The sequence below is a fragment of the Tiliqua scincoides genome, chromosome 4 (assembly GCF_035046505.1).
Source record: "Tiliqua scincoides isolate rTilSci1 chromosome 4, rTilSci1.hap2, whole genome shotgun sequence".
Taxonomy (NCBI): Eukaryota; Metazoa; Chordata; class Lepidosauria; order Squamata; family Scincidae; genus Tiliqua; species Tiliqua scincoides.
Window position 1 is genome coordinate 101,231,210 of NC_089824.1, and position 72,089 is coordinate 101,303,298.

The 72,089-nt window shown below is 45.7% G+C and overlaps 1 protein-coding gene across 1 annotated transcript; it reads right to left on the reverse strand.

Annotated features, from left to right (window-relative positions):
- Positions 1–7,079: 7,079 nt before the first annotated feature.
- Positions 7,080–27,772, reverse strand: PAX1 (paired box 1). The gene is made up of 5 exons (XM_066624478.1): positions 27,688–27,772; positions 25,846–26,490; positions 21,980–22,125; positions 20,177–20,405; positions 7,080–7,180 (listed from the first exon to the last, which is right to left on the reverse strand). The coding sequence occupies exons 1-5, from the start codon at positions 27,770–27,772 to the stop codon at positions 7,080–7,082; spliced, it is 1,206 nt and encodes a 401-aa protein (XP_066480575.1).
- Positions 27,773–72,089: the final 44,317 nt, after the last annotated feature.

Below are 72,089 nucleotides of genomic sequence, written 5' to 3' on the forward strand. Positions count from 1 at the left end.
GGGTGGGCAGGCAGGCAGGCAGGATGTGTCCCATATTGTCACTTTTATTAATTAATTAAAATATTCCTTTTTCATGTCTCAATCAAAGATTCTCAGGGTGGTTAACAACATTTTAAAACTGTAAACAATGACGTTATTTTAAAAATCAAGTTAGAATAAACCTAAAAAACATATCCAGCAGCATGTTAAACAGCATGAGCCAGGGAACAAGGTGACACATGCAGAACCCCCAAGCACAAATATAATGGGGCAGAAGAGCAGTCCCCCAGAACACCTCCTGAAACCAATCAAACACAATCCTATGAGGACATGCATCGACAGCATACCAACATCAGAGGAGGAATTGTGACAAGTCAGAAGGGGAGCCTTAAGTGGAGGAAAGGTTCAGAACAAATAGACTCAAAACTTGCTGTTGATCTGAAGAGTTACCTGGAAATCTGACAACTAAAGACATAACCCAGGTTCCTAACTCTTTTCTCCAGGTCAGAGGAAGAATGCAATATGTACCTTGAGTACTGAGTTTCCATCAGGACACTCTGTACGTGTTTGTGCGTGCATTTGTGTTTACACTCTCCAGATAGGTCTAAAAATCCCAAACTGAGGGCCCAATTTTATCCAACTTTCCAGCGCCAGTGCAGCCAAGTGCAGCCCTGAGGTAAGGGAACAAATATCCCCTTACTTTGAGGAGGCCTCCATGATTGCCCCCCCTTGCAGAATGCAGTGCACACCCCATTGGCACAGCAACATCAGCTCTAGAAAGTTGGATAGGATTGGACCCAAAATCTTATTATTCCCTCCTTTGTAAATAACAGTATCTAATTTTTCTGAAAACAACCCTTATAGTGAAAATCTGGATGAGTACAATTAATTAGGGCACAATCCTATGCAGGTCTACTCAGAAGTAAGTCCTATTGAGTTCAATGGGACTTACTCCCAGGAAAGCATGGTTAGGATTGTAACCTTTATAATTTTACAAACCCATTCAAAGTTCACCCAAAAATCATCCTAAATGCCTAATAACATAAGGAAAAAGCTGGGTGACATAGTAAAATAGAATAAATAACATTTTATAACATCATACATCATTAATAAAGTGTAAAAGTCAACAGTGAATGTGTTTCAGAAGTTTTAGCATCACATAATGAGGTTTAGCTCCTCAAGCTTTAGTTACAAACAAATAGCTTTTGTTACCTGTATATCCACAGGTCCCATGATTCTTTTTATCTTCTTTCGAACTGAGATTCACAGTAATTTGTAGAAACGCCACACAAAAGCAGATGTACTGTAAAAGGAAGCATGTAATGCATGTGCTTTGAAAATGTGGGCTGGATCTTTAGGAAAGGTGAAGAGAGAGAAAGATGGGAGTGAAAATTCAGAGAATCCACAATAAAGCCTACTTTTCTGCATTTTGTCCACAAAATCGCCTCAGATGTATTTCTCTGTCAATTTCACACTCTGATTTTTGCATAGTAGCATTCCTTGGCTGCCAGGTCCACCAATCTCAACTTCCAGGTATCTATGGGCGCAATCCTAACCAACTTTTCAGTAGCAAAGTAAGGGCAATGCAGCTCGGAGGTAAGGGAACAAATATTTCCTTACTTTGAGGAGGAATGCAGGATGCAGCACACGCCCCTATTAGCACAGCTATGGCAATGCTGGAAAGCTGGTTAGGATTTGGGCCTATATCTGGCTTTGGGCGCAATCCTAACCCCTTAAGTCAGTGCTTTCCAGCACTGGCATAGCGGTGCCAATGGGACATGTGCTGCATCCTGCAGTTGAGTGTCACTCACAGAGTCCTCCTCAAAGTTAGGGAATGTTTGTGCCCTTACCTCAGAGCTGCATTGCTCTTATGTCAGTGCTGGAAAGCACTGACATAAGGGGTTAGGATTGCGCTCTTTGTAATTTTACCCTTTCATTAGCAGCCACTGCTCCTCTTCTGATCCAAGCCATTTATTCTACATATATTCCATATAGCTGGACTGTATTCTAACATACTGAAAGAACGTTAGTGGAACCAGATGAATACAATTACTCACCTCTTCCCCAAATTCAGCAACTACTGGAGTTCCCTATTCTAAAGAGCCTCCCCTTCTCCTGTGTCTGTAAACAGACACTGTTTGCATAAACAGATACCTTCGTGAAGGGTCTGTATACACACGCTATGACTTACACAGTTGTGGTGTCACTTTGTCCTTTGATTGCACAAATCAAGCTTGCCATCAGATGCCCATTATCTTCTCAAGATGTTCACATAAGCTTGTGTAAAGCTGCCTTGCCATTTGGAAAGCTGTACCCACAGCTTAGAGTAACACATCAGAAAACACTTATTCGCTTCTCTTATTTCCGTCATGGATCTTTATTAGAGTCAAGAATTATCTGAAAAGTATGACAGTGGATGTTATCATGGACTACCAATCAACTCTTTCATGTTCACAAAAATGAAATGCATCTAACATTGTGAAATGAATATAACTCTGAGAAATTACTGCTGCCTACAATTGACTATAGAACAGGTCATTCATCTACTACAAATTCCCTGTATATGCATATGGTACCCATTAGCGTTGCATCAGTCACTGGAACTATCTGACTAGAATAAGGGAAATGTCGGACTATTTCACCTGACAGACCAGTATAGTATGATGATGCCTGTCATCACAGTCCCCACCTGAAATTTTCTCTTTACTATCTGGCCTTCATCCACCACACACATATTTCAGAAGTTTAGCTAAAACATAGTGTTACCAGCTGAAAACAATATCCCTGACACTTTCTTTGTCTTATGACTGAATTGCTAGACAGAGAAGAGAAATAGACATGATGACAAATGAAAGAAAGAAAAAAGATTCAGCTAAGGGCATACGCATCAGATATGGAAAGAACATATTACCTTCTTGGCATCCCAGTGCTTTATTCATTGTCTCTGTTTGGCCTGGTGTTCTTTCCCTGCTGCTTCTATGGATGATTTTTATTCAGTGTTAACCTAACACTATTTTTAAAAGATTTATAAAACGTGCGAGTAACATATATAATAATCTCAGAACTGGCAATATGTTGCCTGTAAGTTGCAATTAGCAATTAAATGAGCTTCTCTGATGTCATAGAATGCCTATAAATGGCAACTTATTATTTGCCCTGCTAACTGAGCAAACGGCACCTCTTAAAAGAGATGTCCTCTTATATTTATCAGGAGGACAGCAACTGCCTCTTTTCACCCCAGCCTCTTTTTCCATTTTTTCCAGTGGCTCTAGCATCTTTTTTAAGATTGTGAGCCCTTTGGGGACAGGGAATCATTTATTTATTTATCTGTGAAAAACACTTTGTGAACTACTTGATGATGATGATGATGATGATGATGATGATGATGATGATGATGAAAAAAGCATTCTACGTACTAAAGAGCAAGCCACTTTCATGGAAGACTCAACAGTTAGTGTAACTTGACAGTGTAAAGAAGTAGGTCAGTTTGACTGGAACAATACCTCATATGACATTAAGCACAGGGACAGAGAGGGCCTGTTCTGTTGACAGGAAAAGAGTCATAGCCCAATCCTATCAACTCCCTCCCCTGACCTATGCAGTGGCACCAAAATCGCAACTGCTGCATTCTGTGTTGGGGGGGGGGGTGGGACAATTCTCTCACCTAGGAGCAAGCCTCCACAGCACAGGGGTGTCTACTCAGGTCTGTACTAGTTAAACTGCTGAAGCAAGTCTATATGGACCCACATTGTGGGATCGGGTCCAGGAAGGAGGATAGGATATTGGTGGTGGTGGTGGTGCTGCTGCTGCTGCTGCCAAACTCACCTCCTTCCCCAGACCTGACCTGTCCCCTTCCATCTCCTTCCTGCATCGCCCCTTCCTGCCACTCCTGCTGACTTACCTGCTTACCTGTGGTGAGCAGCAGGAGACATGATGGAGCAGGTGGGAAGATTCCAGCCTGTGCAGTGCACAGTGCTTCTTTGACTGCGCACTGTGCAGTGCTTTTATGACTGGCACTGATTGCTTTATAGTACTCAGCACCAGTGGAAGATGATGCAACATCAGAAGTATAGGATTGGGCCCTCAGAGAGGTTGAGGAGCTGAAGAAGTGGAGGTGCTGTATGTGTGACTGTCAGGGAAAGGGAGGGAGGAAGAGAGTCCCTGGACAATGCGGTCTGTGCAAGGGGAGTACTAGCAGTTAGCATGCATGTGCCCCTTCCTGTTCCCCACTTTCCCTTTATTGGACCAGCAGTTGAACCAGGAAAAAACCTTGGCAGTACATATCTGCTGCCACCGACTCGGGCTATAAAGACCAGGCACAGCAGGGTCCTTGGGGAGGGGGGAGAAACCTCCTCCTCTGCTTTCAGGATGTACAGAGCAATTTTAGTCTCACAACCACCCAGTGAGAGAGGCTAGCCCAGGGGTGTCAAACTCATTTTCATACAGCAGACCAAATAGCACTCCTGATGCCTGCTGAGGGCCAGAAGTGAAGTCAAAAAGCAGGAAGTGATGTCATTAAGTAGTCATGACCAGAAATAAGCACCTTTGTCTCACTTGGAAACTCAGCTGCAAATGACAGAAGATAAAATATGCAAATTTTGATTATATATTCAAGATTATTATGGGACTGCCATTTCAGCAGTAATACAATAGCAGCAGCTGAAAATAGCTGATGGTGGTGCTGGGAGAGCCTGGGGGCCAGATGAAAGCTTCCAGCGGCCACATCTGGGCCCAGGGCCTTATGTTTGACACCTGTGGGTTAGCCCAAAGCACAGTGAATAAATATCCCAGGGTCACCTATTGCCTTTCACAGTTGAGAAGGGACTGGAACCCAGGCGTCAGAGGTCCTAACTCCAAAACACTATCCACTACACCACATTGGCCCTCTTGAAGTATTTGATCTCAGTATTTGATATTTGGCTTTTTATAAATGGTGTTGAGGTTCTGAAGTTGGACTTAAACCTGGAAGATTCAAGTTCAAATCCTTGCTCAGCCATGAAACTTCCTAGGTCACCTCACCTACCTATTTCTCAGCCTCACCTACCTCACAGGGTAGTTGTGAGGAAAAAAGGAGAGAAGGAACTGGAAGGGAAGGAACTCTGAGCTCCTTGTAGGAAGGATGGTATAAAAATGTGAAAAAATAACTATAAGTATTTTATATTTGAACGTTTCTATACAGCTGTATTTAATCTGATAATACTGGCAGATGTATAGCTGTTTTTAGTATTTGATAGCTCATGAAATGTCAGATTGCCAAAATAAATTCAGAGATATCAAAGGAACTTTTGGGGTAAAATTTCACATTCAAATTTTGAGTTTCAGATATTGCATTCAACATGTGATTTGCTAAAAAATGAACAATGTGCTGGTTTTTAAACAATAAACACTTCCAGCAAACATAACATGACGAGCTCCTGCATGTCAGCATTTACCACTATATCACTCCCCACAAAACATGTGGACCAAATAGCGCATGCAAGCTGTGTTTAATTTGCAAATATTGGCATGCTGCTGTTGGGGTAGCCCGTATTCATTTTGCAAGTCTGTTCATGTCTTTAAAGTTTCTTTACTGGTTCTTAACTGAGATAAGTTAAACACTCCTTTGGATGCCCAAGAATGCCACATGACTTGTCACCCTACTTAGTTGCATATGTGGTTCCCCCACAGAGTCCGTGCCTTTTGGCCACATGGATCAAATTGTACTGTGTCAAAAGCTGCCAGGTCAGTTTCATTGCAGTGAACATGAAATCTGAATTTTGGGCAAACTTCAGATAGTGGAGTCCTTGTTCCAGCTTTATTTGGGAGCCCCGATTAAATCAATGGGGCTCACTGCTGAGTACAGTTAGGACTTTGCTGTAAGAAGGACTTTAGCAACCACAGTGATGAAAATATCTCTCCCCCCCCCCCAACCTAAGGCAAATGGATGGTCAAAAAACAAATCAAAACAAGGTTCTCATCTTTTATTGGTTTGCTATAAAAATAGAAAATCACCAAATATTGTTACTGACACATTCTTTTATATTAGAAGCATCTCTACGCTGGCAAAAGCAGTGGGCTTCAGCAGTGCAGAATGTTGAACAGAGGCCTTGTGCTCATCCCTCCTGAGAAAAGGTGGGCAAAGGGGGAGGGGAGAGAAATGAGCACATGAGCACACCACACAGTGGCATAATTAGAGGGGGGCAAAGCACTAAGTTTTGCAGGGAGCCTTACCACAGTGTGCAAGCGGCCCTTTCCCTTTGGAGCCATTCCAGAAGGTGTATGCCCTGGAAGGGCTCTGAATGGGAGCCCCCCCCCCCTTAAATGCTGCAGTGAGGCTCTCTGCAAAACTTAGTGCTTTGCACCCCCTCTAACTACACCACTGACACCACACACTCAGAACCAGCCATGTGCTATTGGTCTTCCCACCCCAGGTTAAAAAAAAAAAAAATCACTTTGCTCCCACCTCAGAAACTATTTACAATTAAATAAAAAGGAAATTGTATCTTTTTGGAATGTAGATTGATCAGGTACCTAAACAAACAGCCATTCGATCTTTTAGGGTTTGACTCCTAAACAGTTTGCCTTTTGAATAAGGACTGTAATGAGATTTACAAGGAGAGGAGTGAACTACTCTCTCATTTAGGAAGGAAGTAGAAAAACAGGTTTTAAAAAATATATATTTCTTTTTGCACCAGGACATCTTTGCACCAGTTTTGCACCAGACAGTTGCACTTCTCAGCTATTGGGCAGTAGATTGTGGGTGCACCAACCACACCAGGTCATCAACAGATCAGGTTTTGTTCTTCACCACGTTGTCCTCGCGGCGTGGGGCAGGGAGGGAGGATGCTGGCCACCTCCTCCAAACACCCAAATGTCTTCTCAGCTCCTTGAAGCGCCTCTTCCGCCAGCGCTTCCAAACAAGGGGACTCGGGTCTTTGTAGTCGTGCCGTGTCCCTCCGCGGTTGCACTAAAGGAGTCTCTAGGTGACGCATCGCTCCGATTACTCCGCGTTTGTCTGGGCACGAAAGAATGTAGGGCCGGCCGTGGGGGCCTGTCCGCGGCTGCGCCCCTCCTGCAATCTAGAGCGCGGTGGGGATGGGGAAGCTCCTGCAGCTCTTGCTCTAGGACGAGGAGGCTGGGATGGAAAGTCCGTGCACGCTGGCGAGGGCGTCTGCTGCGGGCGCTTTCCCCCCGGGGCTGGCGGCTTGTTTTCTGTCTGCGGCTGCAAAGGCGGTGGGAGGGAGGAGGGGAGGAAGAAAGAGAGACGTGAAGGGAACCGTGCCGGCTCACAACGCTGCCCTGCCCTCCCCGCCCCGGGCACCGCGCAGCAAACGCGTGCGCCGCCTCAGACACCCGTGTTTCCCGCAGCACGTGGGAAGGTGCCACACCTCCAGGAGTGGCTGAGCTGAGCTGCTTCAGGCTGCACTCAGGCGACGGGATACTCCTGGAGACCAAAGATGCCCTTTGCATGGAGAAGCAGCATGCAAGGAGTTCTACCCCAGTGTTTCTCAACCAGTGGTACGGGTACCACCAGTGGTACTTGAGGTGGTGTCTGGTGGTGCTTGCAGGACACCTGCCATCCAGCAGCAAGACCAGGAAGGGGACACAACAAACAGCGGTAGGAGGCTCAGCTTGGCAGGCAGAGCTCCAAAACATGCTTTTTCACACTGGAAAAAAACTCTCCTGTCCATCCTGAGCCTCTTACTGGTGCTGATCACATCACATCTGGCCTCCCAACCCAGAATTAACTGGCAATGGTGTCATCACCAGTTACTTCCGTCGGTACTTCGAATAGGTGGACCATGTGAAGTGGTACAGAGGAGGACAAACATTGAGAAACACTGCAAGTCTAGCCCAACTAGTTGACCGTTTTGGGGTGGGGAAGCATTTTGTTGTCTCAGCCTTCTTTTTCACTCCTTTTTGAAGTGGTGCAGCCCACACACAGGTTTGCCAGCCAGGAAAAACTAGGCCTTAAATTCATTCAAAAGCAAGAACTAAATCAGGGGTGTCAAACATAAGGCCCGGGGGCTGGCTGCGGAACCGCGGAAGCTTTTTATACGGCCCTCAGGCTTTCAGCTGCTGAGTAGTGCTGAGGTGTTACTGCTGAAAGGGTAAAAATTGGGCTCTCCCATATCTTGAAATGTGATCAAATGTGATCAAGATTTGTATAGTTTCTCTTTTGTTATTTGCAGTTAATGAGTTCCTAAGTGAGAAAGAAGTGCCTATTTTTGGTCATGACCTGTTTAATGATATCACTTCCGGCCCTGAGCAAGCATCATGAATGCTATGGGGCCCTCCGTATGAAATGAGTTTGACACCCCTGAATTAATGGTTTCACTGGTGTCTGTTTTATGACCACTATTTTTTTTTTTAACTGAATGGGCTATTGTGTCCAGAATAACATGTGTCTGTATACAGTACACATGACTTTGGGGTTATATCAGTTGTCATGTTTTTGTGGCGTATTTAAAAATAGGTTTTTACAAACAAGTACACAAAGTGTTATGTCTGAATGCAACAAACACATTTGCAAAGGTACATACTATATATTTGACAGCTGGGATTGGCTGCCATTCTCTGACCACTGTACGGACCACTGTGTACCCACTTTCCCTGTGGGTAATGTTTGAAGCAAGGCACCTGCACATGCTCTGTGTAAACCCTGGCCCAGTCTGAGGAGCCAAACAGATTTATCTGGGTGTAAGTAGTGACATGGTTATGTTCTACTGTGGAAAACAACAGTGGATGTTCAGCAAGCATGTCTGCTATTGTGTAGTGTGTGGGGAAGAGACCAGAAGGTGGTACACCCTGGGAACAATTATAGTCTTCCTTGCTTGGAAAATGACTGCCAGCCCTCATTCACAGTCTAAAAATTCTAATAATGTTGTTTCTCATAAAGCACAGTCGCTCTAAAAGCATGATCTTCAGTGCTGTGGAAACACAGCAACGAAGACACACACACATGCACACACACACACACACACACACACACACACACACACACACACACATAGTGGTGCAGCTAGCGAGCAGCGTGGATGGGTCCTCCCTGGGTACCACCTGGGGGGGTGACACTACAAATACCCCAACATCACTAACATTGCAGAGGTTCGGAGTAACCCCCATCATGCTAAATACCGTTGGATGCGGAATTTTCAGCAGAATGCAATGCAACAAACCGGATTGAAATATCTCCTTTCCGTCAAAAGTTATGGCCAAAATACCGGGCTGAAAATCTCACTGATGTTTTTTTTTTTTTTTTTGGGGGGGGGGGGTTCCTGCAGGCAGGCTACAGAGCAAATTCACTTGTAGGAACAGGGCTGGCTTCCCCTTATTTAATTTTTTGTTTTTCTTTAATTTAATTATTTGTAATTATTTATTTTATTGTGCCTGATGATGTCACTTCCAGCCATGACATCACTTCCAAGGGGTCCTGGACAGACTGTCTTTCTAAAAAGTGGGTTCTAGTGTTAAAAAACTTTAACCACTGCCTTAACTCAAACAGGTCGATTAGACATTCTTGGGGGGGGTGACACCCTAGTGACCAAAATTCTGGAAATCATTGCTTTTAGGAATAATACCATCATGTTATATACCAAAGGTGTCAAACTCGTTTCATACAGAGAGCCAAATAGCATTCATGATGCCTTCTGAGGGTCGGAGGTGATGTCATTACGTAAGAAGTGATGTCATTAAACTGGTCATAACCAAAAATATACACCACTTTTTCTCACTTAGGAACTCATTAGTTGCAAATGACAGAAGAGAAAATACACAAATCTTAATAAACTTTCAAGATATGGGAGAGCCCCATTTTCATGTGGGCTGCCCTTTCAGCAGTAACACCTCAGCACCGCACAGCAGCTGAGAGCCTAAGGCCCAGATAAAAAGCTTCTGCGGGCCGCATCTGGCCCCCGGGCCTTATGTTTGATGCCCCTGTTATACACCATTTGATGCAGAATTTCATCCATTGCTTGTGGAGAAATGTTTGCAGCATTTATTTTCTGTCCATTATTATTATTCATTTCAAATCCTGAGCTGCTTAGAGGAAGGGTGGTATAAAAATGTGAATGAATAAATTAATAAATAAATAATTAGCAACAAATAATTAAATAATTATGTCATATGAGGTGACAAAAATTTATGGGCCCCGGCTGTCAAATGACTTAGCTACGCCACTGCACACACACGCACACGCGCGCGCGCGCACACACACACACACACACAGAGCTCCTTGGCAAGCTTCAGCAAAGGAGCCAGTGAACCTAACACAACAGGAACTTCAAAAAACACTAGATCTGACAGTAGATACTGGCAAAAAGATACTGCCAAGAGTTGTCCACACTGACCATCCCAAAACACCAAAGCAGGGAGATAAACAGGGAGATCACTGGCATGTGCAGTAGTTTTCCTTCTCCAGTATTAGATATTTGGTATAGAATTGGCCACACTTATTCATTTCAATAGAACCTGTGCAGAAGAACCTCCCCGTGGGTCATGTCCCTGCTCTGCAATAAAACAGCTTAACAATGCCTGTACCTTCACTTTGGTTACATTTCTATAACCAGTTATGTGAGCCTTACTTCTGTTATGAGTAGATGTGCAAAGGATTGCACTGATAGTGAATTATGGAATCTCTTCCTTCAAATCTTTCCCCCACCCTGCCTTTTTCATATTTCCCTGGGCTTAAACCTTTAGCCCTCATCCCCAGCCAAAAGTAGGTTCAAGACAGTGTAACTGCATTTACACACATTTATCTCTTGCAACACTTGTGGCTCAGTTCTAACTAAGGCCTGTGCCAGCGAAACATGTGTTCTACCCATGTAGGCTACCACAAAAGCGATATAAAGAGCTTTGCGGCAGTGCAAGGAGCTGGCAGGAAGGCCAGTGTCTTCCTGCGCACACTGGTGCAACCACAGAGGCCCACCAGAGCAGGTAAGTCTGGCACAGGGGGCGCAACAGGGCAGAGGGGAGGCAGGGACGGGGTTGAATGGAGTAGGGGTGGGCAGAATGGGGAGGAGATGAGGTGGGTGGTGGCACACACCAAATTCCAACCCCCACTTCCCAGGCCTGATCCACCTGCACAGATCAACACAACTTTGCACCAGTGATATAACTATTGCAGATCCGAGTTGACCCACTGTGGCTGCTGCAGCCTACCCCAGGGCAAGGGGACAAATGTCCCTTTACCCCAGGAGACTTCTAGCAGCCTAAAATCCCCTGTGAGATGAGGCGTAGCTTGTGCTGGCACCACTGCATCCCTGCAAGGGAAGTTAGTTAGGACTGGGCTGTTACTTCTCTCTTTCACTCTTCTCCCATTGATAATCCCCCTCAAAATAGTTCTTTTTTGGTAAACTCCTAGAGGCAAGGCTTATGTCATGCCATGTAGTTTAGAAGTAATAATGGTGCTGGTAGTAGTTTATACAACAAACTGAGGTAGAAAACCTTTGACATGCAGTCTAACGCTGTGCTCCTAACCTGTGTCCATTGCCTTGCGGTCCACAAATGGACCTTGTCCTGATGACAACATAACAGAAAGAGAAGCAGATTCTTGGAGCAGAGCTAGAACAACAAAGTCTTGCAGCACCCTAAAGACTAACTAATGTATTGTAGTAGTGGGGTACGAAGGTCATTTGGCACCCGGGGCTCATAAATTTTAGGCAACCTCTCCATGACAAAATTCTTTTCAGTGATAGTCATGATATGAAATTAATAATAATAACGGCCAGAGAAGAAATACAGACAGTGAACATTTTCTTTGATTCAACTTATATATAAAAGGTTTCATATATGTAGTGAACATTAAAGATCACAACCCAAATCAAAACAGGGAAGGAATGCCCATCAAGATAATATGCAGTGGGCTTGTGGTCTATCCTACATACAAAAGCAGTTTTGTTGTAATACAGAAGAAAGGCAAAACATATGTACATTTAAGAAGAATACATCTGGTTTTCTGAACACTTGCAACAAGGTATTTATTCCTGGTGATCATCCCAGTGTAATCCACTTTTTGTTATAGTGTACACCTCTTGTTACGGGATTCACAGTGTAATCCACTTTTCATTACCTAAGACAGTTATGTTTTACTTTTCTGGTATTGTGGCTATAACATTCGGTAGAATATAGGTATTTCAATGCAGTTCATTTCATTGCAGTCTGAATGAAATTATGGATCAAATGTTATATAACTTGTTGAAAATACCAAGATTTTAAAAAATGGGAGGCAGCCTCTGTCACACCCCTGCAGCTTGGCACCCAGGGCCCATGGCCCCCCAGCCACCATTTGTATACCACTGTATTGTAGATCAAGCTTTTGTGGACTACAGCCTATGATGGCCTCGCTAAAATAACTGAGTTCATCCTTAAGATGCTCAAGAGCCCGATCCTGTGGTCCACACCGTGCTGCAGACCACAGTCGCAAAAGTGCCGTAAGGCACGTTTGTGGGGCTTACTGCTGGGCTCCCGCCGGAGCTAGCCCAACTCCGGCCAGTGCTGAGCCAGTGTGAGGCAGGTACCCGGGTTCCACGTCTCAGCGGTCCCCCAGACTGCCGGGCTGCAGGAAGGGAGATGGGGGCGTGGTCGGGGGCATTGGAGAGGTGTTCCGGGGAGGGGGGAGGTGTGGCCAGGGGCATGGGGGAAGTGTGTCTGGGGGAGAGGCGGACCTGCAGAGCCGAGCTCCGCAGGATCCAAGGCGCTCGGGCAGGGCTGCTCACCCTACATGAGCACCTTTACTCCGGGTCCCACCGGGTCCCGGAGCTCCAGGCAGCTCAGGATTGGGCTGCAAGTCTCTCTGTCATGTTTCCCAGAGCCTGATTAAGCAGAAGCATCCTGTAAAGTATGAAGATCTTCATTGACTATTGCTTAATAATATATCCCTTCTGTATCCAGGTGGATTCAGGATCTAAATATATTTGTATCTAAGTCACACTCATTTAATTAGAACCAGCATGCTTCAAATTAGTTGTGTCTAAAACAGCAGCTTCATGCTCCCTTCATCTGGTTTCTACATTAGACAAAATATTTAATTTGAGGTCCCATTTATTCCAGCCAATAAATATGCTAGAATTTCAATCATAAGTTGCAAATTACACTTAACAAGCAAATGTTTTTAGGATGCATTGCAGTGTCTAACCAAACAAACAATATGGCTTTTGCCCACCCGCTTAGGTGCTCTGCTGAACTGAATTAACAATAAAAAGCTCACATATGGACACATTCTGGTATTATTTATTGTTCTGTTTTTATTGTTTAAAGTCTGGAAATAGGGTTTGGATTTTTATTGTTGTTGTTTTTAAACAAATCCAGAAATTGTACAGCCATTTCGCGCCCCCAGTAAAAGTATTAAGCATTTCCTCTTTGGAGCAAATACCAAACAAATACCATACGAAGACTTGCATTTGTCATGTGGAGGACCAACATGTGATACATTATAAACAAGGGTGGGGGGAGCTATCAAGGTGTGGTTTTTTCAAGGTGTATGTTAAAAATTTCACAGCCCAATCTTGACTGGCGCTGGCACAGCAGGGCCACGTGACCTCTGCTATACCCAGCGCTTGTCAAGAGCAGTCTGAAGGTCTCCTTGGGGTAGGGGAATATTTTTCCAAATACCACTTCAGTCTGCCCAGTGGGGCTACTCAGATCTGCACCAGCTAAATCAGAAGTCCGAGCAGTCCTGTGTAGGGCATTCAGAACTGGAAGGCCTCTGCTGATCCTTCCCCCTTCTCTGGCCCTGATCTTTGCCCCTGATCTCCTGCCTGCCTCCAGAACACCCTCCCATCCCCCTCTCCCAGTTCCTCTGCTACCCAGTGCTTCTCTTGGTAACCAGTCTTCAGCATGTAGCATCAGGATGGGGCAGTGCAGTAACCAGTAACTGCAGTAACCAGTCTTCAGTATGGGGCAGTGCAGGCTTCTCTGCTGGCGCTGCTTACTCACTGGGTGTTGCAACATGCTCTATGGCATGGTTGTGACACCCTCAGCCAGTGCAGTGGCCACTGCAATGGCACCCAACCACAATAGGATTGCTCTGACAGATACAAACAATCATGTTCTTGTACTGCTCCCATTCATTTCAATGGGATTTGCACAGAACATCCCCATGCTCTATGACCTATAATGTGGTGTCATAAGAACATAAGAAGAGCCCTGCTGGATCAAGCCCAGGGCCCATCTACTCCAGCTTCCTTTCTCACAGTGGCCCACCAAGATGCCTCAGGCAGCACATAAGACCACATCTAGCTGCCACTCCCCTGCATCTGGTGAACTGTTTTAGGGGGAAAGAGTGGTGAGAGAGGTAGTGGAGAGTTGGTGTCAGCACTAGGACATCTCATTTGCTCTAAATTCAAACTACCCCACCCTCCCTGGTATGATTGGGAATACCAAGGTTTAAAGGAACATATCTACCTCTAAAGATTTTGGACCTCAGTTGTATATAACAGTGGTTCTCAAGCTTTTAGCATGGGGACCCACTTTTTTGAATGAGAATCTGTCAGAACCCACTGGAAGGGATGTCATGACCAGAAGTGACATCGTCAAGCAGGAAGAGTTTTTAACAATCCTACCCACATTTTCCCAGGAGTAAGCCACATTGACTATCGTTGTTAGAAGCATACACATAGTAGCCTGTTCAAAGTAGAGATCTGTAACATATCCCGGAATGCAGTCACATCAAGCCTAATATATTAAAAATAAAATATTGAAATGAATGGGAACCCACCCAAAATTGGCTCACGACCCACCTAGTGGGGCCTGATCCATAGCTTGAGAAACACTGCTGTATAAATTTAGGGTTTAAGAGTGTCCAAATTTTGGGTCTGACAGTTATTCACTCCTTTGACTAGCCAGTTAGTTCATAGTGGTGGTAATTGTGGATATCCACTCATAGGAGTTGTCTTACCAGCAAAGATATTTTGGACTGGGCCAAGTGTCACTCATTTAAAGGATTTGTGGATGGCAGCCTGATCCTGATCCTTATCTAATGAAAAGGCCTGATTTACTGTAGACTTAAGACTAATTAGAACTTGTCTAGCATTTAGGTTTGTGAATCAACCAAAAACAAAACAAAAAAGACTGTGTTTAAAATCTACTTATTTATTATATCTCACCTCCTCAAGAGAGTTTTGAAGCTGGATTACAATAAGCAACTAAAATATCCGATGCTACAAGGTGCCCATCATTTCCTAACAATGAAAATGGTCTGGAAGGTTTTTGTGTATTCACAACAGGAATCCTCAGACCTTTTAGATCCAAGCTTTGGCAATAATAAAACAACAGTAAGCAGTTGTATACTACCAGAGATTGTCTGAAGCACTCTTACGGTTATTACAATCAGATCTGCAAACTATTATCACCCCCCTATTTCAGAAGGTGAAATTGCACTGCACTGAAGGTGTTAGAATAATGGCATGTCTAAGGCCACCTATTTAGCTCATGGGCAAGATAAGACTTGAACTAGACAGTGGCAGTTTCCCTGCCAAACCATAGCACTTTTCTTGCCCTATGAAGAGCACCATTGGGATACTGAATGAGTTGCTCACATGGGCTTTGTGCAGGGTAGTGGTTAGACTAGGACTTGGGAAATGATGGTTCATTCAATTCCCCCACTCAGCCACAAAGATCACTAGATGACTTTGTGCCAGTCTAACCTACCTCACAGGGTTGTTGTGATGATAAAAGAGGAGGAGGAAGAACAATGTGTGCCATCCCCAGCTCCTTGCAGGAAGGGTGGGATAGAAATGCAAGAGATAAATCAGGTGCCTCCAATAGGCACCAAAGCACCTCGGCCTATTGCAATTGTAGAGTATTTATGGACCATAATCTGTGCACAAAGTCTACAAGGAACTTTGAAAAGGAAATTTCCCATCCCATAATCTCCAAACTGTACCAAGTTAGAGACTAGCTCTGCTAAGAGATTGTCAAGGGCAGAAAAGGTGACCTTGCTCCACATTATTATTGAAATGTTCCTGAACCTGCCAGTTGTGTTTGGGATGTCAGTCTGACACTGAATATTCAAGGGGGGAACTGATTTCCACTGTAAAATACTTCTCTCTCTCTCTCTCTCTCTCTCTCTCTCTCTCTCTCTCTCTCTCTCTCTCTCTCTCTCTCTCTCATATCCTTCTGAGTCTTAAATTCTGGTTATACTACAGGAGGAAAAGGGATGCAGGAACTACATTTAGTTATTACCCCATTGACACAAAATGATTAGGAAGAAGAAACTTTGCAAAACACTTTAAGCACTATAAAAGAAAAAATCTTACAGGGTAATCCAATGCATGTTTACTGAGAAGTAAGCCTCATTAAGTTCAATGGAGCTTACTCTCAGGAAAGTGTGTATAGGATTTCCACCTCAATTCCCAGTAAATGTATTAAAGGTCAGGATGCAATCCAGCTCAAGCCATTTCAACCACAATTTTGTTATTTATGTCCTTGGAGGTCAACTATACCCACTAACTAGAATTCTGATAGCATAATCACATACATGACTGCTGAAGGCAAGTCCAATTGAGTTCAGTGAGATTTACACCCAGGTATCTGTGAATAAGATGGTAGCCAAGGTTTGGAAATGCATAGCAGGCTCAGAATGATTTACAGCCCAGTTTTAAGTACTGCAAAAATAACTTGTCACTGTCTCTCAAAGGAATTTAATTCTACTGATGCAAAGATCATTACTTTTAAAATAACGTTTATTATTTATCAAATATGAAAATAATTTAAAATAAATTTATTTATTAAGTCACTCACTCAGAATAAGACAGTACAAGAAAAAAGGGGTGAGAAGGGGGGGAATTCCCTTCCATATTCATTCTACTACTTATAGCCAGCACAAGTGTTTTTAAAGGAAACTTCCTATATTTTATATTAACACAAAAATACAAGTACTCAAAGACAAAGAGAGAAAATAATGCCAGGCTGACTAAAATCATAATACCTTTTCTCAATTTTAATAGTTTTTTCCTTGCTTCAGAACTTGCTTTCCTTTAGGTTTATGGTGAAATTGTTTCATAAAAATGATTGGCTACATTAGTGAAATTACTCTCTTCTCAAATCAATCTCTGTCAGTTGTCCATGTGCGCACACGCATGTGCTGGGGTCCACCCGTAGCACATTCCTGATTATTTTCTGTTCCATCTATTGCAAGCAAGAAAAATATGCAAATACTGCTTTCACTCAAAGAAGATTTTCATTTACAGAATTACTAGGTAGAAGTGTTTCCCTCCCTCTCCCAATGGCTCATTTTTCTAGTTATGCTGAACTATTTTTCTAGTTATGCTAAATTTCAAATTCTCCCTTCCATTACTTCTATTTAGTGGGCTGATTTTGTGCAGTATCTACATTTCTGTATAAAAATCCTATTGCAAACACTGAGATGGAAAAGGGCTTTACTATCCTTGTTTTATCTCTTGATATACAGTATTCACACAGTTTTACAAGTGGCAGAATAAAGTTGCCTTTCATTAACTCAAGGACATGATCCACCCAGTTAAGCCAGTTTAGGCTGCAATCCAAATGCAGTTTGCTTCTTACTAGGGCGTTGAGTTTCATTGAACTCAGCGGAACTCACTTCTGAGTAAACAGGTTAGAGCAGCGATTTTCAACTTTTTTTCATCTCAGGCGCACTGACAAGGCACTAAAATGGTCAAGGCACACCATCAGGTTTCGGACAATTGACAAGGCACACCATACTGTCAGTGGTGGGTCTCACATCCCCCATTGCCCCTACTAATAAATGACCTTCCCCCAAATTCCTGTGGCACACCTGTGGACCACTCCTGGCACACCAATGTCCCACAGCACAGTGGTTGAAAATGGCTGGGCCAGAGATTCAATCCTATACTACCTTTTTTGGAAATAAGCCCCATTGAAGACAGTGGAACTTACTTTACTCAAAGCATACACAAGCATAAAGGATTCCAACCAGGAGGTTTGCACCTCCCTGATTGCAGTATAAGAGTTCTTGACTTCGACTGGATGCTGCTAATATGTGCTATTCCGAAAGGAAGGGAGTGGGGAAGAGGCAAGCCCGCCCTTGAAGACTGTTCAAACCCTTCCGTTCTGTCAATGCCTGTGCCTTTTGGGTCACTTCCACAAGCGACGGCTTCCCCATTCCAGCCTCGTCCATCATTGTCAACGATTGCGCCAGGCTCAATGGCGCCCAGTTCGATCTCCTACTCCGCAAGGGACCACACACAGATCGTGTGGCTGTGGCTGCACACAATAGAATGAAACGAAAGGGCTCGCTACAGAACAGGCGGAGGAGCAGCACTGGATGAGGCAAAATGCAAGGGGAAAGAAAATATTTGGGCAGGCTGCAGTTTCTCTCCCCCCCTCCCCCCGAACTTAATGAGGATTTAAGTCCTCCGGAAGCGTGAATGGTGACTGTAGTCAGAGCGCAGACTGCGATCGGGGCTCTCTCCAGTCTGGACCAGAGTGACGGACAGAAAATCCCGGGGGTCTACTTGGTGCCCCTCCACGTGATCCAGCCCTCTGTCTATTCCAATGACATTTCCTGCTGATCCAGGGGGAAAAGCCGGAAGCTTTTCCGTCAAGTGAGGCTGCAGTCCTAGCTACATTTTCCTGGGAGTAAATCTCATTGGACTGAGTAGACATGCATAGGATTGGGCTGTAAATCTCACTTCGGCTCAGGAGGCTTTGCTTCTTCTAAATTTCTCCCCTTGAAGAGGAATTTATTTCCAAGGAAATGAGCAGTTAGTAAGGCACTTTAGGAAAGGGGCAGCCAGGTGCAGAGGGCAGAGCTTGTCCACTCTGCCTTCAATCCATCCAGGCTACGTGTTGAAGATCTAGGACAGGGGTGCTCACCCTTTTTCGGCTCGAGAGCTACTTTGAAACCCAGCAAGGCCTGGAGATCTACCAGAGTTTTTTTTACAATGTTCGCGCCATCATAACATATAACATTTATGTGTACAATGTATGTTGGTGTACCTTGAGCCCCACTGAGTATAACAGGACTTACTCCTGAGTAGACATGCCTAGGATTAGGCTGTGAGGCTGCAATCCTAGCCACACTTACCTGGGAGTAAGCCCCATTGAGTACAATGGGCCTTACTCCCGGTGTTTCCTCCCAGAGGCACCTGAAGGGGGGGGGGTTGGCACTCCGAGATCTATTCATTTTGCCTCTAGATCTACCAGTAGATCGCGATCCACCTATTGAGCACCCCTGATCTAGGACTACGTGGAGACCAACTCAAGCCAAGCCACTGTGTATTCAAAGCCCGCTGTTTCAATGTTTCCAGTTTCTGGCCTATACATGCAGGCTGATGGCTCTCGATGCCCTTCTCCCACCAACCCAGTCAAGCATTTGCTGCTTCGCCTGGCCTTATATAAGAACATAAGAACAGCCCCACTGGATCAGTCCATAGGCCCATCTAGTCCAGCTTCCTGTATCTCACAGCTGCCCACCAAATGCCCCAGGGAGCACACCAGATAACAAGAGACCTGCATCCTGGTGCCCTCCCTTGCATCTGGCATTCTGACATAGCCCATTTCTAAAATCAGGAGGTTGCACATACATCATGGCTTGTAACCCATAATGGATTTTTCTTCCAGAAACTTGTCCAATTCCCTTTTAAAGGCATCCAGGCCAGATGCCGTCACCACATCCTGCCGCAAGGAGTTCCACAGACTGATCACAAGCTGAGTAAAGAAATATTTTCTTTTGTCTGTCCTAACCCTCCCAACACTCAATTTGAGTGGATGTCCCCTGGTTCTGGTATTATGTGAGAGTGTAAAGAGCATCTCCCTATCCACTCTGTCCATCCCCCCCCCCGCATAATTTTGTATGTCTCAATCATGTCCCCCCTCTTTTCTAGGCTGAAGAGGCCCAAACGCCGTAGCCTTTCCTCATAAGGAAGGTGCCCCAGCCCCGTAATCATCTTAGTCGCTCTCTTTTGCACCTTTTCCATTTCCACTATGTCTTTTTTGAGATGCGGCGACCAGAACTGGACACAATACTCCAGGTGTGGCTTTACCATCGATTTGTACAACGGCATTATAATACTAGCCGTTTTGTTCTCAATACCCTTCCTAATGATCCCAAGCATAGAATTGGCCTTCTTCACTGCCGCCGCACACTGGGTCGACACTTTCTTCGACCTGTCCACCACCACCCCAAGATCTCTCTCCTGATCTGTCACAGACAGCTCAGAACCCATCAGCCTATATCTAAAGTTTTGATTTTTTGCCCCAAAGTGCGTGACTTTACCTTCTCGGGAGGGATGTTTGAAGGCCACGGAGGGAGCCAGCTCGCTCCCGTGGATTGCCACTCCGGGCCCGTGGTGATGAGCTGCTAGGGGGTTGCCTTGCGTCTGCCAAGGGTGATGAGCAGGGCTAAGGTAGCCTCCGGCCGGCCCGCCGTAGACTCCGGGCTGGTTTGAGGACGGGTACGCGCAAGGGGACAGGAAGGTGCTCACCGCTGAGAGCCCCGGGGGCGGCTGCGAAGAGGGGGAGAGAGAAACAAATGAGGCTTGGGGGGAGGGAAGCACCTTGGGGGAGAGGGGGAGCTCAGTCGGATCACAGAGCCCGTGCCTCCCCTTTCCCCATTCTAAATGTTTGAAGGTGCAGTCCTTATGCACACTTTCCTGGGAGTAAGTTCCAATGACTAGAATGAGACTTACTTCTGAGCACATATGTATAGGACTGGGCTGTAATTCGAATTCAGTTGATCCCGGATCGGACTGACACCCAAGGAAGGATGCACAAGTGGGGTGTGAGACTCAGAGCCCAATCCTATGCCTGTCTACTCAGAAGTAAGTCCCATTATAGTCAATGGAGCTTACTCTCAGGAAAAAGTGGACTAAGCAGCCTAAGAGCCCGATCCTATCCACCTCTCCAGCGCTGGTGCAGCCCTGCTCCTGGAACCTATGGTGGTGGGGCAGTCATTGGTGGCCTCCTCAAGGTCAGGGAATGTTTGTTCCTTTACCTGGAGGTTACACTGTGGCTGCAGCAATGCTGGAAAGTTGGAGAGGATTGGGCCCTAAAGACGCTAAGAACGCGAGCAAGAAAGGTCGCTAATTGCAATTCTCACGTTCATAATACAGACTCGCTTGCGCAGTTATCAGGACCCCAGCCTAGGAAGCACAGAAACAAGTACGTGAGCCGATGCACCCCACACACCGCTCGCTTCTGAGATACGCGATGCTGACAAGGGACGACACCTCTTTAAAGGTGTTTGGAAAACCGGGATTTAAGGGCACAATAGGATGAAGGGATCCTGAAGATGAAAGTGGAAGAGGAGGTGGACATCTCAAACAACACAGGCAAATATTACTTGCGTCCAGTGACGTAGCTAGAGAGGGTGCAAAGCATTAGGTTTTGCAGGGAGCCTTACCGCAGAGTGCAAGGGGCCCTCTCCCCGCCCGGACTCTGGAGGGGGAGGGGTTCTTTGCACGCTGCAGGGAGGCTCCCTGCAAAACTTAGTACTTTTCACCCCCTCTAGCTACGCCACCGCTTGCGTCGCAAAGGAAAAGACCGCATTCAAAAGAGCAGCTAGTGATCTCTTCCAGTCCTCCTCTCCGCCTTCCCTTCCCACCCCATTCAGCTGCGCTTCCTCTCCCCTTGACTCTCTGCCCATGCAGGTGTCTTATGGATACTGTGCCGGAGGTGGCTTAGAGTTGGTCCTGAAACGCAGAGCAGCATCTCAAAGGCCTGTTTATACCGGTTTCGAATGCAGGGGCAGGCGTACCAGGAACAGAGATGTCTGGGCTGGGATCTCACTCCAATTCGCCATTGCCCATTCACTTTCCACTTCCTCCCTATTCACCCAACAGCAAGGGTGTTGGGGTGGGGGGAGTTCGTTGGGTTTTCTTTGCTTCTCCAAGTTGGAGCCTTCCCACCTAGCCTAGGCACACTCACTCACTCACCAATCCTATGCATTTCTACCAGAAGTAAGTCCCATTATAGTCAATGTAGCTTACTCTCAGGAAAGTGTGGATAGGATTGTAGCCTCACTCGCTCGCTCACTCACTCCCTTCTTTGCTGCAGAACTGCCGCCTGGCCGGGCTGTTACCTGGGAGTATTTAATGTCTGCCTCCGCTGCCGATTTCTCCAGCGCGTTGACGCCTTGTCCGGCAGCAGGGAAACTGGTTCTGTTCACACTCGGCCAGTCTTCTAGCTTGTGAGGGTAGGCAGAACCGTCTGTCCCCGCCAGAGCTCCTGGGGGTGGGAAGAATGGGGGGGGGGGAGACGTTAGCACCCAAGACAGAGGAGCTCTCCCCCTAGGCAGGTTGGTGCAGTCAAGTGTCCCTGTAAGGCGAGGGGGCTACCTGGAGTCAGATGGACGTGGGCTACACGGGGAGGAGGGCGAAAAAGGACCCCTGGTGGGCTGACACTCCCCAGCCAACCTCCGTCGAAAACAGCAATGAAGAAAGGAAGATTTGCACCCCGGGGGAACTTCCACGGAGACCCCCCCCCCCCGCTCCTTTGATTCCTTCTCTCTCTCCATGGTCCTTCTGTCTGCCAAGGATTTATTCCAGGAGGATTTTTCTTTCCCTGCGACTGGAGAGCAGCAGCAGCAGCCTCGTAAAAGGGCCGAAGCTAAACGCAATCCAGATTTATTTATGAAACGCTCCTTCCCAGCATCGCCCCAGACTCTGTTTGGGTGGGAAGCGCTTCAAGAAGAAATATTGGCCGGCTGGGACTGACTTGGGAGCGGAGCTCTCGGAAGATGCGCGCGGGTCACGGGGGGAGGGGAGGGTTGCAGCCAGCCAGGGGGAGATCGCCCGTGTGCCTTGCAGGGAGGGCAAAGGAGAGATGCGGGACACAGACAGACAGACAGACAGAGCCAGCACACGCAGACTCAAGAGCGAGGGCCTGAAATTGCAAACAGCTCTTGCCAGCGTTTCATTCGAAACATACTCTCTTCCCCCACCACCTCCGTGCCTGTTTCATTTACACGGGCCAGTTGCGTTGGCTCTCCCATCACTTGGGAGGCCCTTCTGGCGGGGCGCCGTTTGATTCGGAGCCGGAGAGAGGCAGATTTCGGGGGGAAGCCGGGAAACTGCTGGGAAACTGGGTTCTCCCATTCATACGAACTCGAGCCACGCAGGAGAAATGGGCGCCTCCTCCTGGGCCCCTTGAAAGTGGAAGGATTTGTGCTTTGGGCGCGCATGAGGAAGCGAAGAGGACCTCTCAAGAGGTGATGACAGTCACTCCTAGCTTGAGCCAGGACTCCTGAGGTCCTTCTTCTGCAGGTGACCACATGTGCTCTGAAACACTGGGAAGGGAGTGACAATCATGTCCCCTTACACTCTCCAGATTGCCTTCCGATTAAAAAAAAATGACCTGTCAATTTCAAGGATAATTAATTCCATTAAAAGGTGAACAGCGATAAGTCTGTGGTGGACTGGCTCTTAAAGCCACCAGCAGCTCGAGCCCGCGCACGTCTTTTCAGAAGCGACTGAATTCACGTGGACTTACTCCCAAAGAAGTGTGTCTAGGATTGCTGCCAAAGTGGCATAATCTACACTCCTGAACTTCTTCAGAATTAAAAAGAAAAGGAGAGGAGTGGGATGGGATGGGATGGGATGGGACTGGACAGGTCTAAGGGCTGAAATGGATTTCCTGGCAACAAAAAAATTGCAGAGAGACTTCAGATAAACCTTGCCCGTGATTGGCAGTCGCAACAAGGAATCTGGGGACAGTTTTGTTCTATAATAATATTAATACGTTCTAATATATTCTATATTTGAACATATTGTATGTTCTATGTTAAAATGTTCTGTATTATGTTCTAATATGTTCTATATTATTAATCTTAATAATATCAATAATGATGATTACTATTGTAGTAATAGTAATAGTAATAATAAAACTGTCATTTGCCCGCGTGTGTTTCTGTTTCTAGGGTGGAAGGAACACAACTGAGTGAGTCTTTTCGGCCAGGAGGGGAGTGAATATTTCAGATAGTGGGACAGGAATAAAAACCAAAAAAAAGAAGAAGAAAGAATAACATTTTCGGATATTTGATCTCCCGGCAAAAAGGCATCTTGATATGAACTCACTGGGTTCACTTTTTCTTTTCGTTTCCTTTTTTTTTTTTCCTTAAAAGAGGGAGGGGTGGTCTACGGGCTCCGAGCTTGCGGTTGGCAATCTATCATCGCTAGGAAAATATTTTCCACATTTTTTCATAAGAAGTTCAAGATGTCCCGGGCCTTCCCTACAACTACAGCCGGAGTTCTGTCTGTGGAGTTCTGGCCCTCCGGCTTGTTACAGCAGCTACTAGGATGCCTTTGGGCTTGGAGCAGTTGTGGAGAAGGGGTGCAGTGGATAACACGGGGGTGGGGTGGGAGGTGGACTCCTCACGAGGATCCCAGGCTCAGCTATGAAGCTCATGAGAAGGCCTTGGACAAACTGGTCCTCTCAGCATAAACGAAGGGTGGTCATCTCCTGAGTGTGTCCTCCTGAGGGAAGGAGTGTGAATTGCCCCCCAGAGAAGCGACATTTCGAGAGATTGGGGAAACTCCGCCCCATCCTTGTTATTCTTCACAGATCCCACACAACGAGTGACTCTTCTCGATTCTTTGGTCCTATGTGCTTAGGGTGTGCAAGCAAAAAGCACAAATCCCTTTACACCTTTCAAAAAACAAACGAAGCCAAAGCAGTCTGGCCTGTGCTGGTCAGATTCCTGTCCTGATTAGGAGGTACAAGAAGGTCGCCGTGACCAAAACAGTCAGGACACGGGCTTCTTTGGCACTGGGAATTTTGGAGAAGGAATCTTAAAGGCTTACTGGGAATCTCCCCTCCAACCATCACCACCACCACCAAAACACACATCCAGTGAAATTGGAAATGGCGTCCCTGACCACACAACCTGATCCCTGTCAGGTACCATAACAAAATCCATGCGGCAGAGCAAATGGGCTTCCCATTGAATTGAATACGTGCCTTTTGGACCTGACCAGGTACTCCATACACAGAAAACATTTCGGGTTTATCTCTTCCCCCCTCCCCCGCGCTTTCTTTGGAAAACAAGTTTCTTTCCTTACTCATATATTTAGAGAGCTTTTGAAAGGAATAATAAAATGAGAATCTCTAAAGCGAAAATGGACACTCCCTATGCCTACTATATAATAGTTTAGAAATAACAGTATAATAGCAAGCTCTCCTTCTCAATAAAGCATTTGTTTTAATACATCTTAACTGCGATTAATTATCGATTAAATTTTTTTTGCTTTGAATGAAAATCCAAAGCAAAGTAAATTAAGTCATAGCAAAAGGAACGCTTGAAAGTGATGTTTTTGCTTAGAATTACAGCCCAATCCTATGCGTGTCTACTCAGAAGTAAGTTCCACTGAGTTCAATGAGGCTTACTTCCAGGAAAGTGTTTATAGGATTAGCTATTGGTCTTTTGTGCCCCCCCCCATTCCATAGCACAACACCTTAACCCTTCATCCCTCACTGAAGCCAAACTTAAAAGTGAGGAACCCAAGTGACTGATGAATCTATGTTCACTTTTGCCTCAGACTTGTGTCCTCCCTCTTCAGCCCTTCGTTCCCTTGTCAATTTCAGAAAGTAAACTTCTCAGGGCAGAGACACGTAGAGTTTTGCTGTTACACAGAGTTTGCTGAGACACATAAGAGTTTTGCTGATTGGGCATGTTACATGAAGCAACATGCCCAATCAAGCCCAATCATGCTAATACTGTAGTAGTAGTAGTAGTAGTAGTAGTAGTAGTAGTAGTAGTAGTAGAGTTTCACTGTAACTGTATGAAGTATCCTGCCCAATAATGCTAACACTGTAGCAGTAGTAGTAGTGGAAGTAATAGGAGTAGTAGTAGAGTATCGCTGTTACTCTATGAACCATCATGCCCAATAATGCTAAGTAGTAGTAGTAGTAGTAGTAGAAGAAGAAGAAGTACCGGTCTCGGACACTCACCGCTCTGCTCCATGAAGGTGCGGATGCCCAGGATGTTGCTGACCGAGTGCGCCGAGGGCCACGAGCGGGGAAGGCTAACGTGGGCCGCTGAGACGGGCCCTCCCGGGTGACTGCCCATCTTGCTGCCGGCGGCGGACACGGCGCTGGGGTAAGGATACTGGTAGATGTGATTGTAGGGCAGGGCCGGCTGCGGGGCAGGTTGCTTGCTGCCCCCGCCCCCGCAGTCGTAGGGCCCTCCGGGCTGCGAGAGGCTGCCGATCTTGTTGCGCAGGATCCTGCTGATGGAGCTGACCGAGGGCACGTTGTACTTGTCGCACACGCCGTCGGCCAGCAGCCGGTCCCGGATCTCCCAGGCGAAGATGCCCGGGTCGCCCTGCTTGTAGTCGCGGATGTGCTTGACCACGTTGGGCGTGGTGACCCGGGGCTTGCTCCCGCCTATGGCGCCGGGAAGGATGGAGCCCGTCTCGTTGTAGCGGGCCAGGATCTTGCTCACGCAGCCGTGGGAGACGCGCAGCTGCCGGCTGATGTCGCAGGGCCGGATGCCCAGCTGCGCCAGCTCCACGATGCGCAGGCGGATGGCGTTGGGCAGGGGTCTCCCGTTGACGAAGACGCCTCCCAGCTGGTTCACCTCGCCGTAGGTTTGCTCTGGGTGGAAGCAAGCGGGCAGTGAGAGGCAAGCAGGGGCTGGGGTGCTGTGATCGTGGCAAGGGAAGGAGCAGGGGCGGCGGTCGGAGGGGGGTAAAGAGGATCGGTCCAGGAGAACCGGTCCAGAACCACCGCTGGGGACTCCCTAGCGACCAGGCGCTGGAACCCCCACTTCGCCCGCAGCAGGAATTGCTGGAGTTGCTGGTCCGCACAACCAAAGAGGAAGCAAAGGCGACTAAGAGCCAATCCTAAGCCTGTCTACTCAACAGTAAGTCCCATTATAGTTAGTGGAGTTTACTCTCAGGAAAGCCTGGATAGAATTGCAGCCTAAAGGTGTCTTGAGGCGGAAGGAATGGGGCCTCCTCCTGCAGAACCCTAGTAATGATCGCTATTAAAAGGTAGACGCATTCAAAGAGGATATCGACAAACTCTCTGAGCTACGATCGCTAAAGAGAGCCTCCGAGTTCAGAGGTAGTCTACCTGAGGATGCCAGATGGTAGGGGAAAAACAACCGGGGAGGGCTGTTGCCTCCATACTCTATTCGTGGCCTTCCTGGAGGCATCTGACCGACCACTGTGGAAATAAGGTGCTGGATCAGATGGACTCCTGGTCTACTTTAGAAAGGGTCTTCTGAAGTTCTCAGGGGTCGTCTCCAGCGTGCCACAGGCCGGGGACACCCACCCACCCTCATACAGCACCTCTCGCCAGCGAATAGACAGCCCAATCCTATGCATGTCTACTCAGAAGTAAGTCACACTATAGTCAATGGGGCTTACTCCCAGGTAAGTGTGGATAGGATTGCAGCCCTAACCATCTCCGGAGGCGGAAAGCGGCTCCAAGAACCATCTCCCCCTTTCCACCGTGGCAGAAGATGGGGCCGGTAGTAACCACAAACTGGCACGGCTGAGGCCCGGCTCCTCCCCGGCCCAAACCAGCCCGACGAGTTGACCAAGAGGCGATCTCCAGCCTGCAAAGCGAAAGTGGGGCTGGCCGCCTCTCCCCACCGGCCCCGGTGGAGCGAGGTAGCAGGGCGACGAGGCTGCTCTCCTCCCCTTCCCCTCTATCCGCCGCCCACGCGTGGATCGCGACCTTCTTACCCATGACCAGCTAGGCGAGGCGCCCGGAGATCCCCACTTCCCTGCCTCGGGAGAGGGGCTCATAGAAGGCAGAGACGCGATCCCCCTCCCCAGAAGCGACCTGGCCAGCAGTGCGGGGGCTCCCGAAGAGACCAGACCCGAGGAGGCCGCCGGGCAGGCGAGAGACTCCGGAGTGCGCTCCGCATCCGACGGGGGCGGGCGGGGGGTGTAGACCAGCAACTCCGGCGCCCGCTCCACTTGACGTGTCTCCCACGTCAATCTCCAGGCTGGGGCTGGAGGCGCCGGCTTCGCTTCAGCCGCTCATTGGTTCCCGGCGGGAGTCCCTGGCCGGCCGGCCGGCCCTGGAGGGGAGGCACAAGGAGGTGCAGCGGGCAGGGCCTGCCCGGGTTCCGCCCCGGCTGCAGCAGCGCTCCCCTCTTCCTTCTGCGGAATCGGCCCGGAACAGTCCGCCAGCCTCGAACCGCCCCAACTGCTCGGAGGAGCACCTTCCAGGCGAAGTCCCCGCTCCGCCCCTCCCCTCCCCTCCCCTCCCCTGGACCCCGGAGAAGACTCTGCCTGCCTTCCATCCCGGGGGAGGGCGGGAGTGAGTGCGAGGCTGTCCCCTTTCCGTTCTAACCCTCGCTTTCTTTCCAGTTCTGGGGTCTTGGGGGTTTCTGAAGGGCCCGCCTTTTGGAGAGAGAACCATTCCCCGTTTCGGTTACAAGGGACTCCGCACTCTGGCAAGTCCCAAGGTGGGCAGGTCGCCTGCCACTTGCCTACTTGCCCAGCTGTCAGGTTAATGGTCCGGCTCTAGAGAGGTGCGCAGCCGCACCCTTTACTTTACGAAAGTACAGTCCCAGTAAATTCAATGGGGGGGGGGGTTACTCCTGAGGAAACCTGCAAACGTGTGCTCCCTTACTTGGGAGCAGGTCGCCTGAACGTAGAGACAATCACGTCTGACAGCCCAATCCTATGCATGTCTACTCAGAAGTAAATCCCATTAGAGACAATGAGGCTTACTCCCAGGAAAGTGTGGATAGGATTGGGCTGTGCGTATACATAGGATTCCTTGCAAGTAGAGAGGAGGTCAGTAAGAGAGCTGTCGCCAGCGGCCCCAAATTTGCCACCTTCCAACCAACCAACCTAATATATAACTAACTTCCCATTGATTTCAGCGGGATTTTCTTTCAAGCAGTTCCACTTGTGCACGGCAGCCTTATCTGAAAGGAATATCTCCAATTATTTTCAAGGGACTTTTAGCCCAAACCTAGGCATGTCGACTCAGAAGTCAGTTCCATTATAGTCAATGGGGCTTACTCCTAAATCGGTGTGGAGAGGAGTGCAGCCTTAACTGACCTGTTTAAGATGAGTACAGTTTGACTGGAGCTGGGTTTGACTTGCTGATCTTCAGACCTTGCCCAGCGATGGGTGGAGGGAAACAATGAAAGAACTTCCATTTTCCCACCGAGGGAAGGGGAGGCCTTCAAAACAAAATCTTCCAGTCAGTGAAACAAAAACGTGTTTTAAAAACCCCAACAGCCTCCAGTTTTTGCACCACGAAGTTCCGTCGGGTTTTACTTTTCCCTTAAGTGTTTCAGATCCAGGTGTCGGGCAGGTTTCTAGCTCAGGATTACACCTGAAGCCGACCCATTTTTACACAGTAAACAGGTATGTAGCGCTGATGGAGGTGGATCCCATAGATATGAAGGTCTAAAAGAGGAGGGGTTTTGCTTGCGTGTTCAAATCTCAGCCTAAATCCTGGGTGAGAGAGAATTGGCTGTGTACCCTCCCCCCTTTTCATTGTCTGTTTTTTTTTAAATCTTAGTAGGAAAACCAGAGCCTTGTCACGATCCTCAGAACCTGCTTTCTTTTCGAAATTTTGCCTTCCACCTTGTTCAGTGGGCTGAGATTTCTTATTCTTCTTGCTCCTCTGAGCACGTTTTCCCCAATCTTCCAAATCACCCCCACTTATAAAAATGGAAAGGATTTCGGAAAGGAGCATTCCAGTCCTGAGCAGATCCACTCGGAAGTAAGTCTCATTCGTATTAAGGCACTTAATATCTGTAACAGCCCAATCCTAGGCACGTCTACTCAGAAGTAAGTGCCACTGTGTTCAATGAGACTTAATCCCAGGAAAGTATGGATAGGATTGCAGCCTAAGTGTGCTCTGGATGGGGCTGGAGGTGCATTTGAGAACTGATTCATTCTCTCCCCCCCCCCCAACAAATTTTAATTACATACTCAAAAAAATAGCTACAGACGAAGCTGCTTGTCTGGTTCCACAAGGGTCCTTTATCATTGCCCAGCCTCTTGTAACTGGCAAAGAGGCACCTATCAAAGCAGTATCCTTTGACATTCAGCAGGGGCTGAGTAACTATCCCTCTTCACTCTGCATGGTGTCTTTCCAGGGACTGTTGCTGGGGTCTCTCCTACATCTTTTTTAGAAGGTGAGCCCTTTGGGGATAGAGAACCATTTATTTTGCTATGTAAACGGCTTTGTGAACTACTTTTTTGTTGAAAAGATAGAGACTACTACTACAAGTACTACTGCTACTAGTAGTCGTAGTCGTAGTCGTTGTAGTAGTAGTAGTACTAAGGAGTAGGAGTAGTAGTAGTAGTAGTAACATTTGTATATGATTTCTGACGTCAGTCACCGATTTACCCAGATCTCCAGAACATGTTTCAACTATTTTCAACTACCTTATGTGTTTTGCTTCCTATTGATACTTGGTTGGGATCTCATTCAGGTTGTACTTCACAGACAGTGTGAGATAGGGGTTAGGATTGCTTCCCGTGTAATTTGTTTCCTGACCTCCCTGCACAATGAATTTGCTGTCTCAATGTCTTCTCACTGCATTGAGGAGCCTGTGGCCCTACTCAGGCGTCAAACACACCTTGCAGCTCGCTAGCCGGAGCCGCGCATGTCTGGACAGTTTCTCTCGATGGCGGTCATTTCCTGCGTTTCGTGTCGGGTAAATGTTTATGTAACTTGTGACTGGCTCACCCTATCCCGCTTTAATCACCGGAGTAGGAACCGGCAGCAACCCGTTCAATGTAGCACATTTGAATTCTCATTGACTTCTATGGAAGAGCTGAAGCCTCTCCCGTTCACATCAATAGGACTTTAAAGAGCTTAATTGACTGGATCAGGCCAAAGTCACGCCGATCTTAAGAGGGGAATGAAACAAAGCAGCCCTCGTTCTATGAGTATTGGAAATTCTCCAGTCAAAATCAAAACATTTCCCTAGCACCTGGGCCCTGAACGCACTGGCCACGATCCATTCAAAGTGGATTAAGAATTCTGAAGTCCCACTTATTTTAACAGAACCTCAGCTTTGCCTTGGAGATCAATGGGGACTGAAAATGAAGTAAGACCCCTGAATTTCTGCTGAACTTGCCAGATTATATGTGTGTTTTAAGAGAGCAGACAGAACACAATCCTGAGCATGCGTACTCGGAAGTACGTCCTATTTTTGTTCAATGGAGCTTTCTCCCAAGGAAGTGCACAAAGGATTGCAGCAGTAGCAAATTAATGTTATAGTCTAACAAGAGAAAAGAGAGAGAGGAGAAGAAAAAAAACTTTTTGATTCTTCTTGGCTTTGACGTGAAATCAGGTTGCTCTTTCATTGTTCATAAGATGTTAATTAAATATATAGTCTAATTTATTCCACCCTCCTCCTGTCAAGCAGTTCAAAGATTATGTGCAGAATATGCACATACTCCGAGGAAAAAGGAATCAGCCAAGCCGTGTTAAGTCATTTTCTGTATCTCAGAAACTGCACTGGTAAAGTACACATTCTAATCTACACTAAAACACAATCTTGGAGAATATGCCCTTAAATGCTGATTCAGATTTCATATAGTTAATTGAACTTTCCTCTATCCTTTCAATGCACCCTGTGGAGTGGAGTGGTTTTCCTACCCACTTAGTAAGTGTGGTCATAGCATCCGGAGATTAGTTATTGGGAACTAGGGGAGCAAATGTGTAGTAGACCTTGTATAGTAGACCTCTAGAATGCCAACTCGGTTTCTCTGAGAATCTATAGGCGCAAACCACCAGGGGGAATTATCCAGCGAGCGTACTATGGAAATGAAAGGGGCGAGCGCAGGAAAACTCCCTGGCGGATTGCGCCCCCTTCGTTTTATATAGGCCACAAGCATGCACCAAATATTCCTGGAACAGGCATTGTATAATGGATGCAGTTTTTTCCTTGCCGCAAAGCCTCACAGATGGAAAAGATCAGGAGAGGGGCAGATAATAGCCTTTCCCTGACCCTGACCCTGATCCTTTTACCTTGACTGGCTGGTCCAAAAAACCATCGTTAGCTCATAAGCAACATATATTTATATGCCAATTAGTAAGAAAGAGAGTCATAAATTACCGGGGGGGGGGAGGCGAACAGCCAACTCGCTCGATCAGAGCTTTAAGATAAATTGGAACAGTCAAGCCCGCAGAGCAAAATGAAGATGTAACCTCTATTAAAATATAGGGACTGATGGGGGGGGGGGGAAGAGATATAGAGGACACGATCCACGGGAACGTTTTCCGCTGAAGCGAAAGACTGCAGTAGTGCTCCTTCTCATTTCTGTGCCTCTGAAGAGCTTGTCAGTATAAAGCGTTCCTCGAGGTTTAGGGCAGTCTTTCGGTTTTGACAGGCAGAGAGGTGGACTGTTGGACCCAGGAGACCTGTATCCAGGTCCCTGTTCATTCGCACTGGGTGATCTAGTTCCAGCCTAACCTACCCTGTCAGGTTGTTGTGCGAATAAAATAGGAAACCCCATGTAGGTCATTCAGCATGGAGTATACAGATTTGTGTTCCAGTGAATTGTGCCCAGTGGCACTGTCCTACATCAGTTGCCATTTCCCAAACAATGAATCTGGAAATAATCCAGATTTAGTTCCACATAAATCCCCAAGGCTGAGAGTAAGCCACTGATCTGTAAATTCAACCCACCACTTTGAAACCAGCCCATTCTGCTACTGAAGAATATTTCCAGTGTCACAAAATAAACTGGGGTGGGGTGGGGGTGGAGGGTTGAATTTGATTCAGATCAAACAATCCACCGAAGTACTCCAGTTTCAGAGTGGTTACTATTTGTCCGAGGTTTGGAGCCTTGGAAAAGCGGTCCAACAGATAGCTAAAATAAATAAACTCTACTAAGCTGAGCTCTCTGTTCTCTCCAAATCCCTGAGAGGTCAGAAGAATCCTATTGAGGCTGTAATCCTGTGCACAATGACTCGGGAGTAAGCCACCTGGGGTAAGCCCAGATCAGGTTTCCAGTGGGGGGTTAGAAAGGATTCAAACCGAGGTCCTCTCTAAGGCGACTTTTGGGTAATGTTATATTACAGAAAAGCAGCGGTTCTGAGAGCAGTTCTTGAGATTACTTCTTCCTACTCCGTAGGAGTGCCTGAAGAATAATCAGATGTCTGGGGGGTTGGGGGAAGAAACGAACAGAGACCGATCTTCCAGTGAATCCCCACGGGATCTGAAGGTCCTTAGGCAATGGCGTTTACGTGGCTATGCGATGCTTTGAAAGCATCCAGGAACTCCCAGGTCAGATGAACCCAACGAAGCCTCGCAAACAAATGCAGCAGACCCATCGGATAACTTGAGCCTCCCTGACCGCAGTGCCTGGCGGACTGGAAAGCCGTCGAGATACTTCTTTTCTCTTGCTTTATTCTCTCCTGGTAGTTATTTATTTATTTATTTATTTTTATTTTTATTTTTGTTGACTTTGGTCTCCTTTTTCCACTCCAAATTTTGCAAGGGACGAAAGGGTGATTACTCTGTGAATTAATATGGGTGACAAATACATACAGTATCTCAGTGGTGGGGAAGGAGGAGAGAGGGTGGGGAACGGAATAAGATATTTCGGTTTGAACTCCCCTTCCTCTGTTAAAATGATTCTTTTGTTCGTTTGCAGAACCAATCCGTTGAGAATATCTATTTCTATTCACAGTTGTAAATAACCTGCTTATCCATATAAACCACATTCGTTTCTCTGACGACCCGGTTCTGGAGAGAGCGTCCCTTTATTAAACGCCCCTTCTTTGAAACCACAACACTGAATCACGGTCTGTCTGTACCGCCAGTCACCAGGGCCCCGATCCAGGAAAAAGTTTTGCGCAACCGGTAAAATTGAGTGTTGGGAGAGTTGGGACAGACAAAAGCAAATATTTCTTTACTCAGCTGTGTAGTTAGTCTGTGGAACTCCTTGCCACAGGATGTGGTGGCGGCATCTGGCCTGGATGGACAGATTTCTAGAGGAGGTTACAAGCCGTGATGGGTATATGCAGCCTCCTGATTTTAGAAGTAAGGCTACCTGAGAATGCCAGGTGCAAAGGAGGGCGCCAGGACGCAGGTCTCTTGTCTTGAGTGCTCCCTGAGAACATCCAGTGGGCCACCGCGAGATACAGGAAGCTCAACTAGATGTGCCTTTGGCCTGATTCAGCGGGGCAATTCTTAAGTTCTAGCCTTTTCTGACAGGGGGCTGTTTGGCAAGCAGGCTGTTTAGAGCGCCCCGTTCGCCCACCCGCACTGACTGGTCCTTTGGATCGCAGCTGTTCCTTCGGATTCGGAGCTGGAACTTGCTGCAGGAGGTCCTGGAAAGAAGGACCGGCGCACTTTCGAACAGAGGGGCAGGACAGAGAGCAGAGCGTGAGGTGTATGTCGCCCTCTGTGGACCGTCGGGCTTTGTTTGGGGGGATTTCCTAGGAAAACCAGGCGATGGTGGACCTTGGCCCCCTGGCAGCCTAGAGCCGCCTTTGCTAGGAGGTCAGATCCACCCGACTTTCCGCGTTGCTTCAATCCCGTCGATTTCAGCGCGGAAGCTTTACGCGGATGCAGCCCAAGCTCTCTACGAAACAGTGGCGTAGCTAGAGGGGGGCAAAGCACGACGTTTTGCAGGGAGCCTCCCCGCGAGGTGCAAGGGGCCCTCCCCTTCGGAGCTGCCACCTCCTGGAATGGCTCCAAAGGGGAGGGGCCCCACGCACATTGCGGTGAGGCTCCCTGCAAAACGTCGTGCTTTGCACCCTCTCTAGCTACGCCACTGCGTAGAAATCCAAGAGAGAGGGGGGGGGGCTCGGTCCTGAACTTTCACTGGGTTGTATCTCAAGGAACAATAATGTAACACATGTCTGTGTGCCCTCCAGTCCTTTCCTCGAGAGGGCCGAGTTTTTTTTGTGTGTGTTTTTTTTTTTTTTTGGGGGGGGGGGTTGATTTCAAGGAACGAATCCAGGGAGTGCCACCCGAGAGCACCTTTTATTGGGAAGCGAGGAGGGGATTTGAAAGTGGAAGACATCCCGCTCCTTTTCCACCTGCTTCGGGCACTATTTGGCCATAAAGAAAACCCAGCGGTAGACGAGCCGCAGAGAAGTGTTCTTCCACGCTCCACTTTGCTACTAAAATCCTCTTTTCGTCTCCTTTCCTACGTCAGACTCTCTCTCTCTCTCTCTCTCTCTCTCTCTCTCTCTCTCTCTCTCCCCTTCAGCGGGCCCCCATGAAGGTAGGGGGCGGGTAGGGTGACCAGATGTCGTAACCCAAAGGAGGACCAGGTACCCCAAAATGTAGGACATCCAAGAAAAATGTAGGACATGGCAAAATAAAAACTAAAAACACTCGTATATGGATCTCATGTGGTTAATTTAAACACTATATTCCTTATTATTAAATTTAAGACTATATTGCAAATAATTGATTGCATAGAATTCATTAATTACAAGAAGGCTGCACACTGCCTGCAGGGGTTCATTCAGGACATGAGGCTAAAAAAGAGGACATGTCCTGGATAAAGAGGACGCCTAGTCACCCTGGGGGGAGGATGGTAGCTGTTGGAGTTTGGAGCAACTCCGTCTGCTGTCCAGAGGTGGCAGGATACTGTCCTGAAAGGGTTAAGCCATGGCCCAGTGACCCACTCTTTACCTGTCCCCTTTTGGTGACCTATGTGGGGGGTGTGGCCCAGACCCTATAACCTTCCCTTCTGCTCCGAGCACGCCCTCTCTTGCCTCTCTTCCACACTGACCTGACAAGGTAGCACCCAGCAGGGCTCTGCTGGCACCGCCATCTTGACCACATGGCACACGCAGGGCGAGGCAGCTTTTAGGGCCTTGCTGTCTCAAGTTTAGTGAACCTCTGATCATAATCAGATGCTGTAAACATGCTTCTATGGAACTGTGAGTAAATGACTTTCTTTTGCAATTTCAACCAGCCATTGTCGTTTGTCTTTCTTGATTAGCAGTCAGCCGGGATGTGGGAGCTTCCCTGGGTTGCTACCCAGCAAGAGGGGGGGGGGGTCTGCTGCTGAAGCTACTTTGCTTCCCCCCAAAGAGGAAACCACTTTTTAAGATTCCTCCAACAGTAGTATCAGCCCTCAAGAGCCCTCCGGCCAGCATCTTCAAGCCATCCGTGCCCGATCAGCCTGAGCTGTGTGTCAGCTACCAATTAGCTACACAATGAGGACAAGAGATGAAAAGCTCCTCCCTATGTACTGAAGAAGATGCCAATCCTGGCATTGAATGGAGATGTGCTGGGTTGGTGGACATTGGTCTGGAGCCAAGATTTGTGGTGTGAAAGTGCCATTGATTTCACCTTTACCTGGGTGTCGGTGCCACTGAATTCTGTTGGACTGGCTCCCACTTGAGCACAGAAGCTCTTGCAGAAACTTGTAACAGGAGAGGGTGGTGTTTGCCAGGTTTGTGTCCCATTCCTCCACCCTTGGTTTTTAGGAAGTCAGCAGGGTGACCAGACATCCTCTTTTTCCAAGACATGTCCTCTTTTTAAAGCCTCATGTCCTGGAAAAGAACTTAAGTGTTCTCCCCTGCAGGCAGCTCATAACCTTCTTGTGATTAATAAATTATAGGTAATAATATAGTTTTAAATTTATTAATAAGGAAAAAGTGTTTAAATCAACCATACGAAATCACCATACAAGTGTTTTTAGTTCTTATTTTGTCATGCCCTACATTTTTCTTGGATGTCCTACATTTTGGGGTGCCTGGTCCTCTTTTGTGGTTATGACAACTGGTCACCCTGAGCAAGTGCATGTCTTCAATGGAGCAGAACATCTTCTCTGAGTCACTGCCAACAGGTATGTGATGCCAGGCAAGAAGTGGGACAACCAGCCAGATGGCAGAAGTAGCCCATGCTGCCATTCATTTGGTTTGGAAACCAAACAATTTAATTTGGTGTCTCTTTAAAGCTGGGAGGTGCAGTTCTTTAAATCAAGCACCTACATCCCTCTCTCCCACTTGAAATATTTTGCATTTATCAGCCCGAGCCAGATTTGGCAGTGATTGCAACAGGATTTAATTCCATAGAGTTCACTTCAACTTGTATACTCGCTGGGAAGTAAGGCCCAAATAGTTCACTGAAACTCACCTCCCGCTAAACATGGTCAGGAGTGGTTTGCTAGGACTGTTTATTTTGCCACAGATTTCAGTGGAAAACTGGAAGCTTCAAAATCAGAAAGATAATTCTTTTGGAAACAACTGGGCAGGAGTTTGGGGAGAGAAAAAGATAAAAACTTTCATTTTGTGGAAAGATGAGCAGCTGGTGTCCCACCCACCCCTTTATCTGATATACCACCAGCAGCCGCACTGAAAGTGTATCCATTTCTAGTGCTGGGACTGAATTACAGGTCAGCGAGTTAATGCAGTGTCCCAAGAGGGGCCATTTCACTTGCTCACTCACTGCATCTAAGGCCCAAATCCTAACCAACTTTCCCACACTGACACAGCTGTGCTAATGGGGCACGTACTGCAGTTGGGTGGCAGTCATGGAGATTCCCTTATCTCAGAGCTGCATTGCCCTTAACTCGGTGCTGGAAAGTTGATTAGGATTGCACCCTAAGTGACAGGAGGAGGGATGATCCCCCCTTGAGCACAGAGTCTCTTTTAGATTGGCTAACAGACAAGGAGGCCTTAACAGAACAGGTTCATCCAGCCACTGCAGTCTCATTGCACTCCAAGTGTAACTTGCCTCCCAATGATCTTGCCTCCCAAGTTCCTGTCTCTTCAATGGAAAACTGCACTTTCGTACATGAAGATTTCCTCTGCAGGCCTGCGTCTTAGCTGACACAACTAACTTTCTTTGAATTAGAACTAATAGACTTTGGCTTCTTCTGGCAAGCATGTGGTGTTGCTATGTGGGAAATCTGAGACTCCTTCAAATATTGACAGTGGACATTGGACGTCAGTGATCAGGCAGCCAAGGAAAAGAGGACAGAATGAAATCTCTCCTACCAGCCAAAAATTAAAACAATTAAATTTTTAAAAAATAAAAAAAAAATAATTGAATTCATAAGCCATTCCTTCTTCTTATATACATAACTTTTAAAATATTTAATTACAGTAAGCAATCTTATTAACAAAATCCAAAGTGTCACCACACCACCCCCTCTTTCTCTCTCTCCCCCATCTCAGGGATTTATGACCGGCAAGCACACTTACAGCAGGGACCATTCAACTGTAACAAGAATCAGGTGGATTGGTAGCACAATGTTCTGTGTCATCAGTTTTTCTAGCAGCAAGCACAGCCACAGGAACACACACACAACCTTCCCCTCCCCCTCACTGTAAACTGTATCCATAATTCCTATAGCTATGTATAAAGAGGTCTCCTTATCACAGAGCATTCTAGAAAAGAGAAAGAACAGTTTTTACTTTATTTATTTACTTGAACTTACAGTCTGCTTCATCCTGAGGGTTCATGGCAGGTTATTATATTATTATTAATTATTATTATTAACAGTATTTATATACCGCTTTTCAACTAAAAGTTCACAAAACGGTTTACAGAGAAAAATCAAATAACTAAATGGCTCCCTGTCCCAAAAGGGCTCACATTCTAAAAAGATGCAACACCAGCAGACAGCTACTAGAAAAGACACTGCTGGGGTGAGGTGGGCCAGTTACTCTCCCCCTGCTAAAAAAAAGGAGCACCCACTTGAAAAAGTGCCTCTTACCCAATTAGCAGGGGTTCATATATGTTATATGTTCATTATTCTATCCTATCTTTCCCCTTTCCTGACCAGCAAAAGCCACTTTCCTCAGAAAACATCTTACATCTTGAATGCCGACAGCAAAGAGTCTTGAGGTCCCTTAAAGACTAACTCACTGATTGAGGATTATATTTCACGCTTTGGATAAAGTGGCAAACAGTCAACACAAGTTTGTGCAGCAATACATTTGTTAGTAGTCAAGGTATCACAAAACTGTTGTTTGTGCTGCTACAGCACATACAGACAGCTCCTTCTCTGGAAGTTGTTACAAGTTCAGGCAAGCAAGTGATCAACATATTTAGAAGCTGGCCCTGGTCAAACTTCTCAGTCTTAAGCGTGGTATGGAATATATGGAATGATTTCAGAGGAAATTCCTGTCAAAGGAGAGTGCTTAGGACTGTAGCCTAAAATGCAAAGCGACCAGCTGGCATGGGATGCTGTGATCTCAGCCTTTGAGGGATGTTACCACCATATGTGTAATGGCTTGGCCAGAGCCTGTATTGGAATGTCCGCATTGCCAAGGAAGAACAAGCAGTCTCAGCCTGTGAGTGAAAGAATTGGGGGTCAAGGTCAGGGCTGAGAATCAAGGACAGGAATGAAAGGAGGGGCACTGCTTCTAGTGCAATTCAGGCGGTATCTGGGGAGGGAAGTAAATGCACTTCCAAAATCTGAGAAATGAGGTCAATTTTTCTCTTTTTTTGTACCAGGTATGAATCAGTTGTGTAGCTGAGAGGGGGTCACAGGGATGCTGTGACTCGGTCGGCATTCTGTGGGAGGTGGTAATGCTGGCCCTGCCATGATCCTGCCACCCTCATTCACAGCCAAGCCGTTTGGAGCAAGGCAGCACACTTCAGGTGGCCTTGCTCCGAGTAGTGCATGGAGGGTGTTCTGAGGCCCAGGGTAGGACTGTGCTGCCGCATTAGGCCTCAGCAGGCCTTCTAAAGCCTTAGAACATCACTTCTGGTTTTTCAGGAAAAGAAAAATGGAAGTGACATTTTAAGGCTGTTAGAAAGCCTTCTGAGGACCAGGGAGGCTGACTTAGGTCAGGGGGTGGCCCTGGAAGGTGTGCCCTGAGGTGGCATGCCTTCCAGCTGTGCTGCTGGTTTGAATACGCTGACACATCTATGAGGTCAACTGAAGCAGTCACTTTAGGCCAGGGGTGTCCAAAGTTTTTGGCAGGCAGGCCACATCATCTCTCTGACACTGTGTCGGGGGCTGGGGAAAAAAGAATTAATTTACATTTAAAATTTGAATAAATTTACATAAGTTTACATAAATGAATATATTAAAGATGAACTTATATGAATGAATGAAGGTCTTTCAATAGCTCAAGGCCTATAAAAAACCTTGCACAAAGCAAGGCTAGCCTTTCCTTTCCTGCCACTACTGCATCACAGATATGAAACAACAAGCAGTGGAGGGAGCCCTCATCCACAGCTCATGCGAGAGGTTAAACAGTCGCCCTCATGCTGAGAGCAGTTGCGTTGGGCCAGTGTGGGCTCCAATAAATATCCGGAGGGCCAGAAGCTCATTGGAGACTGGGGGTTCCCCCAGGGCCAGGGTTTGGGCACCCCTGCTTTAGGCAGTACAGTGAGAAGTTACCTTGTGCAGGTCTGGATCCAGCAGGAGTAGGCCAGTGTGCGTCCTTCCATCAGCATGGCCTGCTCCCGAGCCATCACAGAAGTGCCTTACAGCACACTTGCAATGCTTCTGGGATTGTGCAAGTTTAGGATTGTGCTCTCAGAATTTTTTTTAAAGAAGAAAAAAGCAAGTATCCACTTCCTGAATTTTCTTTGACCAACCCTTCCCCCTTTTTAAGGAAACTGGTCTAAATAACTAATTTGTATATTTTAAGCAACTACTTAGAGTATCTTTATCTGTACCAGTCCAAAGAATTTAAAGTAATTCACAGACTGCATTCACAATAATCTTGTATCATTGTTATTTAATCAGAAAAATGAATGAATGTAGAGTACTAAAACCTCAGCGTTCATGTAGTTGTAGGCTGAATTTTAAGAGCTATGAGGTTGCATATATGTGTATTAGAAACCTGAAAATATTTATCTTATCTTTGTACAGTAATTCATGCCATTGAAGAAGTAAACATGATTTAGAATTGAAGTGGCTGACCTTGATTCCACTCATTATAAGAAGTAAAGCTGTGTATGATCCCTGTGTGTAGAACAGGGCTCACACCTGACTTCCCCAAATCTAGTGTGCCCATTTAAAACCACAATAGCAACTGGTGTTGGAATTTGAATGCAATGCCACCTGCAGGACTCTGGAGGGCAGTGTATTGTCCAGTCACATGAGACCATCCAGCTGTCTTTTCTGTGGTTCTTGCAGGAGGTGTGGTTCTTAACACTATTTCCTTCCTCCCCTCCTTCTCACACTCTTGTCTCCAGTCCAGACCACTAAACTTCCATAAGAGGTTTGTGTGGCAAATAATTCCTTTTAAGAGTTAGGGAAGTGAATGACTGGCCTGTGTCTATGAAAGATGGAGTATACTTCTAAAAATAAACAACATAATACTTTTGGAGCATAAATGAAATCTGTTTAGGTAGCTGTAGACCAACAAGAAAGCTGGAATTTGAACTGCGACTAGAAAAAGCCCTGCCTTTCAAAGGAAGGAGGCAAAGTTCTGGGGTGGTTGAGTAAGGACATCATTTCTGTGTTGGCACTTTAAGCTAAAGGAGAGCTAAGACCCCAGGCAGCTGACACCCACTAGAAAGGGACAGCTGGTAAAAGCTTCTAGAAAAGTATAAATCTCACATAGTTATTCAAACAAATACTCTTGAAATGAACTGCTTTTGTGCACGAGATCCATTTCTCTGATCCACATTTCTGGGAATCATTGCTAGGCATTGAAACTTTGTGTTAAGAACCCTACAATTCTCAAGAACGTAACTGGAAAAGGAACTAATGATATATGTTTGCATGTGAGTGGGTGTGATGAAGTCCCAACAGCCATTAAAAAAGAAGGAATACCAGCTTTGGAGAAGGGGTCCATTTTTGCACAAGGGGTGCTTAATTCTTTCATAAGTGCTGGTTTTCCATTGCAACACCCCTTCCTTTTCTTCCTGTAGGGTTCCAATCATTGCAGCAGAAGAATGGCAAGCATAAAAATGTTTGAAGTGCCCCTCCTGCTAGTTCTCCACACAAAGATGTTCACTCTGAAAAACTGCTATTCCTTAGGAAAGGAAATGCACTGAGGTTAGTTCTGTGCATTGTATCTAGTACATGTAGTTTGCCTGGAGGCTGACTCAACCTACTGAGTGACCAAGGACTATGTGTGCACTTATGGTCTAAAGACCTCTTCAGATATTGAAGGGAAACATCAGTCCTTGTGATTGACAAGCAATATGAAGTATATGGATCAGCCAAGATGGATATTAAGTACTAGAATACTGACCTTCGTTCCTTGCTTGGTCAGCAGGGTATTAAGTTCTATTTGTTGTCATTCAAGCTTTCACGTCCAGTCCTTAGGACTAAATTTGGGTGCAGCTCCAGCCTTGCCCTGATGTGATGGCAACCATCCACAGCGGTGGTGAGGAAGAGAACTCACCACAGCAATACTGTTTCAAACCAGCATCCCATCGTGATTGTCTCATGTGCTTTGGTCCTGGGGTATTTGTCTGAAGTGGTTAATTTCAATGGGATTAAGTGCCAATGATTTTAAATTGCTGATAACTTTTTCTGTATTCAGAGTGGTGTAAGCAGTAACCATTTGGTATAATTTATATTCTATGGTCTAATGGGTTTATATTAGCAGGCCTAATGACTGTTTCTATTTAACGTTCAGATGTTTAATTGCAAGGAAACACTTCAACACCATTAGATTAAAACACGCTACTAGCTTCTCCTTGCCTGTGGTCTGGCATGAGTCCAAACAGCATTTAAAGCAATTGCATATGTTTAATTCTTGCCACACTGCTTTCTTACCGCCCTGGGGAAAGAGCCAAACAATCCAATGTGGCAGTTTCAAACCTTTTACTAAAAAAGGAAAAAGTCTGATACAAATTTACTGTGTTAAATCACAGTGGCATTTGCACTGAGGCTGGCATAGAACTGGGCTATTAATCACATTTTCAGACATAACTGTGAATATAAATTATTTTAATATCAGGAAACTGTCAAGTGTCATGTTTTAGGACTAAGATATCTCAGAAATCATCAAATTCAGCAATGCCTGATGTCTACCAGATGACTCTACAACATCTACAACAGATCCTTTTCAGCAACTACATGCTCATTTGTATGGACAGAGCTCCAAGTTGCTTGGTTCCTTCCAATCAACCTTCTGAGAAAAAGGGCTGTTTGTGTACATGGATAGCGAACTAATGGCAATGACTCATTTGATCTGAGATTTAAAAAAACAACAACTATCCAATGGCATGAGGACCACATATAATCATTTTGTTTTCAATATTAATTTTGTAAGGGCCCTGGTTCAGCCCCCCCCCAGTGCAGCACCCACTGAGTGCTGGCCCCCCGCCATCAGGGGACCTTTGGAGAGCCATTGGGAGACTCTCCCAAGGCCTTCTGAGGCCACCAGAAGGCAAAAAATAGCTATTTGTGGTTTTTGACTGAAAATCGGAAGTAGTGAATTTCAGCCCTCTAGAGCAGGGGTGTCCAAACTTTTTGGCAGGAGGGCCACATCATCCATCTGACACTGTGTCAGGGGCCGGGGAAAAAATAATTAATTTACATTTCAAGTTTTAATAAATTTACATATATGAATATATTAGAGATGGAACTTGAATGAAAGAAGGTCTTGCAATAGCTCAAAGCCTATAAAAGACCTTGCACAGAGCAAGGCCAGCTAGATTCCGGAGGGCCAGAGGCTCATTGGAGACTGGGGGCTCCCTGAGGGCCTGATTGGGAGTCCTCAAGGGCCGCAAGTGGCCCCAGGGCCGGGGTTTGGGCACTCATAAGGGATTTGGAAGACCAGGGAAGTGGCGTATGGCTTTCCAGGCTCTCCAAAGGCCCCCTGGAAGGGGGAGGCAGGCGGGGGGGGGGCGGGAGAGGAAGGTGGCTCCCTCCCTGGAAGCATGGCGCCCGGGGGCATCTCCCCCCAGGAATGCCACTGGATCCGATCCAACTTCCCAGCACTGATGCAGCCATGCCAATGGACTGTACACTACATCCTGCAGTGTGTGTGTGTGTGGGGGGAGCTTATGAAGGCTTCCTCAAGCTAAGGGATTGTTTGTTCCCTTACCTTGAGGCTGCACTGTGGCTGCAATGGTGCTGGAAAGTTGGACAGGTTTGGGCCCTAAGTCACTTTGAGCTCTTGATTAGATAATGCGGAAAGGTGGGATAAAAATCACAATTAATAACTATGCATGGTTATATGCTCCCCAGTTCCAAGAAGGAGCGAACTGTTCTCGGATCAGCCCTGCAGGATTTAGTTTGCTTGGATGAGAGAGAGAGAGAGAGAGAGAGAGAGAGAGCACTGGAGACCCTGGATACTTCCAGTCATATTGCTTGTCGTGCCAGCCAGTTGTTGCTTTTCCACTTGCGATTACATGTGGAATTGCAGTGTTCCTCCACACTGCAGAAGACATACTGGGGAGACACAACAGCAGACCCTCCTCCATTACCTCTCCTGTTACTGTTGTCTTCTGTTACATCTGAGGATGTGCTTCTCAAAAAGATAGAACAGTAGAGCTAACAACAGTTCACATCAGAGGTCATTGTGTTGCTTTACCACTGCTCCTAAAAAAAAAAAAAAAAAAAACAGCAGATTTTCTGCATTCTTAAACAAATGTGACAATTTATTTATGGAAATACAGGTGGGTAGATGACTGCATCATGGAGAGAGTGGGAGAACAACATGGAACAACCCCATTCTACACACCCCATCTGAAAGTGCCCCAAGAGTGTCTTTTAATCTTTGCTGTATTTACAAATATATAAGCAGAGCATAACTGGAGACAAACAAGAACTTCTACAGCAGGCAGTGGATTCTCAGAGAGCAACCTGTGTGCTTCCCAGCTGCATCCCCAGTCTTGGGGCCCAAACCTATCCAACTTTCTAATGCTCATGCAGCAGTGCCAATGGGGAGTTCACAGCATCCTGCAGTGGGCAGCCACAGAGGCCTCCTTAAGGTAAGGGAACATTTTTTCCCCCTTAGCTCGGGGCTTCATTTCCATCACCGCTGAGAAGTTGTATAGGATTGGGCTGTTAGTGAAATGAAAAGGTTGTGCTCTCTTTCTCTCTGCGGATTCAACACTGCTATTCTCTCCCCCCCCCCATGAACCCTGCAGAGCCCCCAACCCTGCTGGGGAAATGCCTATTTGGGTGATTAAAGGGATCCCAAAACTGAAACAGCCAATAAAAAGAAATGTAGGCCGCAATCCTATATACAGTTCCTAGGGAGTAAACCCAGTGAATTTAATGGGTTTATTTCTGAACAGGCATGCATAGGATTATGACATAACAGAATTTCATTAAGAGCCCCAACCATCTTTTTACTCTGATCAAGGCATCAAACTTAACCATGGCACTGTAGCGTGCTTTCGAATGGCACCATTTCATACTTTGGACGTGACTTGTACTTTTGCCAAAAAGCAGGCCTCTCCACCTACTTAGATCAAAACAAACTGAGGGCACAAACCTGACCAGGTCTACCCAGAAGTAAGTCCTATTTTGTTCAATGGGACTTACTCTCAGGAAAATATGGTTAGGATTACAGCCTGAGCTATTTTAGCTAGATGAGCATCTCTCCCTCACACTCTCACTGTGTTTAATGGGCTACATTATGTTGATTAAAAATATTAATGTTTTATTCGAATACGAAAGCTGAACTTAAATGTCAAAATACTCTCACTCGAGTAGTTGTGCTGGCAGGAAGGCTTCATTCCTTTCCAAGCTGGCAGTGCGTGTTTAGCATTAGCCTCCATGCCTTTACAACATCATTCACTTGGGGGGAGGGCTGTTCCCATCTGACAGCTTCTCTTCTAAGACAAATATGCTTATGAAAACCTTGTGCCTTGCTCGGTGAGGCAAGCTTGAGATCTGTCAGCATCGCCATCATTGTGACACAACGCTGGAAGGGCAAGCAAAATGGTAAACAGAGCTTGCTTGGCAAAGGAGGAAGCATGCTGGAGAGAAATTATCTGGAATACAGTTTGGCTTCCTGCCAGAGACTCTTCCCATGCTTCCTGTTTGTCTACCAAAGCAGAGGGAGAGAAACGAATGATGGATAATTTGCATGCATCTGGGTCACACTTTTTGCACTATTGATCAGCTCACTTTCAAAAGATTGATGGATATGAGCAGAGCTGGTGCAAAACCTTCTGACGCATGCCAAGTGCTGACCCTCCTATCCAATGATGTGCCAGTCTCTGTTCCTCCCACTCTCCAATGTTCTAGCTCAGAATTCTCTTCCCCTCCATATTTCCTATCTATCTCCCTCTTCCTTTACAAATTCGGGGGGGGACGACCATGGAAGCAAATAGGTGGACAGAGATCCCCCCCCCACTTATCTGTTGCCTGATGCGACAGCTTCAGTTTTCTCATGGATGGGCTAGCCCTGGGTATGAGACCTAAGACCAGGGCCACGGACACATAATAATAATAATAATAATTAATAATTAATAATTAATAATTAATACAGGCATTTATATACCGCCTTTCTTGGTCTTTATTCAAGACTTTATTCAAGGCAGTTTACATAGGCAGGCTATTTAAATCACCGTAGGGATTTTTACAATTGAAAGAAGGTTCTATCTTTCAAGAACCACAACATTCAGATGTTTCTTTCTGATCTGGTTTCACATTCTGGCCTCCATCCTCCCACACTCGGCTCAGCTTGTCAGCTGCTTCAAGGTCACACAGTGCCGGTGGCCTCGAATTGGCGACCTTGTGGATGTTATCTTCAGGCAAATGGAGGCTCTACCCTCTAGACCAGACCTCCTGCCCAGGAGGCTGTGGGCATCCTACCCCTCCATAGACACTGTAGGCTTGTTCTCTATATTTTCAAAGGGAAAGTACACCTTACTTAAGGAGATGAAAGAGAAAATATGCAGACTGTATTTTATGCGATTTGCTTGTTAAGACCTGTTCTCATCTCAGGAGTAGCATCAGAGGTCAGCCCAGTGAGGTATTAGCCAAGGACCAATGTCCATCAGAAGGCCCAACTTACTAGACTGACCCTGAACCATCAATACTAGTGGCAAATCAAGGGAGAGAGATAGAAGAGCCAGTGAGACTCAAGAAACCCTCATCCCTGAAAAAGGATGGCAGAACCAGATGGTTGGTTGGCAACCTTCAGTCTCGAAAGACTATGGTATAAGCCTACAGCACCCGGTATATCTTTAGTTAAAAGCAAGACGGCCCAGGGCTGTTCAAAAGCCCAGAACAAAAGTAGCTCAAAGGAACTTTGACTGGCCCACAACAATTTTTTCTCTGACATCTACTTGCTGTTTGGTCTTTTAGGTCTTGGGGAGTACTTGCTCAGATGACATAGTCCTTGTAACCAAAATTTGGTTTTATCAAAATTATCGAGGAACTGGGGCACCTTTCTTTTGAGGAAAGGCAGACGTTTTGCTTCCTTTAGAACAGGGCTTACCAAAGTCTGGCCCGTGGGCCAGATCCAGCATTCACCCAAATCCCTCCCCTGTGAGCAGTTCTTATAGTGCCACTGCTTTTCTGCTTCGTTTGTCAGCCATGTGGGCATATGGATGCCATGAGCAGTTGCGTCTATGGCCCAAAGTCCCAGCAGGCTTTGCATCAGTACATCTGGCCCATAAAAACAACTGCCCAGAGCATACCTTTGCCCACATGACTGGAGAACAGAGCAGCAGAACAGTAAGAGCAGCTTGGGACAGGGAAGGAGTTCTTGTTGCTCAGAAGTCTCCAGTTTGGAGACGACTGCTTTAGAAAAAGGGATGACTAAGGAGATAAATGATATAGATGACCTTATGCATGATGTAAATCAACTGTTCTCAACAGTGGCCATACAGTGGCCCCTTGGGGACCCCTGGCGCATTTGAAGAGAGCCATAGACTGAAAACTGTAAGGGGAGTCCCAAGGGGCCCCGGTAACTGAATCAATGAAGTACTCAAGCAGCATTTTATGATTGTGCCACACATTTGAAGCTGCTGCAATGGAATGGAACATTCCATTCAGTACAGGGCTTCCCTCCCTTCAGCCTACCCAGGCTGGTGTTACTGCAAACACACCCTTTGCAGCTTTGAAAATTCAGGTGTGTGTGTGTGTGTAATGGTTTGTGTATGTGTGTGGAGTGAATCAGAAAGCCTGTAATAGTAGAGCATGGTGGGACAAGCAGAAGAAGAGGATGGGATGCGGGGTCAAGTTGCTCTCTCTCTCTCTCTCTCTCTCTCTCCCCAACATTTTGTTACACTCTGGGACACCATAGTTTCCTTCATGTCTAACAAAGAGCATGAAGAAAAATTCATTGATGCTAAGACGGACATATTTTATCTGGCAGTTACCTTTCAGAAACTTAAGGACCCAGTCCTATCCAACTTTCCAGTGCTGTTGCAGCCCCAAGGTATGAGAACAAACATTCCCTTACTTTGAGAAGGCCTCTGACAGCCCCACCACTGCAGGATGCAGCACATGCCGCATCGTCACCAGCACTGGAATATTGGATACAATTAAGAACATAAGAACATAAGAACAGCCCCACTGGATCAGGCCATAGGCCCATCTAGTCCAGCTTCCTGTATCTCACAGCGGCCCACCAAATGCCCCAGGGAGCACACCAGATAACAAGAGACCTCATCCTGGTGCTCTCCCCTACATCTGGCATTCTGACTTAACCCATTCCTAAAATCAGGAGGTTGCGCATACACATCATGGCTTGTAACCCATAATGGATTTTTCCTCCAGAAACTCGTCCAATCCCCTTTTAAAGGCGTCTAGGCTAGACGCCAGCACCACATCCTGTGGCAAGGAGTTCCACAGACCAACCACACGCTGAGTAAAGAAATATTTTCTCTTGTCTGTCCTAACCCGCCCAACACTCAATTTTAGTGGATGTCCCCTGGTTCTGGTATTATGTGAGAGTGTAAAGAGCATCTCCCTATCCACTCTGTCCATCCCCTGCATAATTTTGTATGTCTCAATCATGTCCCCCCTCAAGCGTCTCTTTTCTAGGCTGAAGAGGCCCAAACGCCGTAGCCTTTCCTCATAAGGAAGGTGCCCCAGCCCCGTAATCATCTTAGTCGCTCTCTTTTGCACCTTTTCCATTTCCACTATGTCTTTTTTGAGATGCGGCGACCAGAACTGGACACAATACTCCAGGTGTGGCCTTACCATAGATTTGTACAACGGCATTATAATACTAGCCGTTTTGTTCTCAATACCCTTCCTAATGATCCCAAGCATAGAATTGGCCTTCTTCACTGCTGCCGCACATTGGGTCGACACTTTCATCGACCTGTCCACCACCACCCCAAGATCTCTCTCCTGATCTGTCACAGACAGCTCAGAACCCATCAGCCTATATCTAAAGTTTTGATTTTTTGCCCCAATGTGCATGACTTTACACTTACTGACATTGAAGCGCATCTGCCATTTTGCTGCCCATTCTGCTAGTCTGGAGAGATCCTTCTGGAGCTCCTCACAATCACTTCTGGTCTTCACCACTCGGAAAAGTTTGGTGTCATCTGCAAACTTAGCCACTTCACTGCTCAACCCTGTCTCCAGGTCATTTATGAAGAGGTTGAAAAGCACCGGTCCCAGGACAGATCCTTGGGGCACACCGCTTTTCACCTCTCTCCATTGTGAAAATTGCCCATTGACACCCACTCTCTGCTTCCTGGCCTCCAACCAGTTCTCAATCCACGAGAGGACCTGTCCTCTAATTCCCTGACTGTGGAGTTTTTTCAGTAACCTTTGGTGAGGGACCGTGTCAAACGCCTTCTGAAAGTCCAGATATATAATGTCCACGGGTTCTCCCGCATCCACATGCCTGTTGACCTTTTCAAAGAATTCTATAAGGTTTGTGAGGCAAGACTTACCCTTACAGAAGCCATGCTGACTCTCCCTCAGCAAGGCCTGTTCGTCTATGTGTTTTGAGATCCTATCTTTGATGAGGCATTCCACCATCTTACCCGGTATAGATGTTAGGCTGACCGGCCTATAGTTTCCCGGGTCCCCCCTCTTTCCCTTTTTAAAAATAGGCGTGACATTTGCTATCCTCCAATCTTCTGGCACCGTGGCCGTTTTGAGGGACAAGTTGCATACCTTAGTCAAGAGATCTGCAACTTCATTCTTCAATTCCTTAATAACCCTTGGGTGTATGCCATCAGGGCCCGGTGACTTATTGATCTTTAATTTATCAATGAGGTCTGAAACATCTTCTCTTTTAACCTCTATCTGACTTAACTCCTCGGTCAGGAGGGGCCGTTCGGGCAGCGGTATCTGCCCGAGGTCTTCTGCCGTGAAGACAGATGCAAAGAACTCATTTAATTTCTCTGCCATCTCTAAGTCTCCTTTTATCTCCCCTTTCCCTCCCTCACCATCCAGAGGGCCAACCGCTTCTCTGGCGGGTTTCCTGCTTCTAACATATTTGAAGAAGCTTTTATTATTCCCCTTAATGTTGCTGGCCATGCGTTCCTCGTAGTCTCGCTTGGCCTCCCCTATCACCTTCTTACATTTCTTTTGCCACAGTTTATGTTCCTTTTTATTCTCTTCATTAGGGCAAGACTTCCATTTACGGAAGGAAGCTTCCTTGCCCTTCACAGCCTCTCTAACTTGGCTGGTTAGCCATGCGGGCACTCTCCTGGATTTAGTGGAACCCTTCTTTCTTTGCGGTATACACCTCTGCTGGGCCTCTATTACTGTTGTTTTAAGCAGCCTCCATGCACTCTGGAGAGACTGGACTCTTTTTACCCTCCCTTTCAGCCTCCTTCTAACCAGCCTCCTCATTTGAGGGAAGTCCGCCCGTCGGAAGTCAAGGGTTTTTGTTAGAGATTTGCCTGGTATTCCTCCCCCAACGTGCACGTCAAAACGGATCGCAGCATGATCACTGTTCCCCAATGGCTCAGTAACGTTTACATCTCTAACCAGGTCCTGCGTACCACACAAAATTAAATCCAGAGTCACCTGTCCTCTGGTGGGCTCCGTGACTAGCTGATCTAAGCCACAGTCATTTAGCACGTCAAGAAATCCGGTTTCCTTATCGTGACCAGAACACAAATTGACCCAGTCAATATGAGGATAATTGAAGTCCCCCATGATTACAACCCTGTCCTTCCTTGTCACCTCCCTGATCTGTTTCCTCATTTCAAGGTCCCCATCAGATTTCTGGTCTGGAGGACGATAGCACACCCCCAGTATTACATCGCTGCTCAAGCCTGGTAATTTAACCCACAGAGATTCTACGGTGGAGTCGGACCCACCTTCAATCTCTACTTTGCTGGATTCTATCCCTTCCTTAACATAAAGGGCCACCCCACCTCCAACACGCTCCTGCCTGTCCCTCCTGTAGAGTTTATAGCCCGGGATTGCGGTATCCCACTGATTCTCCGCATTCCACCAGGTTTCCGTTATGCCCACTATGTCAATATTTTCCCTTGTCACCAGACATTCCAGTTCTCCCACCTTTGCTCGTAGACTTCGGGCATTCGCATAAAAGCAATTATACACGGAATGCCCCAGGATGGGCTGCTTATTCGCTCCTTTGTCCCCGCATCCTCTCATTGTGCCAAACTGTCTATCACATCCCATCTCCCTACCTTTCCCAATTTCTTCTCCTACCCTGCCTTTGTCTTGTTGTTCTCTAACCTCCCCATCCTCATCCCATAGGGATGAGGAGTCCCGAACCGGATGCCCCTCGGCTCCTGTCGGCCTTCCCCCAGGGATCAGTTTAAAAGCTGCTCTGCCACCTTTTTAATGTTATGTGCCAGCAGTCTGGTTCCATTCTGGTTCAAATGGAGCCCGTCCCTCTTGTACAGGCCCCGCTTGTCCCAAAACGTTCCCCAGTGCCTAACGAATCTAAACCCCTCCTTCCTACACCACCGTCTCATCCACGCATTGAGACCCCTGATCTCCGCCTGCCTAGCTGGCCCTGCGCGTGGAACAGGTAGCACTTCAGAGAACGCTACCTTTGAGGTCCTGGCTTTCAGCTTCCTGCCTAAAAGCCTAAATTTGGCCTCCAGGACCTCCCAGCTACACTTGCCCACATCGTTGGTGCCGACATGCACCACAGCCGCTACCTCTCCCCCAGCACTGTCTACCAGCCTGTCTAGACGAGAAGTGATGTCTGCAACCTTCGCACCAGGCAGGCAAGTCACCATGCGGTCCTCACATCCGTCGCAAACCCCCCTCTCTATGTTTCTAATAATCGAATCCCCCACTACAAGAAGCCCCCGACCCCCCTCCCGCCGAGGAGTATCCCGAGTGCGCTCGGATACGGGCCCATCCCCTGGAGAAGGGATCCCCCCTAGGGGATTGTTTCCCTCCTCTCCAGGATGACGTCCTCCAGTCCCGAGACTTCCCACCCGGGCAGCCGAGGAGCTGCACGCCTGAGGTTGGGACGAAGCCTGATCGTCCCCAGAAGTCTCCCCACAGTCCTCCTCTGGCTGCCTGCGCTTCTCCAGGTCGGCCACCAAGGCTTCAAGGGAGCGGACGCGTTCCCTGAGAGCCTGGAGCTCCTTGCACCGAGGACACACCCATGACTTATGCCCCAGAGGCATATAATCATACATGTGGCACTCGATGCAAAACACTGGATAGCCCCCACCCTGCTGCTGGCTGTCTGACTGCATAGCTTTGGGCCCTTAATTTGTTGTTGTTGTTATTAACAGTATTTATATACCACTTTTCAAGAGAAAGGTCACAAAGCGGTTTACAGAGAAAATCAAACAACTGATGGTTCCCTGTCCCAAGTGTTCACGATCTAAAAAGATGCAACACCAGCAGACAGCCACTAGAAAAGACACTGCTGGGGTGAGGAGGGCCAGTTACTCTCTCCCCGGTAAATAAAAGAAGAGCATCCACTTAAAAAGTGCCTCTTACCCAGTTAGCGGGTGTTAAACCTTACACGGCAAAAACTGTAAATGTGTAGATAGTAAGGAACCTTTGTTACTTTCCTTAAGAAACTCAAAGTCTACTGGTACAATATAGAATGTTGGGAATTTTTAGTTTCTAAATGTGAAGACAATCGCAGAGGCACTGAAGGACAAAAACCTTACCTTTTATGTGAAAGAACTCAAGCAGATGCACAAGGATTTATATATTGGCAACCTTCAGTCTCGAAAGACTATGGTATCGTGCTCTGAAAGGTGGTTCTGGCACAGCGTCTAGTGTGGCTGAAAAGGCCAATCCGGGAGTGACAATCCCTTCCACACCAGGAGCAAGTGCAGTCTGTCCCTGGTCTGTTTCCCTGGCTATGGGCCTTCCTTCTTTGCCTCTTTGCCTCAGACTGTTGGCCAAGTGTCTCTTCAAACTGGGAAAGGCCATGCTGCACAGCCTGCCTCCAAGCGGGCCGCTCAGAGGCCAGGGTTTCCCACTTGTTGAGGTCCATTCCTAAGGCCTTCAGATTCCTCTTGCAGATGTCCTTGTATTGCAGCTGTGGTCTACCTGTAGGGCGCTTTCCTTGCACGAGTTCTCCATAGAGGAGATCCTTTGGGATCCGGCCATCATCCATTCTCACGACATGACCAAGCCAACGCAGGCGTCTCTGTTTCAGCAGTGCATACATGCTAGGGATTCCAGCATGTTCTAGGACTGTGTTGTTAGGAACTTTGTCCTGCCAGGTGATGCCGAGAATGCGTCGGAGGCAGCGCATGTGGAAAGCGTTCAGTTTCCTCTCCTGCTGTGAGCGGAGAGTCCATGACTCGCTGCAGTACGGAAGTGTACTCAGGACGCAAGCTCTGTAGACCTGGGTATGTTCCGTCAGCTTCTTGTTGGACCAGACTCTCTTTGTGAGTCTGGAAAATGTGGTAGCTGCTTTACCGAAGCGTTTGTTTAGCTCGGTATCGAGAGAAAGAGTGTCGGAGATCGTTGAGTCAAGGTACACAAAGTCATGGACAACCTCCAGTTCATGCGCAGAGATTGTAATGCTGGGAGGTGAGTCCACATCCTGAACCATGACCTGTGTTTTCTTTAAGCTGATCGTCAGTCCAAAATCTTGGCAGGCCTTGCTAAAACGATCCATGAGCTCCTGGAGATCTTTGGCAGAGTGGGCAGTGACAGCTGCATCATCGGCAAAGAGGAAGTCACGCAGACATTTCAGCTGGACTTTGGACTTTGCTCTCCATCTGGAGAGGCTGAAGAGCTTTCCGTCAGATCTGGTCCAGAGATAGATGCCTTCTGTTGCAGTTCCAAAGGCCTGCTTCAGCATGACAGCGAAGATATGCTGAAGCAGGCCTTTGGAACTGCAACAAGGATATGCAAGAGAGATTTAATGACCTGTTAAACCCCATTTCCCAGATTGGATTTTGAATCCATTTGAAGTACAACCCACCCAAGTTGAGGCAGAAATTCAAGAGAGTTTGATTGATCTTTAGGGTGATGTAACTGCAGATCTTCAGTCCAAGTCAGTTTCCAAAAGGTTTTTGGATCAAGAATGATCTGCTGAATAAATTTCCAACACTGTGGGAAAAAGCCCAAATTTTGCCTTTCCTTCAACATATTTGGTTAAGTGTGGATTCAGCAAAGTAGTTTCCTTGACAGAATCCAGGAACATAATTGATCTTGGGACAAGAGGTGACGGTCAACTATCATTGTCCAATTTGCAGCCTGATATGAAACTTGCAGAAAAGTACCAAGGTCGAGTATCACATTAGACCTAATAAATGTTTAATTTCACACAGTATTTTTCTTTTTTTAAGTTTTGTCCATTATGTTGGAACGTTTTCAAGTTTCCGTGGGGTTCAGTTGTATCTTTATCTGTTCATGTTGCATCTTTATTTGACCTCCAAAACCTCCAAAACCAAAAAAGGTTGAGAATGACTGATATAAACAGTGGATAAAGCAAAGTTTATCTTCTAGTGCTAGAACTTGGACTCATTCAATGAAATTGATTGACAGTAGATTCAGGACAAACAAAAAAGGTACTTCTTCAAGCAGCACATCTTTAATTTAGAGAATTTGTTGCTACAGGATGCAGTCAAGGCTAATAGTTTAGGTTGCATTCCCATGCACACTTACCTGGGAGTAAGTCCTACCAAACTCAGCTAGCCACACATACCCCATGCCCTCTGATTCACTGCTGGCACATGCCAGCGTGGCTGTCAGTATACTTTGTACTCTCTCTCTCTCATATACACATACGCACACACACACACAGGAGACTTATGATCACTGGAGAGAGTACCCCCACTCAGATATTGAAAGTTAAATAGCAAGTGAGGAGTTCTAAATCTCAATTACTTAGTTCTTCTATAAAATCATATAACATATTAAGTATCATATCTTAAACAGTCTATTGGTTATTTCTAATATATTTCTCAAATTATTCTTTAAAAAATACTTTTTTTTATTCTATTCCACTCTGTATCAATTATTGATTCTTTACTTTATTTTCAACCAAAAAATTTTTCTATCAATTATCTACTCATCAAATTCATAATTCTTTAGACCAATTTTTCCGTTTGTGCATAAGAAGTCCATGAATGGTTTCCAATTATCCAGTCTTTACTGACTTCTCTTTAAGAAAAATCATAAGTTTATCCATTTCAGCTAAGTTCAGTATCTTTAAGAACATAAGAAGAGCCTTGCTGGATCAGGCCAAAGGCCCATCTAGTCCAGCTTCCTGTATCTCACAGTGGCCCACCAAATGCCCACAAGACAACATAAACTGGTTATAAACTCTAAAGGAGTTTACCAACCATCTTTACCCACACATCTTCAACTGAAGGTATCTCTGGAACCTTCTACTACTTAGCATAGAATATTCTTGCCACAGTTGTCATATATAAAAATATAGTTTCAAAATCTTTCTGAATTCAGTCGTCGAGTATTCCCAACAGAAATGCTTCTGGTTTCATTTGTAGATTTTCCTTGCGTATCAATTGCATTTGCTGGTGTTTCAAAGTCCAATATTCTTTTCACTTTGGTACCTGTCCACCACATATGATAAAATTATCCTTCTTGTTGTTTACACTTCCAGCATCTATTAGGTACCTTTTCATACATTTTTGCTAATTTAGCTGGTGTCATATACCATCTATAACTCATTTAGTTCACTAAAATTCTCTTTAAGATTTACATGTAATGTAAATTTCAATCTTTTGGCCCACAAACTTTCCCATTGCTCCATTAATATCTCATAGCCAACATTTCTAGCCCACTGTATCAGAAATTTCTTAATCTGTTCCACTTCTGTCTCAAATTTTAAGAATAACATATACATTTTAGTAACAGCTCATTCTTCTTCTAAACAGAGTGGTCTCTTACAATTTTCAAAGCTGTATCTTTTCTTGTTCATTTTGAATCTCTCCCAAAACTGTATATACTGAAACTCTGGCAACTAAATCCTTCCTCCAATGGCTCCTCTCTCGTCTTCATCCTGCTTGTGAAAAAGTTATTACATTTCTATATAATAATCAGGTTTCTGTCAAACCTATATGATGACCAAAGAAAGGCTCTTGTCAAGAGATCCATAATGGTATTTTTGTATAAAACTTCATTCCATTTTTCTTTATAGGGTTACTCTTACCTATGTCAGTTCTGTCAATGGAGTAGCATTTTTTTCTGACATTGGGCATGTTTGTTGTCTGAAATGGGATTAGTATATGGCAGTGTTTCCCAAACTGTGAGTCACAACCCATTGGTGGGCTGCTAGCCCATGGGCAGAGGGCCTGATGCAGTGCTCCTGGAGGTGCCAGAATGTTTTCTGAGAGGCACTAGAGGCCTCCTCCAGGTCACACTGGGCCCACAACCTGTTCTTTCGGTCTCCACAGAGCTCAGAATGGCCCACAGAAGTGACTTCCAGTCAAATAACAAGTTATGTCTGCATACTGAGGTGGATACGCAGCTCATCAGTGACTCCATTCTGCCACAATGGGTACTGCAGAATGTCACAGCATGGCATTCCATCTCCCATCCAGGAACGAGACCACAAGCATGTTTAGCTTGTTTAGGACTTCAACCCAAGTCTTAAACAGCACAGTCCTCCCACCCTTGCCCTGCCTCATTACACAAGAATGCAATCAGAGTTTGTCCAAACTTCTTCCAGAAGAAGATCAGGCCTCCCTCTCCTTTGTTTCCTTGATACTCCCAAACTGTTTCTCTCCATGAGCACATGGGGTTCATTGTAAACAGTAGCTGCCAACTGGCATGCTCATTAAAAGAAATGTCCTTCAACAGCTACCAAGGAAGCATCATCAACTGCTTCTAGAAACATCCACCGAACAGCAATGACCATTAGAAAGTAATAGTTATGCAAGAGAGAGTCATATCTTGTAGTGTAGTCATATCATATCAAAAGATTTCAGCCAAATCTTAAGAGGGCTTTAAGGCCTTTCACGGCTCTTTTATGCAAGGGAAAGGTTATTAGGGCTGTTGCAAAAATCAACACACCATACAGTTGGGCCTGGCCATCACTGCAAGCAGTGAGCAGCCAGGTCTGCATGCCAGCAGCCAGAGCCCCATCCAAGTATCAGGGCAGGAAAGGGGAGGAAACCAAGGTGGAGAGGAGGACAGTACTGGTGGCAGCAGTGCCACTGATATCCTGTCCCAGACTCAATCCATCTTCCTGGGTCTGCTCAGATTTGTGCCAGCTATATATAGCTGGCACAGTTTCAAGTAGTTGTTCCCTAACCTTGAGGAGGCCTTCATGGCTCAAAACTCCCCCATGGAATGCAGTAGGGGTTGGTACAGCTGCATCAGCTGGCGGGGAGTTAGGTAGAATTGGCTGTTGTAAGCTGCCTTGGGACCCCTAGTGCGGAGGGAGGGTAGAAATAACTTCATGTTATAATATGGTGCTGCTCATAGAAATGAAATGCACTGTTGATGTGCATAGTCAGAAACATGCCATTTAAAACATGGAAGGAATAACATTAACACTCGACATGGAACTCATTAGGCCTGTGCTGGGAGTCATGCATCCAAGATGAGTTGCCATAACTTAAGAAGGACAGGTCCAAATTGGAGAGAATTCAGAGAAAAGCTATAAATATGATAAATAGTTTTGAAGGCACGTTATAAACTTTAAAGGAAGTTGAAAGATTAAAGGATTTTCTGTTCACTAAAATTTGCTCCTATCTTTCTATTTCATCTGCTGAGATGTTGGTTCAAAATCATGCTTTTATTTTATCCCATCTTGATTGCTGCAGTGCCCTTCTCTGACTTTCTGCCTTTAGTTGTGGGCTGGAGTTGGCTGTGAGCAGCAATGCTCGATTAGCTCAGAGCCTGCAATGGGTCTTGATCTGGTGACAGGCATCAGGCAAGAATGCAGCTTGTGTAACAAGGTTTGTGCAGTAAAGGAGAGAACTCTAAGGAGACAAGCTACACTACTCAGAAATGCCTCCTCATACGAGGCACCCACCTGACACGAGTGGGTCAGGTGATGCTCTCTGACCCAGGGGGTGTCAAACTCATTTTATACAATGGGCCGAATAGAATTCATGATGCCTGCTGAGGGCCGGAAGTGATGTCATTAGGCAGGAAATGGTGTCATTAAACAGGTCAAAAGCAGAAATAAGCACTCTGTTCTCATGTAGGAACCCATTTGCTGCAAATGACAGAAGAGAAAATACACAAATCTTGATCATATTTCAAAATATGAGAGAGCCCAATTATCATGCGGATAACCCTTTCAGCAGTGACAGCTCAGCACTGCTCAGCAGCTGAGACTCCAAGGGCCAGGTAAAAAGCTTCTGCTGGCCGCATCAGGCCCCAGGCCTTATGTTTGACATTCCTGCTCTGACTCCTTTAAAAAAACATCTAGATCAAGCTAGCAAGTTGGCCTGAGCGGCTAAGTGAGCAAAGAGGCAGCTTTTAAAGTAATGGCTCTCTTATATGTAGCAAGGAGAGAACAACTGTCCCATTTCACCCCAGAGCAGTCTCTCTTCCAGTGGCCATTGCTGGTGTTCCATCTGCATCATTTTAGACAGGGAATCATTTATTCATTTATTTTTGCTATGAAATTGCTTTATGAACTTTTTACGAAAAGGGCTTGCTCTCGTTGACCATAGACTCCTCCCCTCAATGCACAGGAGCAGGATTTGACAGAAGGGAACACAATGATGACACTGGAATAAGCTGAAGAAGATAATATATTCATTCTCTATCCCTTCTGATTATTATCTTGAGAGGTGGCACAATGTGCCATTATTTTTTTCCTGTTGCTATCTTAAGTTGCCCATTCAAAATTAATTTGATTCTCTTGAATTGCTTCTTAAACGAAGGAGCTTATATGGAATTTGAAAACTTGATACTGGAGGCGTCCGTCACACATGTAGCTCCTTTCAATGATAAAGACCAAAGCAAGTGAAAAGGATGCATTTAGATAAGGTTTTTAATAAAACTGAAAATGTTTCGGTTCCTATAAAATTACAGTGAGGGCATCATGTAGAATGAGGTCTCATTCTTACCACAGGTTGCAGTTGTGTGGGAATGGGGTGTTGCCTTTGTATGCAAACTGTTGTTGTCACTTCCTGCTTCAGAGATGCCATCCTCAGCAACAAAGAACAAGGCATCTGTCTGAAAGACATGACAGGAAGTGTAATAGAAGATTGAAAGGAGATTGGAAAGAAGTCTTTGGTAACTAAGAACACCTCTAAAAGAAGAATGTACACAGCTGATTCCACCATGGATGGTATGCGTATCATGCATTATCATCATGTAATGGATACACTTTTCATTCTCTTATTCAGTCTGGTTTGCAAATTAGGAAGACTATCACATCATTTGTTGTTTGTAGTCCCCTCTCCAAAGTAATATAAGGCAGCCATAAAAAGACAAAAATCTGATCTCTATAGTCTAGATCAGGGGTCTCCAAACCCTAGCCCGGGGGCCAGATGCGGCCCACAGCGATCCAGATGTGGCCCGCGGCCAGCCTCTTGTCCCCTGAAAACCTCTGGCCTACTTGACTGAGCATGACCAGAGCTGTGCTCTGATTGCAACTGGAGGGTGTTCTGAGGGCCAGAGAGACTGAGTGCATGAGCTCACGCATTCATTCATTTATTCATTCATTCAAGTTCCATCTCTAATTTATTTTTTTAAATTTTATATTTAAATTTTTTCCTGGCCCTCAGCACTGCGCCAGATATTTCATGTGGCCCTCTGGCCAAAATGTCTGGAGACCCCTTGTTACCAAAAGGGCTGTTTTGTTTAGGGGAATTAGCATACTACCCTTTTTGGAACTTCAGGATCGCAGGCTGGATAACAAGACGGCGTAATGCAGAGAAATTCCCTGTAGGTTAATGAGGAGACTGAGAGGAAGATAAAAATATAATCTTTTATTGAAAGTTATTACAAAAGCACACAGGTAAACATAATGCACATGGAAAAATGATAAGTATATATTTCTAGTACTTGCATCTAGTGTACCTAGCTTATGATGGTTGCATGTGAAAAGTATTTGGCGCATCTGAGAAGATTAGAAAAAGGGAAAGATTGTAGGGAAGGATTTTAGGGGTCCCTGATCTGCCAATCCCAGTTGCTGACTAAAGATGGGGAGAGAAGGGAAAGAGTTCCAGATGCGATATAGTTACCTTTCTTGTAGAGCAGTTGGATGGAGGGGGAAGAGTCCTGGGAGGAGGATCTTCTGCCTTGGGGGAAAGAGTCAGAGAGAGCGAGCATGTGCTAGCCCTCGCTTTTAAAAGGGTTTTTGCTGACCTGGAACTGACCTGGAGCTGACCTGGATGTACTTGCTTACTACACACAGTGGGGTAAAACAATGAATGATCAGGAAGTCAGTTATCAGCAATGGCTGGCTTCCTGGGGGGGGCGGGACTTACAACATGCAGTAAACCAGGAAGGCCATTCAAATCTGCATACGGTACTTAAGCAGTGATTGAGATTAGCTATGCCAGACTCCTTGACCCTGGGGGGGGGGGGATGTTGTCACCATGAGCTTGCGACTTTACCTGAATTTGGCCTGTGTGAGAAGTTTAATGTGTTTTCATAAGCAGTGATTGGATTAAAACAATTCATATGGAGGGGGAGGTTGTGTAATCCATGAGCTTGTAGCTTGACCAGGGTTTTTTGGAAAAGTGTGCTGTGAGGAGGGTGGCCTGCATGAAGTTTTACTAACATAACCAGATATAAAATCACAACTAAGGAAAAAAGGGGCTTTTCACATAACACCTGGTCTAGATGATAGCATATCATAGTCTAATGATAGTCTAATGATAGCATAGCTGATGGCATCACATGATAGCATCACTGAGAAATTCCAGGACATTCAGGATAGTGATTTAGAACACAGTCATCTGCAAAGGTCTTCAAAATCTCAGCACAGCATAGTGTCTTGTGTCACATAGAGAATGGGCTGGGAACAAGGAGGTCCAAGGTGTGCATTTGGACACATGTGGCAAGTTGGACTGAAAAAGGAAAAAAAAAATTACCAGAATTCACATATACACATCCTGTTCCAATAAATTCTGAAATGTGTCTCACCTGCAGGAGTGGGGAACTTCTGACAGCCCTTGAATACCATTATGGTTCATGGTAAGGCAACTCAAGCTTATACGTATTTCATATTTTAATCAAAATTTTACATTAAAACAGAAAAACAGGGCAGTAAGGAGAATTGAGAATCATGTAATTGAGTTTCCATCTGATAACAGTGCTATTGATAATACAATATCATAATTTATTGAGAAGTAAATTCCTTAGGTCCCAATCCTATCCAGTTTTCCAGTGCCAGTGCAGCTGTGCCAATGGGGTGTGCACTGCCTCCTGTGGTGCAGAGGCAGTCACAGAGGCCTCAAGGTATGGGAACATTTGTTCACTTACCTTGGGGCTGCATTGTGGCTGCACCAGTGCTGGAATGTTGGATAGGATTGGACCCTTAACTTAATCTAAAATTTCTCTAAATTTCCTATAACATTTTACAAATATACTTCAAACTTTACCATATTCAAGAACTCTGTCTTCACAGGTCCACACAGACTTGCGCCAGAGATATTTCTGGACAGATCCCAGTTGACACACTGGGCCAGCAGGAGCTTACCCCAGAGAAAGTGAACAAATGTTCCCTTGCCCCGAGGAGGTCTCTGGAGGCTGAAATTCCCCTGCGGGATACAGCAGGCCCATGTTGATGCTGCATGCAGAGTTATGGTAGCTAGGGCTGTTAATTCCTTTTAAAAATTCCTATATTTCAGAAAGCTATATATCTAACAGTGGTGGTTCTTCTTGTCGCCAGTTTTGGCAATTATTACTTTGGCACATTTCATCATCCTCATTTCTGATTTGAATCTCAGTACTTTCAAATAGCTCGTTACTATGATAGCATCCCAAGCAATTGTTGAACAATACTCAAGCTTTAATTGAGCATTTATTAGGAATCTTTAGAAATCCAGAAATCTTTAATTTGAGGGCACTCTACCAATTCTCCTTATAAAATTTGTATCTCCAATAACTGCCATTCAATTCAGGATGCATTAATGATTCCAAGGGAGTATTTAACCTCTGAGTCAAAATTTTAGAATGGTTCTGTTCATTCTTATGCACAGGACTTCAATACTCATTCTCAATTAAAATCTCCAGATTTCTTGATTTAAACATATATCCAGATCCTTATCCCTTCTAATAGAATTTCATCATTGGCTAACATGACAACATATTATACAGTTTAGAAAGCAAGATTTTACATTATTTAATTTTCAACAGCATTTCAAGGCTGGTTTCTTCCTAAGTACAAGGATTTAAGATTTCTAACCTGAAAATACTGATACAACTTTGGACTCATTCTTCATCCTTATAATATGTTGAGAGAAGAAATATGTTGAGAGAAGAAATCCTTAACTATTACCAAAAGGACTGTTTTGGTTTAGGGGAATTAGTACACTGCCCTTATTGGAAACTTCAGGACCATAGGCAGGATAACAAAACAGCGTAATGCAGAGAAATTCCCTTTTAACTTAAGGAAGAGACTGGGAGAAAGATAACTTTCAAAAGGATTATATTTTTATTGCAGAAACACACAGGTATACATAATGCACATGGAAAAATGGTAAGTATATGTCTACTTGAATCCTAGTACTTGGATCTAGTGTACCTAACTTGCATGGTGGTTGCGTGTGGAGTGCATTTGGTGCATCCAAGGAAATCAGAAAAGGATAGGTTGTAGGGAAGGATATTAGGGGTCCCTGATCTGCCAACCCAGTTGCTGACTAAAGATGGGGAGAGAAGGGTAGAAAAAAAGGGGGGAGAAGGGAAAAGGTTCCAGACGCAGATCTAGTTACCTGTCTTGTGGAGCAGTTGGATGGGGGGTGGAGAGTCCTATGGAGGAGGACCTCTGCCTTGGAGGGGCAGCCAGAGAGAGCACATGGCCAGAGTCCTCTCTTAAAAGGGTTTTTTGCTGTGACCGAAATGGGCTGGGCGCTGAGCTGGGGGAAAGCTGCCTCCCACCAGGGTGTTTGGGGTCAAGATGTCCCTTATCAGCATATCAGCAAAATTCAATGGGTCTAATGGCTGGCTTCCCTGGCTGGGGAAACTTACAATACGTAGTGATTGATTTAAATAATACAACCATAGGAGACACTTAAGCAACAATTTACTCTTTAGACTTTGTTGCGAAAGTCTTTGTTGCTAAAGTCTTTGTTGCTGTGTGCATGGAGAGCTGGAGGTTGTGTAAACTTGTGACTTTTACCAGGGTTTTTGGAAATTGGGCCTGTGAGAAGTTTGGCCTATAACCAGATATAAAATCACAACTTAAAAGGAAAAAGGGGATTTTCACGTAACATAACTTTAGAAAGCAAATTATTTTCTCATTTAGCATCTAGAGACAAATATCTGCATACAGATGGAGAACCAAATGAAAAAACAGTTGGAGATGATATTATTTTCAATCTGTTCCATATTTTCAAAATAGCTCTTATAAAACCAGTATATACTTTGTTGATAGATGATTTCAACTTTGCTCAGGGAAGTTTTGTCTTCACAAATGTTTGTTTTAAATTTACCCAGTTGGGTGTATCTAATTTTCCCAACCCAAATAACAGAGGTAAAAGAAGACCCACTTGATAATAAATCATTAATTGGGAATGGCTGACCCCAATTTACCCTGAGCTTATATTTTAATGATAGGTCTCCACATAATCTTGAATTTCAGACAGTAAACTGGGTTTTGTGTCTTTGTCAATTAAAATGGTGGAGAAGAATCAACTTAGCGACAAAAGTGAGCATATGAGAGAACAAGAGTTTCTGGGCCCAATCCTAAACAGTGTGCACTGGCTTACCGCTGGTGCACACTGTCGCAAACGTGCTGTAAAGCACATTTGTGAGTCCTTAGTGCCGGCCGAGTAGTGGAGCTAGCCTAGCACCAGGCGGCACTGGGCTAGTGCTGGTGGAACACTGGTGCTCTGTTGCTCCACAGCTGCATAAACCACCGGGCAGCAGAGAGGTAGGTGGGGATGTGGGGGGAGGTGGGGATGAGGCATTCCGGGGTGGGTGGAGGCAGGGGAAGGTAAGGAGAGGGTTGGGAGGAGGCATGCTGGGGATGGAGTGGGGCAGGAGGGAGGTAGGACTCCACCAGATTCCGAGCTCCACGTCAGGCTGCATGGCCTGATATGGAGGCTCTTGATTATATGGCAACCCAAGGACTGCCGCAGAATCAAGTAGCCCCATTGTGCACAGGATGCTGCGGTAGCCGTTTTGGTGTTGCGGCAGTCCTGGCGCAACAGGCAGCTTAGGATTGGGTTACTCAATAAATTGAGACTAGCAGAACATATATCATTTATCACTTGTTCATCTTGTCTCTGTACATTTAAGCTGTACTCAGGAGAGACCTCAATAGACCTTATAAACCTCTGACAAATTCTAGGAAGTCCTTCCAGGGATCACTCAGATCTGCAGGTGCAAATCCCAGCATCCAATTCTTACTATTTCCAGAATTCAGCAGCAGTTATTGATCAACTCCCTTCAGTTTGTTTTGGAATTCACTCAGTTTTCTCAATGAGCATTGGGGGGGGGGAACCATCTGTTTTCTGAATGTTCTCTTCTGCCTTATAGTGTTGCCACCTGTGCCTTCATGGGAAGTGTAGTTTTCTTTCATGAGCTGAATCAATTATGGTGAGATTTACCTGGAAATTCACCCCTCCCCCCAAAAAATCCTCACATATACCCTCCGCAGACAATGAAATCCACGGATAAACAAATCCATGGATCTAACCCATAGGACCTCTGGACGCAACCAGAGATATTCTGAAGGCTGCAGGGGTTGTGTGTGTGGCCTCTGTGGGTTTCAGAAAGGCTTCCAAATTTGACTTCTGGGAACTCAGGTTTGGCCCTCCACCACTGGTTTGAAACCTATAGGTTGAGTTGCAGTGAGTTGAATCTGCTGGTCTCAAATCTGTGTATTTTATAATCTCAAAACTTTTATCTCAAATTTGTGGATAAAAAGGCTGGACCTTTATTTCAGGCAGCCCAATCATGAGCTGCCCGACACACAGGACTGTCATGGCGCCAAAAATGGCTGCTGCAGTATCCTGTGCACACTGGGCAGCCTACAGTAGGTCCTCGGGGAAGGGGATTTTCGTATACTTTCATCCCCTTCACCTGGTTAAGGGAAATAGCTTCACAATGGGGTTACTCAGTTCTGTAGTGGCTCTTGAGCTGGTGCAGAATTGAGGAGTCCTGTGTCAGATCATGCAACCCAACATGGGGCTAAGCTTTCTGAATGTGTATCTGGCCTGGGAGGGTAGTTGGAGGTAGAGTGGATGCCAGTGCTACTGCAACCTGCCCCCAATCTGCCTGATCCTGCCTCAATCCCCCCACTGGTGGCAGTCCTGCACAGACTAGATTTGAGGCTGCCATGCCAGCAAGGCCCTTATTGCACTGGTGTACTGGACCAGTACACCAATACAACAGGCCTATAAAATTAGGCCATAGCTCTGATATGAACACAATCTCTCAATCTCTCTCAGCACAATTTGATGCTTGTCTACTCAGTCTTGTTATGTTCACTGGGGCTTACTCCCAGGAGACTATTCATAGGATTGAAGCCTTGATCATTTGTTTTTCAAATCAGTTTTTAATATTCCTGATTTTAGAAGCTTCCCAAAACTATAATGTGGACAGAGATGACATCATGTATGAAATGTTGTTGCTTTTTAATCAAATCATCTTTTATTTGTTGCTCGAGCTCTGTAAGTATGTTTTGTAGTTTAAATTTCCATGTTTTAGGCCCTAACCAACTTTCCTGCACTGACACAGCTATGCCAAATGGGGCTACATCCTGCAGTTGGGTGGCAGCCATAGAGCCCTCTCAAGGTAAGGGAATGTTTGTTCCCTTACCTCAGAGCTGCATTGTTCTGACTTCAGTGCTGGAAAGTTGGTTAGCATTGCGCCCTTAGTGTTTGCAATTTTGAATTTGTATGCTTTTAAACTTAGCTGTATGAAATTCTGTGTTTTTAGATTGATTTTATTCAGCATTCTATGCCACCTTGAGCTTTTGAAAAAGTGTTGCATACATGTTTTAAATAATTAAGAACTACCTTGTTCTTGTGGAACCTCACATTCAATCGACTGGAGAACCTCCAGGTGGTTTTTGCTCATGGTTACCTCTGTAAACTTTTCTTTAAAAAAAAAAAAAATCAAGTTATGTGAGTATTCATCCCAAGGAAAACAGATCTCTGCTTAATATTGTTGACCTTATAATGACTTCTTCCACAAATATGTTATCCCTCAACAACTTTTTGTCAAGAAAATCTTTCATCAATACAACTATATGTTTGAACTTGATGATATCAGCTTCAGTCTAAGGAAAACCTGTTCATCCTGAAATGCAAAAGAAAACCAACCTATTGGAACTGGAACTTCAGTAACTGCCTACATTTCAGCTTGTTGTTAATTCCCCTTGCATAGCTACTGCATAATTCATGCAGCTACCTGCAAACTTGGCTGATCAAGGCTAGGTGAGGTTTTCAGAACTGAGCAATCATTCTGAATGCCTCAGATTTCTTAAAACTATTGTGTTCTCCCATTCATTTTAAGAGGCCTTGCCCAATGAACTAGCTCCCTATAACAGTAGGAAACAAAATTCTTTCAGCATACTTCCATGGGCAAAGCTGTGAGACTTGATTTCTGGAATGGAAAATTGTTGAATACAACACCAAGGGCACAATCCTAACCAGGTCTACTCAGAAGTAAGTCCAATTTTATTCAATGGGGCTTACTCTCAGGAAAGTGTGGTTTTGATTGCAGCCCAAGTTGCTCTATTCTTGACATAACAAACAGGGGCCAAATCTAGTACCAGGTAGGATTACTATAGCCTATAGATTACTACAGATCAAGTCTCAAAAGCGACTTCCATAAAGCCATTCATTAACCAAATACCCTATTTTACTCATTATAATGATTTGTTGCTTTGTACACTTCATGAGAGTCAGATGCTGTATCCTAGCTAAAACTTATAGCTATATTTGCAACTAGGATGTCCTGAGTATCATCTTTGACTGTGAATCCTTTTGTGTGCTCATGTTCTCAGAGATGGCTTCATCACAAGTTCCTTTACATCCTTTAGTTATGCAGGTCTCCTTATGAATCAGGACCATCACAGTCCTTTTTGAGTAAAATTATTTCCTTAGAGAGGCCCCGTGTTTGTAGATTGGGGAAATTCTTCATCATCTGCAGTACTGAGATTGGCATGTGCTTAGTGACAGGGCAGCCAAACCTGTCCGTCTAGGTCAGGGGTGCCCAAACCTTGGCCCTGGGGCCACATGCAGCCCTCGAGGCCTCTCAATGTGGCCCTAAGGGAGCCCCCAGTCTCCAATGAGCCTCTGGCCCTCCAAAGATTTGTTGGAGCCTGCACTGGCCCGATGCAACTGCTCTCAGCTTAAGGGTGACTGTTTGACCTCTTGCGTGAGCTGTGGGATGAGGGCTTCTTCCACTGCTTGCTGTTTCACGTCTGTGATGCAGTAGCAGAAGCAAAGGAAAGGCCAGCCTTGCTTTGTGCAAGGCCTTTTATAGACCTTCATGCATTCATATAAGTTCATCTTTAATATATTTATTTATGTAAACTTATGTAAATTTATTTAAATTTTAAATGTAAATTAATTCTTTTTTCCCCCCGGCCCCTGACACAGTGTCAGAGAGATGATGTGGCCCTCCTGTCAAAAACTTTGGACACCCCTGATCTAGGTCAAGGGGGTGGGATGCCACTGAGTAGCACTCAAGCACTATCTACTGGGCATTTGGCAAAAACATTTCTTTGTGATTTCCAGTCAAGCCCAGGCATTTTTCATCAGCCTGCTTGTACTTTTACTACCCGCCTTTCTTTCTCTTTAATGAAAAGTTTAATTCACTTTTCATTTAACACTTTTAATAAACTAGTTAAATTTTGACCCTTGATCTGCCTGCTCCATGTTCATGAATAATAAGTAGATTACCTTATCTCTTCACCCTGTGGATGCTACTGTGGGTCTAACTTTTAATAAGAACTCCTGGAGTTCAGTGCTATCATGGTAGGTGGTTCTTTCCCAGATGGTCTTCTTCTACCTAGTCTATGATGGTGGCAACAGATACAAACTGTAAAGTTTTTTTTTTAAAATCCTGTTCAGCCGCTGGTACAGTAAAGAGAAAGCAGGGAGCAAGAAGGGGTGTGTGTCTACATGAACCCCTAGGCACGACTCCTCTTGGTCAAACTCAAACAGTGTGAATCCAGTACATCAGAGCTGTTGCCAAGGCAATGGTTGAAGCAAAAAGAACCCTGCAAGTTTGGACTGGTGGTGACCCTTCCCTGGGTCAGCACCAGTCACTGGGCAATGTGACTCTGTTATGCTGGGTGGTGTGGCTCTGTTTTGTCCCTGGGCTGTGTGGACACCCTGGGTGTTGTGGCTCTGTTGTGATGGTAGCAGAGACATAGCTCTGGGAAGAGCACGATCCAGATGTGTCATGGGAACAGGTAGGAGGGAAGGGCAGTGAGGAATCTTTAAATGGCAATTTGAGCTCAGCAAGGAGAAGGCCAAAGCGGACTCCTCTTTATAGCTCTCCACCCAAAAGAAAGCATTGGAAGACAACACTGGGTGTGAGCAGCCTCTTCCTATAGCAAGCAGAGATGCCAGCAGAATGTACCACTATTCCAGCCTCAGCAGGAGGATTCCTCCCTCACCAAAGCATATTCTTAGGAGTCTAAACCCCTTTCACATTTATGCTAGCACCTCTTTTTCCTTCAGAAGAAGGCACCCAACTCATCAAAGCACCACATCCCCTTCTCTCATTCACCCTTCTTCTGATTCCCTTATATGAATTTGTAAGAAGCTCTGCACAGGAATCAAATTCTTGATTTGTTCCCAGCCCATTCCTAATTTAAACAGAGTACTGCTTCCTGAAGAAGTGCATGTAATGGACAAGGGGGATGGGGACACATACTTCGAGCAAAGTTTGTATAATGAAAAGTAAACAGTTTCAACTTTCAGTTTGTGCTGCTCTCCAGAAAGTTTAATGAAACCAACTATCAAGTTTCTGACTGTCTATGATTTCTAGTTCACAGAAAAGTATTCCACACAAACTTCATGAACCAGTTCACACATGCATATACCTCATGTGTTTCAAGTTAGTGCTGGAGACTTGACTGAGTTAACATACAGATTTTAGATAACCAAAATATGGGAGGATCAACTTTTTTTTTTGCTTGCTTTCTTTACCTATGCAACTTCATGTGTGCATGTGTTCTTACTGAACAGTGCACATGCGTATGTATTGAAACAGTCTCACACCATTCAGAGACTGACTGTAAAAATGCTGTGCATGTCTATTCTGAAGTTCCATTGAGTTTAATGGGGCTTACTCCCACATAAGTGCAGATAGATTTTGCATCCTGATTCAAGTCTGCATGAAAGCCTCCTGAACTCCCATCTTTTGGTTTTACAAACTGCAGGCTGCCAAGGCACTACTACATGTGCTCACTACTCCCTTTCTTTTGCTTACCATCGCTCGATGTTTGACACCGTGTTACTTTTGATTGGTCCTAACAATCCTACTCTGAAGATTGTTTGGCTATTATGCACTGCTTGAACCATTGCAAGAAACAAACGTTTTAGGTCCTGTTTTGCCCCCTATAGGTTGAGTTGAAACCAGGTGTGGCAGCAGCAAGCCAGGTATTTGCTCATAATTCCTCCATGATTTTTGTATCATTTGAGTAGAACCTACCCAACTACTTTGATGTAGCCGGTTGTCTGACCAAAGCCCTACATTCTACAACCCCACCTCAAAATATTGGTTTGTTTAGCTGAAAATCACATATGACCTAGTAGTGAAATTGTGTGATAGGAAATTGTAATTACATAATCAAATGACTCCTGTGTGACGTGACAACGGCACAGTAGCAATTATATCCTACTATAGCTATGCACAGTGCTTTTTTTGTAAATAAAAAGGTGCAGGAACTCACAACTTGTTAATATTTATTTATTTATTTATTTATTTATTTATTTATTTATTTATTTTTAAACCATAAACTGACAATCAGCCTGAAGAAAACACAGGTCATGGTTCAGGATGTGGACTCACCTCCCTGCATTACAATCTCTGCGCATGAACTGGAGGTTGTCCATGACTTTGTGTACCTTGGCTCAACGATCTCCGACACTCTTTCTCTCAATACCGAGCTAAACAAGTGCATCAGTAAAGCAGCTACCACGTTTTCCAGACTCACAAAGAGAGTCTGGTCCAACAAGAAGCTGACGGAACATACCAAGATCCAGGTCTACAGAGCTTGTGTCCTGAGTACACTTCTGTACTGCAGTGAGTCATGGACTCTTCGCTCACAACAGGAGAGGAAACTGAACGCTTTCCACATGCGCTGTCTCCGACGCATCCTCGGCATCACCTGGCAGGACAAAGTTCCTAACAACACAGTCCTGGAATGTGCTGGAATCCCTAGCATGTATGCACTGCTGAAACAGAGATGCCTGCGTTGGCTCGGTCATGTCGTGAGAATGGATGATGGCCGGATCCCAAAGGATCTCCTCTATGGAGAAGTCGTGCAAGAAAAGCGCCCTACAGGTAGACCACAGCTGCGATACAAGGACATCTGCAAGAGGGATCTGAAGGCCTTAGGAGAGGACCTCAACAGGTGGGAAACCCTGGCCTCTGAGCGGCCCGCTTGGAGGCAGGCTGTGCAGCATGGCCTCTCCCAGTTTGAAGAGACACTTGGCCAACAGTCTGAGGCAAAGAGGCAAAGAAGGAAGGCCCATAGCCAGGGACACAGACCAGGGACAGACTGCACTTGCTCCCGGTGTGGAAGGGATTGTCACTCCCGAATAGGCCTTTTCAGCCACACTAGACGCTGTTCCAGAACCTCCATTCAGAGCGCGATACCATAGTCTTTCAAGACTGAAGGTTGCCAACATCTATCTATCTATCTATCTATCTATCTATCTATCTATCTATCTATCTATCTATCTATCTATCTATCTATCTATCTATTTTTAAACCATTTTTTTATTGGAGAAATAAAATATTTTTTATGTGCTTCCCCCCTAAAGATGAACTTACTTCTGAGTAGACATGCATAGGATTGGGCTGTCAATCTCCACATCCCCTTCCCCCTAGCTATTTTTTCTACACACGGGGAAAAATACTGTACAGGTGCACTTGTAGCATGTAGTATGTAGTGTGGCACTACTTCCAGAAGAGGAAGCAGTGAATGGATCCCAAAAAATGGCTTACATGAGTTCCATGTAATAAAATTACTCTAAGCAACTGTGGGAGTAAGAACAAAAAAGGAATTCTTATACAAGAGGGGTCCTTAGGTGCACACAGAAACAGCTACATTTGCAAACAAGCAATTAAATATGGTTTAATTCAGGTATCAGAATACTCTGTGTCTTTGGGAAGGCACTTGGCATGCAATTGTATGTTCTCTGCTGCCCTGAGCAGCTGCTGTGCATTGCTGGAGAGGAGCTGCAAACGCTGGCTGGCGGAGGGCATGCTTGTGGGGGAAGGACGAGGAGGATCTCCGGCAAGGCTGGATAGCACATTGTACACACGTAGAATCCCTTTTCACCTGCCCTTAGCATGTGAAAATGGGTGCAGATATATATCTCTGCCAGGATTAAGAGCCCAATCCTAGGTATGTCTACTCTGAAGTAAGTCTCGTTCTAGTCAATGGAGCTTACTCCCAGGAAAGTGCCTAGGATTGCAGCCTAAACGCCCAATCCTATACATGTCTACTCAGAAGTCCACTTTAGTGAATGGGGCTTACTGTGGATAGGGTGGCAGACTCAGGGCCCAATTCTGTGCCTGTCTACTCAGAAGTCAGTCCCACTAGAGGCAGTGGGGCTTCCTCCCAGGAAAGTGTGGAGAGGACTGCAGCCTCAGAGCCCTTCCTCTGCCTGTCTACTCAGGCTGCAAGGCTATGACACTTTCCTGGGAGTAAGCCCCATTGAACACAATGGAACTTACTTCTGAGTAGACATGCTTGGACTCTCA

Excerpts from the sequence above, each read along its gene's own strand:
- PAX1 (XM_066624478.1), bottom strand. The coding sequence starts at position 27,772 with ATGCGGAGCGCACTCCGGAGTCTCTCGCCTGCCCGGCGGCCTCCTCGG. Across the intron at positions 26,491-27,687 it reads GCCCCCGCACTGCTGGCCAG|AGCAAACCTACGGCGAGGTG; the intron begins GTCGCTTCTGGG and ends GCTTCCACCCAG. Across the intron at positions 22,126-25,845 it reads CACCTTCATGGAGCAGAGCG|GAGCTCTGGCGGGGACAGAC; the intron begins GTGAGTGTCCGA and ends TCCCACCCCCAG.